This window comes from Pelmatolapia mariae, linkage group LG22 (assembly GCF_036321145.2).
Source record: "Pelmatolapia mariae isolate MD_Pm_ZW linkage group LG22, Pm_UMD_F_2, whole genome shotgun sequence".
Taxonomy (NCBI): domain Eukaryota; kingdom Metazoa; phylum Chordata; class Actinopteri; order Cichliformes; family Cichlidae; genus Pelmatolapia; species Pelmatolapia mariae.
The window spans coordinates 14,608,568-14,680,656 of record NC_086245.2 but is presented as its reverse complement, the minus strand read 5'-3'; the positions used below and the strand labels follow the sequence as shown (position 1 = coordinate 14,680,656).

The following is a 72,089-nucleotide window of genomic DNA, read 5'->3' as shown; positions in this document are numbered from 1 at the left end:
TAAATGAAGATAGATAATTTTGGTTTTTTATGTCATTATCTAGAAGTTTTGAAATTTTAAGATGCATAAATAAAAACTGTAAATTTACATTTAATTTACACTTTTGAGACCAGTCTCAGTCATACTGTTGAGTCTTATTAGGTACCTCCCTGATATCAAATCATCTCAGAAAACACCATTTAAAATGTTGTGGGATTGAAAGATTAGTGTTTGCATGAGTTTATATAAGTTATAGACACTGTTAATATTGATCATTATTGCTTTATGATTGCCATTCACATTCCAGCACACATTAATTGCAACGTAGCTAAAGAAAACCCACATATAGTCCACGTTTTTGTCTCACTGTAAACATGAATACTTTTATTGATTATATTTAGAAACAGTTGCATAGTACAAAGTAGATCAAGTGCAAAAGAAGCTTCCAAAACTCCTGAGACAGTAGTTTATAGTGCATAATGTTACAGTCGTCCACATTACTCCTTTTAATACAGTTTTTTGCTGCATACACACAACATATTGCACAAATTCTCTCAAATTCTCCACATTAAAACAAAACAGAATCCAGTGCAGTCGAGCAGTCGTATCAGATTGTCATAAAAGCTGATTTGACTCAAATGAAATGTGGAACAAACGCAGATTTCAGTGTCTTGAGACTGACAGTGCAATTACTGAACGCCACACATCTCCCACTAATTGTTTCTACACCGACTGACAAAAAGAACAAAAAAATGCTTTTCAGCAACATCCGGCCACACACATTGCACCTGTGCTCATATAGCGCTCATCTCACTCAAACTAAACAAGTACATTATGTGCTATTGTGCAAATATAGCATCAGTACTTGTGTGCACAACTCGTCCACAAATAATGCAAATCTAACGCCACCTACTCGCTTTCTTTTGCATAGATAAAAAGTAAACATTAAGTCGTTTTGATTGGACAAAATACCTCCTGCTGCGATAATAACTACCTTGATTTTTAAAGTGTGCATCATAATCAGAGTGCAATTTAAAGATTAATAATAGATTACTGAGGTAGCGCCAACCCCACAGTACCTTTTTGTACATTAAAAAAAACATTCTTTTTTTTTAATGCTAACATATAAGAAGTGTACAGTGAGCCAGAGCTTTAATCCAAATGATTTAGTGTGTTTTAAACATTTTTGAGAAACCCTGTCATAAACAGAAGCATAAAAAACACTCACATACACTCACCAAATGATACTGTTAATAATGCGTTGCACACTGTTGTTGTGACTGTTGTTTATTTTACTCTAATTTGTGTTCAACGCTTTGTACCCACATATCTGCGCTTTTCAAATAAACATTACGTACTTACTTATTAGACGTAATGTTGATGGACATAAATGTCAAAGAACTTACTTGATGCTTGCAGCCCAGGTAAAATAAAAAACATTTGTCATTGCACTAAAATATCAAATGTAGCTTGTTTCAAGTAATCCAGCCAAACTGATTGTCGACAGTTTGATTGAAACAAAGTTTTACATGAGACAAATTTATTTTAAGGTTAAAAAAATAAGAAAATAATGAGAAGAAAGAAATGTAAATTCTATTCTAATGTTAAAATCCTCATCTAAAGAGGGATAAATTGCTAGCATAACTACTAATAATTATACTATTTCATATTTACTAGTTTCTGTTTGTATTTTTCCTTTTTCTCTAATTTCCAGAAATGTACATAAATTTCAGTGATGAGGCGAAGGATTTATTTTGGTGTGTTTGTGTGTGTGTGAGGGAATAATCTAAGCTGTGACCTACATTAAAATCTAGCGCAGATGTTTCCTGAACAGATGTGCAGAGCCCCTCTAAACACACACACACACACACACACACACACACACACACACACACACACACACACACACACACACACACACACACACACACACAGAGTCCACTGTAGCATCCTTCAATCTGAGTTTCCGCCTCACAGTATTCAAGAGTCTGTTTGTTTACTTCATTCAGAGTCATCTGTCTTCTTGTTTCTCTCTGTCGTCAGACTGATAACGATGCTCTCGGGCGCACAGGGACCTCTGCGTCCTTTAACAAGCCCAGGCAGTTTTAACCGTCCACTGTCAGGTTGTCCGCTGACAGAAGTTGTTACTGTGTTTGCTTTCTAACAACGGTTAACAACGGTGGTTGATGATGTTGTAGTCCTGTGTGTAACGGGCTTCATCACTGACTCAGAGTCTTTTAGTCGGTGTCTCCCAACGCGAGGCAGATTTGAAGCCTTAAAAGAAGAGATGGAGAGGACGTTAGAAATAGCCCAGTAATGATGTACACATCACTATACGTAAAGACAAAAAAATATATATATATAGGCGTTCATAAGTTTCTGTTGTTATAACAGGAGAAACTGAATATTTTTACCACTAATTGCTCAGATTTAACTGTGTTTTAGTTTACTGCATATACAGTGTGGTTTCCTGCACAAGGCCCCTTATTACTTCAGAAACTAAATTGTTTTAAAGAAAATTGGTAAAAAAAAAAAAACCAAAAAAACCAACAACATCTGTTTATTAAGAAATGTGTCCATTTTTCTACACATTTTTGTGATGCTGGAGATGTTGTTGATCTGGAGGAGCTAAAGGCAGATTTTCAGGATCAGATCATGTGCAGAGACTCAAGCATTTGTAGGGCTCTGAGCTAAGCCTGACATTAATTATCACAGAGCTTAGCGTTACTGTATCGCCTTCTACGCTATACTGTAAGCTCCCAATCACTGCTCATAGATGGTACAATGATAGCAGAAGGAACACACACACACACACACACACAATCAACCCCTGACAGACAAGAAAAATTCCCTGCAACCCCCAAAACACCCAAACTCCAAAACAATCAAGCTAAACACAAGCTGCTGTTCCAATCATGAACACAACATCTCCCTTCCTTTCCTTTCCTTTCCTTTCCTTTTCTCCATCATCCCACCATCTTTGTTTCACCCCACAAAGTGTTTTTTTTTCCCACGCTTTATTTTTCTCTGTCTGTTTGTAGCCAGAGAGGAGGAGGAGTGGTGGTGGCTTGAGAAGGTGGAGAATGATGGGGGTAGTGGTGGAGTGTGTGTGTGTGTGTGTGTGTGTGTGTGTGTGTGTGTGTGTGTATGGGGGGTGGGGGGGACTGATGAGGTCGTCATGGCAACCCCACATTGGCATGCCCCTGATTGGAGTATGTGGTGGCTAATTATTCAGTGCATATGCTTAAAAAAAAAACAATAAAGTAGGACGTATTGAAATGCAGAGCCGAGCATCGCGTTGTGTGTGATTAACATATGAGCCCAGCACCGCTTTTGAAGAGAGGAGCCTCGTTTCCAGCACTTAGTGTATAGCCAACATGCGATTTTAGTGACGCAGTGGTGATGTTTTTAGTAACATTTGATCCGTATGTTTAAAAATGTTTTCGGTTTATGTTAAAAAAAAAATCACATCTGCAGTCATTTAATCGTTAACTTTGGTGACCCTTCTTCATCTTATTGGATAGCGGCATCTAAACAAATGCACGGGAAGGTTAATACTTGGGTATGATGTGATGATCAAGCCAAACTTTACATTGAGGCTGAAACAAACAAACAAACAAGAACAGCATGCTAATGGCCCTTTGAGCGCTGGCATGACAGGCGCAGTACATATGTGTGTGTGTGTGTGTGTGTGTGTGTGTGTGTGTGTGTGTGTGTGTGTGTGTGTGTGTGTGTCAGAGGCAATGGGGATGGAGGGTTTGCTGTGTGAAAGAAACCAAAAGGGTATGGGTTTGTAGGAGGGGGGTTACGGTAACAATGGCCGGCATTGTTTACCAATCTCCCTCGTCCATTAATCAGGACGATCCGGCTCTAATTGGCGTTTTGGTTAAGCTGGTCTCCAGACCCCCGGTCCCTCCACTGGCCTAAATAATGGCGTTACGCCACAAGTGCCGCCACACATTGGGGAGGACAATGTGCCGCTTGTCTGAGGGCCCAGGATAGGATCCCCACCCTCTTCTCTTCCCCTCCTTTCTTCGTGCCCCCTGCGCCCCCCAAAATAAACCTTACACAGAAACACAAAGAAGGCCTCTCACTATTGAGATCTCACTGTCGCAGGCTCCCCTCTCCTTGTCTGTCTGCCCCCCCACACCCAATCCGACTTCACTCCCCCCTCCTCTGATTTTTTTTCTCACCCACTACAGTTTTCAACATATAGGAGCTTTATTCTTTCCTGCCAGCTTTAGCTTTATAGTTGTGGGCTCAGTGATCAGGTAGAAAAACCACATAGGAGGCAGTGATTTAAATTCCTGTTAAACTATTTGAATGAATTGACACTGTCCTGTGAACCCCTCTTGACTCCAAATTAAGGGATTTTTCACTTGTTCACACTTCAGTATGTGACCTCTTTAGACGCAAATACTGGTGATCAAAGCATACTTGCAACCCCCCCCCCCCCCCAAAAAAAAGTAAATCATGAGACTAACATTGCATAATCTTACTGAAAAGCACCACATTTTGATGCAAATTCAAGGTAATTAAGTGTGTTTTTTACTAAAATCTCAAATGCTAGAGCTCCCTTCTTTTTAGAAATCAGTGTAAGTTAATTAAATTGTCAAATAATTCATGTGGCTACACACCAGCTCATGGATTGTATGCTCGTAATGCTAAAAATAAATAACAAGCCAGAGGAGCTAATATGAACGTAATCTGAGAGCTTTATTTGCGAGCAACAAATAAACAAAACAGAGGTGATATTTTGGGTTATTTATGTCTGTTATTTAGGTTAATTTGCATGTTTCTTCATTTAATGTGTCAAATACTCTGTGCAGCAACATAATTTCTTTGTCAGGCTTTCACACCACAGGGGTTAAATGCTTGTCTGAAGGTTGAGATATTTCTCAGATCCTGTCAAAACCCAATGGTTGGCATCATAATGCATCTTCGTGAAGCCAGAAAAGACAGCATGACCTTTCATCAAATCCGGACAAATTGCGACGTGACGTGTCGTTTAAGGTTTTGAGGTCTTAATTTCCACAAGGAGTGTGTTTTCGTCTGTGAGCCAAATAGGAAATGTGCTGCACATGTGTGAAAACTGTTAAGTGTGAGATTTATGAAGAATGCTGTGTTGCTAATTATGGCTCCTCGAGGGTGTGAGGGAGCATGTAGGTGTTTTTTGTTTTTTTTTCTTCTTCTTCACATCATCAAATGAAGCTGTCTGCACGTGCACGCGGCACAAAAACCACGTGGATGTTCCACATGCAGAAATACCACCACTGGTGCAAATGATAACTCTTTGTAATCAAAAAAAAAAGTGCTGGTATAATTTAATGTTGCCGAAGCAAAGCAGTCCTAAGAGTTTTCCGCAAAATGGTCGGTCTGCAGCGTGACGACGGGCACAGCGAAAAAGCGACGCGGGAACCGCAGCTGCCCCTAAAAATGCCAGCTTGTCGACACTCAAAAGCCACGGGCAGCGCGCTTTCCTCCTATCTCATCCCTTCCTGCATGTCTCTTGGGGCGATCTCTACAATTAACACACTGGCAGTAATTAACACTGTCTTGAGGCGACCAATGGCGCGGAAACGATCGGGACCAACATGAAGTGGGGGGAAGGTGCAGCGCTGGCTGTTCACCGCTCAGCTGCCATTTTGTGCCAGTCTTAACACCTAAGATGGTGGCAGGACTGTGACTTGCCGTGTGGAAGAGGAGGACAAACTGGCACGGGAGGGGTCGGAGAAGAGGAGGATTATGGGATTGAAGAGGGAGTCTCTTATTTTCACTCTTGTAGTCGGTGCATTGCTGAATGGTTACCAAGAGAGGTAGGGAGGGAGAAAGAGGCATGATCGGCAGATAGCTGCCCTACACGCACCGCACATAGAGGAGCAATTCTCCCACACATGGATGCACAAAGACGCGCACTCACATCACAGAGGAAGAATAAAGTGTTTGTACAGTGTGAACGCCAAACACAACACCCTGTGTTGGTCTGCTCGTTAAAGAAAAAAAAAAAAACGTGTCATTTACATGTGCTTAATATACACAGCACACATGTGCCCATGCATGAACACACACACACGCACAAACAACACAGCCGTTCTCATGGTATGGTCTGCCCCTGAGCATGCAAATGACATTCATTATGCAAATGCATACAAATCAGAACCAACCATCTGAGAATCGAAGCTGGGAAAAACCACAAAGAATAAAATTAAATGAAGGGGGGGGGGGGGAGTGGAGGGGTGCTGTTTTGGGTGGGTGGGGGTGGTGGGGGGGGGGGTTACAAAAGTAAGACGGAGCATGGTAGTGAAAGTAGAGAAAGTACAGTGCGGTCAACCAAAAATAGAGAATATAAGCTGCTTCATTAGGCCACAGATACCCAAAGCTGGATAAAAGTCGGTTTTCCGTGTGCAGATGCCAACGAACTCGTACATTTCAGGATCGGCTCAGTAAAGAGGATCTTCCCCAGCAGCCTCATGACTGCTGACGAGGCCCAGATAAACATGCTTTGTGCTTTGTTACATTAATGAAGTCGCGATGGAGCGTAAGAGGTTTGAGAGGAGATGCTGTACACGTGGCTTTAAAGATTTCTATTAAGTATTTCGACAGAGTTACACCAAAGGTGGGACGAGGCATGCGCACACATACACACACATCATCTTTCCTCACTGCCCCTCACTGCTGCCTTGTTTGTGACCATTTCTTTCCTTTAGCAGAAGATCAGCTGCAGAGTGGCATCAACTGGAGTGGAAATGATCCAAATGATGGCAAAGTGCCGCTAATTGCCTCTCAAGGTGGTCTTTGTTTTGTTTCACCTCTCTCGCCACAGCCGCTGCCTCTATAGGACGAGCTCTCTAAAACCCCAGAAGGGCTGCAATTACATTATCAGCCTTTATGAAATGAATCATCCAAACTATTAAAAAAGAGAAATGAAGCCAAACACTGATGAGTCTGAATCTCGCGGCTGGAGATTAGTTTCTGTATTCATGTTCAAAAAATACACGCTGAATAAATGAAAAAGGCCATTATGGGAGGGTGATTGGGAGATACCAACATGTTCTCCTCCCAGGGTGTCACATGCAGCTGGTGCTGCAGGGATCTAACCCAGCCTGGCAGGTGTGTGAATCAAACACCTCTACTATGACCACTGCGACAGAAACACCACATTTGTGCAGATTATCTGATACAGCTGAGCAAACTCAGCTACCCGAACTGAACAATTGTTTGTGTTTTAGGGTTTTTAAAAAGACTTATGGTCTAAAATGTGCTTATTTTTTTAAATAACTAGATTATTGAGCTAAATTGCTGATTTTATTCTCACAGCCAAAAACCCTTACAGCACCTGGCAAAGAAACTGGATTTCGCAAGAAACTCGACTGGATCTGACTTCTGATCGAGTGGAGAAAAGAAGGCAAAAATGCTGCTATATTACTGCGGACCCGTAATTAGCAGATTGGGATTTGCCACAAAAAGATTTGAGATAATGAAGCTATCTGAAAAGGTGAAACTAACCCTGAAAAGTGGCTTGTCCTGAAGCGTGAGCATCAGCTGTTTGGAAAGAGTTTACAAAATAATTTCTTGCAGAAACTCTGAATACATTTAAATTGATCTCAATCGCTTTGGACTTCCTAAAATTGAGGAACACCAACTAAGATCTTTTACTTTCCTAGAGGAAAAGTTCATTACGGATGTAAATCTGTAAGATTGTTTTGCCATTTTGGGGGCTAATGAGTCATTTTACAGTTCACTGTGACTTCAAGTTCACATTTGGCAAGGACAAGAGAAACCTAAATGTTGCACTCATTCCTGAATGTCAATCGGAGCTACAGAACAAGAATATCCACGCACTCACTCACAATCCTCTCACCAACCAGCACGAGAACAACCGCAGCAGCACAGGCTACACCCACCACTGTACTATTGCAATGGTTTGTATTGACAACAACCAGATCTGAGGCATTTTGTGCAAATCAAACACTTATTGTCTTTTTTGCCTCCAGATCCTCCATGAGACACAACACCCCCCTCACACCCCCCCTTTTCGTTAGCCCTTATGTAACACAGCATCATACCTTCACGTCATCGCTTAGCAGGATCTTTTGTCCACCTCCCGTCCTCCCATGCTGCTTCTTTATGTCTCATTTCTGTTGTTTCCTTTTTCCCGTGCAGGCGTGTAATGGGATTCTTGTTACTTTCGGTTATCTAGCTTTATGAAGAATGTACGTCACTCATACAGCTAGATAACCAAAGATAACAGACAACCCCTCAGGCCTGCAGACACCGCTCTCCTCCAGCAACGCGCAGACAGACAGACAGACACACACACAACCTCTGATACACCTGTGAGGACAAACAGCGACAGGGGAAAATGCATTAAAGAGCTAATTCAGCAAGACAAAGCTAATTTCCTCCGCCTGCTGCTCCGCACACATTCCAGAGGTGGAAATAATGATAATAATAGTCATATATCTGGAGTGTTAATTGATCACATGGTGTTAAAAACACCTCAGTAAAACGATATGAAAAACAAAGCATGACTAAAGATTCACAGGGGATTCTGCTGGGAAAGCACATTTTCCAAGCTATTAAGTGTTTTTTATATGACTGAAATGTGAGCGTATTCTTTGAAGAATTCAACACAAAGCGTTACAGCCGGCCATCCAGTGAGCTAAAGACAACAACAGTAAAAGTCTTTACGAGGGAGACGGAAGCAGGATGTAAAAATAGCACTGAGGGGAGTCATACACACAAATATCTTTCATAGGGTCCTAAAGGGAAATCCGGAGAAAAATAAGCATATTTGTTTGTCTTACAGCAGGTAAACACAAAGGTGTGTAAAGTCTTACATGGAATTATTGTAATCGTTAAATTGGTATTCATTATTGTGAAAAAAAGCATTTTCAAGCTGGTGTTAAAATCCAAAACTGTGGCTGAACATTACTAAAATATTACTAATGCAAACTTCCACAGCCTTAAAATATTTCCTGGTGACTTTTGCTTAAAAGAAGTGAGAAATCACTTCAGTCTTATGTAAATATCTACAATCTACCAGCTATAGAACAAACAAACAAAAAGCTTTACAAGAAGGTTAAAGGCTTAAAAAATATAAGGGAAAAAAAATCTAAAGGCACTGGTGAATGTGTGGTATTTATTTAATTATTATTTAGAACCATTAACATCAGACTCCACGTTTTTTATTATTTAAAATAATAGAAGATACAGCCTGTGTGTGACATCCTCCACTGATTTATTTATTTATGGAGTTTTGCTGTCATCATTTTAATAATTACTCATTCCTATATTTCTAGATCATTTTGTGAAATAATAGAATAGTCACATAATTATCCAAATTCATAACATCGCATCTCTTTTTAACATTACACTGTAAATTAAAAAAAGAAAAAAAGGTTTTCAATATTTTTTCATGAACTCTTTGTTGTGTGTGGGTTTTTTTTAATTGGCTTTTAGCGAGAAAGCGAGGATGACGTCACAGGCATCGCTGGCTTTCAATTAATGCGTTAGCAGCGAGGTGTGATGCCTAATTAACACACACACGCACGCACACACGCGTACACAGACACGCCATTATGGGGAAGATGTTCTTTGATACAACATCGTGAAAATAGGCCACAGCTCCCGTCCCCACATCAGAGTCCGCAAAACACACAAAGAGCAGAGCAAACAGGGTGTTTGTTTGCCGAGGTTTTTTATTAAAATAAAAATAAACATGCTTTACATTTTATTTTGCCCCTGCTCCAAGAGATTTCCAGTAAATTAAGAGAAGTTTTGGATTTTTTTTAATTTTTTTTTATTTTTATATTTTATTTTGCCAGAGGCATCCACTGGTGGAGATCATAGTGTGGAGGCCGTGACGTGTTAACACCACTTCGAGGTTCTCACACCTAAACAATGTGGTTTTGTGATTGTGATTAATTTTCTCCCCCATCTGCTGTGTGTGTGTGTGTGTGTGTGTGTCTGAATAATCGTAATATTCCACTTCCTTGTTAGCTGCACTGTGTGTATGTCGGATTTCTGTCTGTAGTAACACCTGTGACAAAATAATTTACCTGTCAGAGAGGAAAAATTATTTTTATTATTTATTTTTTGATAAATAACTCTATTTTAAAATGTTAATATTTTCATTTCAAGTGTATTGTTTAGATTTCTATGTTAGGTGTTAATTAATGATATCCACGCAGGGTTTATGATTTTAAGCAGCTGGACAATAACTAACTTTTTTATTATTATTTTTATTAAATATTTTAATAGGCTATATGTATTCACTTACTGTTTATGTAGGCAGCGCATGGGCTGATGCATCGTTTAAAGAGGCAAAAAGAGATAGTTACATTCAAATAGGTTTTCTGTCCCTGAAGGGAAATTACACTGAAGTTTCTGTTAGAGGTAACTTGGCGGCGATGCTGTATAAAATGTTCTGCTTTAACAGATTTCTGGGACCATAAAAGGCTGTAAATGATGAAAATTTGAGCTTCCCTAAAGATTGGGGTTTTTTGTTTTGTTTTGTTTTTTAATTTCCAAGAGTCACCGCGTTGCTGCTGCTGCTGCGGATTTTTCGTTTAGGTGTTGGTGAAGAAGATAAACAGACGGGTTTTTTTTTTTTTTAACGTTTTCTTAAACTGTAATCCAGTTTAAATCACCTGCAGAGTCATCGGGAAGTGAAGATGGTGGAATCATTTATATTCACCTGGAGGTTGGAGAAGAGTCTGGACTTCCTTTCTGTTGCTTTTAAATGTGAGTCCCTGCAGAAAAAAATGTTAAAGAAAATCAGTTATTTGAATAAAACTACGACAAATGTAATAATAACGGGCTGACTTTGAACTCAGTTCCACCACGTGAATGGGATCCCTCTCCTCACTGTGTCGTTGGAAAATCCCTGGAAAGCACCCTAGGTGGGAAATCTGCCTACTCGGCTCCTGACAGCTACAAACTGGGCCAGTGTGTGTGTGTGCGCAGTCGTTCAGCCGCACCTGCAGCTTAACTGACTCTGCACCGGCGACGCTCCTGAGGTGTTGCAGCGGTCCCACTTCAAATTAGCAACTTATCCACTTGTGCATCAGCTGACTTCTCACTTGTGATGCACTTCCGTTTCCGGGACACGACGTGAATGTAACGTGTGGGAGGAGGTCAGTGAACGCTTGATCGTGCACCTGGATTCACCTGTTCAGTTTAACTGCTGAGTCATATTGACACCTATATGCCGGTTCCTGTTTCTTATGTTGCAGGACCACCATCACTACCACCTGGTCCTTTGCTGTACATGTGCACATGTGAATTGTGCTGTTCTGGGGTTCAGTAATGAAGAAGACAGCAAATGGATCCTTTGCGCGTGTTTCTTTTGCAATCAAAACAGTTTTTATTGAAGAGAGGATCTAGAATGAGCTCCAGATGACGGAGCATCTTTTTGGAGGAGCTGCGCGTAACATTTCAATGTCAGTCAGATGTTAAAAAGTCCAAACACACACATGAAGTCTGATTCCCTCTCACACAGATTAAGCGGGCCTTATGTAAGAGCTCTCCAGGCAGAGCGCTATGCTGGCACCGGGGTGTATAATCCCGGGCTACATGAAGCCCTGCAGGAGCGCTGCTGGGTTCACGTACAGTAATCACCTTGGCCTTTTTTCATGCTTGCTTCCCTGCTTAGCCTTTCCAGTGCGTAATCGGCTGACAGCAAACAGGCCAAACAACACAAGGCTGCAAAAGGCTATGGCGCCCGAGGCCACTCCAACACCATCACCAACACAGGCCGGTGTTAGACTCTCACTACCACATTATGATTACATATTAGATCAGTTAGAGGAGAACTTATGTCCCTCCAGTCTGTGAACTCTTGAAAATGACGCAACGTGAACTTATGCACAATAACAACACAGCATATGGTTGATCCAAGGTCAGCATCAACGGAAAAACGGAATAGTCCAAAAAGTAAATTCAATGTTGCTTCGTTTGCGTCAGTAAACACCAACCCACTGCTACCAAAGAGTCACCTTTTAGACAAAGGTGGGCTAAACAGAGGGAGGGGAGAGGAAAAAGGGGATCTCAGTGACCATTAATCCCGAGCGTGCAACATTAAATTTTATACCAGCAAACGAGAGAGAAAACTTATCGAAAACAGATCACCTGTGACCGACCGTAAGTCAAGAAAAACCCGCTAAACTCAGCGCTGAAGCTGTGGGTCTGTTTCTCACTCCTGCGGTCAGATTTGTGCACACATGTGCTTTCTGGTGCCAAACAAAAGTGTTTGCAGCCACAAGTGAAACTACACGTCTGCGCTGCTGCCATCGTACCATCGTTGGAGCCTTTATCTCAGATGCTGATGCTGCGCATCGTCCGCGCATCTTTTATCTTTTATCTATCAAAAACAAGCCTCACTTGAGGAAAATCTCAAAGCTTTGCTGCGCCTTACAAGTCCTCACTTCATGCACAATGGGGACAAACACATCAGCATGTTGTACCCTTAAAGCCCTCAGTGCTGCTCGGCTCCTGTAGCTTTCTGTTTTTTTAACCCCGAGTCGTGCCGCTACACACACGCACACACACAAATCACTTATTATACAAAACACGGTTCTTACTTTCTCCTACAGGGGTGCAGCAGGGTGTGCTGCACTGGGTTCAGCTGAGCTCCTGGAAAGCACTGGTCTCTCCGGACGTGCGGCATGCTGGGAGCCAAATGAGCGCGTTCATGAGCGGTGTACAGAGCTTTGTGGCGACGGCGCATCGTGACGTCCCACCGGCCCCGTCCATTTTAAAAAATTTTACGGGTCCTCTTCATTTTTTTCTCTCCACTCACATGTCGTCAGACGGCTTCCCTCTACATCCACAGCCCCGGTCCTCCCCGCGGCACACGGGGGAGTTGGGGCTGTCCGCCAGGATGGCTACATCTCCACCACCGTTGTCTCCAAGTGGTTTAACATCTCATTTGTCCAAAATCATATACGCTGTCCAAGGCCCACCCCCTTGTGAATCAGTGAGGTAACACTGTTCCCACCCTCTGAGATTTTTGATATTATGCAAGACGGACGATGTAATTATCATGCGAACCTATAGGAGCGACTCTCACGCCCCCCAACAGACGCATGCAGAAGTGCATGGTGGCACATCACTCATCCATCAACCAAACATCCCTCTAATTCCTATAGTGTGTGTGTGTGTGTGTGTGTGTGTGTGTGTGTGTGTGTGTGTGTGTGTGTGTGTGTGTTATATGTGCTGATTCTTATTCTTGTAGCATCTCTCTGTATCTTTTCAATAGCCTTATAAATAACTGCTATAAATTATAGCAGCACCACAGCTGACAGTCAAAGGAATGCAGTCCCCGTGTGTCCCTGTATTTTTATGTTCAGCATCCTGAGGATATTCCCACTATATTTAATATATTATTTGAGTCAATGGGCCTAAACAGGAGCTTGTATCTACTTCTCAATAGTGCAGCCTGTAGCAGAAGCAAAAACATGTACTCTCCTGCACGGCTGAATATGGACATCATTTGAGCCTGCCTTGTTGCTTAGTGTTGAAATGTTTCAAAGGTGATGCTGTCTGCAGCTGAAACTTGTAGACAGACTTGAGAGGCGCTCCGGCTTGGCTAATTACCATGATAATCACGCCAGAAATCTTTTGAATCCGTGAAAGACGAGAATCCTCTCGAACGTAATTGTATAGGATCTCAATATGTCTGTATGCACAGCCTAGACGTGCTCAACATTTGCATAAATGAAGCTAACTCAGCCATGTTGGTCTGTCTAGAACACACCAGTGTGTAAACTCCAACTACCAAGCCCTTAATGAATCGCTGATAACAACTCTAGCTCTATTCTACACAACAAAGTGCTTCCATTCATGTTTTAATTAAAGAATACAATAAAATTTATTTTTTGTGCTTTGTGGGACATTTTGATGAGAAGCCCACTTGAAGCTCCTCTCCTTGCATGCTGCAGATACTCTGAACACACTGTTAAATTTGTAGTTTCATCACTGGAGGGTCAGAAGGGCTTCAGGTTACCCGGTTACCCAGTGAAGAGTTGAGGGATCCAGAGCAAATCCAGACACGTTTACTGAACTGAGAATAAAACAGAATTCAGGTTTATCCTCCAGCAACCAACAAGTTCTCTGCGGCGAGGAGAGGCGCGCTCACAGCCGCACCTGCGCGCGCCTCGTTGCCAGGAAACCAGTGTAAGCGCCGACGCGCTCTGAACCCTGAAAAGGCAGAAACGCGGATATTTTACTGTCCCGAAAGTCAACACCGTCAACACCAGTGAGCTCACCAGTTGCTTACTAATGTGAATCCTGGGAATTGGGATGTGACTTAGTCCAAGTCAAGTCAGATTCAAGTCTCCTTAGAGAACATTAAAAGAGGACACGTGTGTCTACTGTTCAACAGCTGATTGAAAGAAGGCGAAGGAACAAGCTGCAAAAAAGACACACAAAAAATCAAAGGGAGGAGAGTGAAGTCATCTCTCCTCCAGCATGCACTGCGTGGCGCAGGTGTTGCCTGTTATAATTAGCTGCGAATTACAGACCAGACATGAGCCGCAGAATATAGCTCCACAGATAGAGGTCATTTCCATCACACGGCACAGTGCGACGCATCCGACAACTAGAAGATAGCGCTGAATAGCACAGCTGGAAGAGTTGCAAAATATCTGAGTGGACAGTGTAGTCTGAACAAAATGTAGTAGTTAGCCTACAGCTACAGACCTGTGTAGAAGTTAAAGCCTCTATTTACCCCTTAATTCTACAGAGCTAAAAGACGCTTTCAGAAGAAAACCTTATTACTAATCACTCCCAAGAAAAAATGCAAAACAAGTTAGGCTAAATGTACAAAGTCTGAGTGTCATCTAAATTGTAATTTCAAATTGAGGTCGTTGCAGAAGGCTGTGCAGTATTTTAGTCCAGTGATTGACTGAGAAGAAGGTAATTTCACCACTCATTTGTTGCAGTACGTTGTGTAGTTGCCCCAATAAGCCCCGTATGCCCAAACAATGGCGCACTTCCAAGCTGAGGGCGCTGGATTGCATATTTTCCTGTCAGGTGATAAGGAGGTGGAGTGTTTACAGGATTATTATTAGATATTATTCTGTTATCGCCTCTGGATCCAGTTCATGTGGCCTTTGCGGGCTGCCTTCCCAAACTTTATTTGGTTAGTTAGAAACTGGTGAAAAATAATCGCCTTCAGTCTTCGTTCTCCAGGCCGCGAGAAGCAAACAGTCTTTTGGCTGCTGGGTCAAAGTCTGTCTCAAACCTTCCGATAACAGTAAACCACCATGACCCCATTGTTTTTACTGCTGCCAGTCCAGACGCCGGATAGCTTCGCAGCAGCGCTTCACTGAACAGAGAGGAGGCGGTTTTTACGCACATTGTCGAGCGCGCGTAAAGGACGTTTCACCTGTCGGTAAACATGTAAATATGAACTGTAATACATTTTCGCCACCACAAGGATTCAGTGTGTGCGTTTGTGCCCGTGCATGCGCTGACTCGGAGCTGGCACCCTCTCACCCCACGTCGCGCCAATATTCAAATTGGGATCCTGCGATTTGAATAGGAGCTTAATGAGATGTGGTGGTGTATATTAAATGAAGGGGGGTGAGGTACCTCATGAAACTGAAATCCTGCTGCAGATTTAGTGGAGTTATTTAAGAAATGTGTTTTCCATTTGAACATAGATGTGTAGGTGAATGTCTGTGCTGGTGTCTGCAGGTCACTGTGAAGATCCAATATATTATCTGACAGGAGACACTCTTCTTTCTTCACAGTGGAAGGCAGTTTGGATGCTTGCATGAATTTAACCGGTGCTCTGTAAGAGGGAGCACCAGCTCTCCATCACCTTCTGGGGTCAGAGCACTTGTCACATATACTGCAGAGACTTTTACAGAAGGCTCTTTTGTGTTGCACAATAATTCAGACAACTGAGTAAAGACTGCACTTTCTCTCAGGGTGCGACCACTGGAACCAGAATACAAAGATGTAGAAGTCTGGCTCTGCATGCTTCAATTAACGAAAAACTACAGTTGCTGAGGGTTTTTTTTCTAAATTAAAATAACATCTCTAGAAAATTAGCTCTGCACCATGTTACATCTTACAGACCCAAATGACCCAAACATTTTATTTTTTTTCCAGTTGTTGAATTCCCACAGCCGTGAGTTGTAGCTCAAGGGTGGTCACAGTTCACTGTTGTGTGCAGCTTCTAGTGTATTTTCCCATGTTGCTGCAGTTCCTTAAGAGAAAGTAAAACTAGATCTTTTTCTTCCTGTAGACATCAGTGTCTCAAGTACTGAACATGTTCAGCTTCTCCTTATTGCTGCCAACCAAAAGCCAGTTTTACACTGTGTAAAACAAACCCCATACAGAGTCCTTTCATCCTCTTGGAACCAACAGGAGCACATGGGGCAATAATCAGCCGACAATAAAAAGTGAAATATTACATTTTCCAAGCTCTACCAAAAACTAACAGATCAATTATCTGTAATTATAAGGTTTTACTGACATTCTATGGTCTGGAAGTAGATTTTCATCCCTTCATTATGTGGCACTCCCTGCATGAATGACCCGTCCTATTTGTTAGAAATAACTTTGCTATGGAGTTTTAGTTGCCTGAGAAGCCGTGCTGGCCTGTACTCGTGAATAGTGGTAATGAAAGAAGGTGACACACCAAATAAACCCTCTCTGACTCCAACACTTGGTGTGTTTATTGCTGTAGCTGATTTAAACATTGAGGTGGGTGCTCCAGAAAAAACAGGATATTTGAATTTAATTTAAAATGTAAGATATATTTGAATGTAAGATATTCTGAGGATTGGTGTTATAAATAAAATTAGATTAATAAAAGACACATGTTGGATATTTTTGAGTTGTTGATGAAGGTTAAAGTTGGCTACACACTATAACAAATTCAATAAAAAAAAATATTTTTGATATATCTGTATTTTTATAACAGGATCTTTTCCACTGATAAGCTATATTTAGGGTTTTTAAAAACTAAATTTTTAAATAAAATACGCAATAGAATGTTATGGGGGCATTATGAATGAATTGTAAATAGTTAATTACACTAATGTTGGCAGTTTTTAGTGTTAATGAACAATATAACGATGGCTCTAATTTACAAACTGTTATTAACATCATAAACTGTTAATAACAGTTTGTAAATTATATATAAACATTATCTGGACGTTGATCTGGATGTAATTCTTCTCATAATGAACCTATAAGAAGGCAGGTTGGTTGGTGGAAATAGCAGGATTGTTAAAGAGTCTGAGCTTTGTGTCCTGCTTTATTCACTCATTTATTTATTTATTCATGAACTTGTCTTGTTTATGTTCCCTTTCCTGGCTGCTTGATGAAGTTTAGGAACCTAAAATAATTGCTTAGGTTTACGCAAAGGTCGAAGTTTGGAGTCTGGAGTGAGACCAGCCTAACTGTTGCCTCCGCACATGCTTCACTCATGGATTTGCACTAAAGCAGCCAGGCTTGTGCGTCACTCTGAGCCGCCTGCAGCAACTCATTGCTGGCTAAACAGCCATATTTGACGCCCTGTGCATAAAAACTAACGAGAAATGAAATCTTTACTTCAAGACGTCTCTTATCGACTATGAGACCACAATTCTATACAATCCATAATAATCTATAATCAAATAATGATTTTATAATACTCAAACCAAATATGAAATCGACCACGACACTACTAATATTATAATTCTATCGTTTGTTAAAACTACAATAACTATTTAATATTTATTATCAGTGCTGATAAAACTCATCACCGGTGTTGTGCCAAAAGTGATTTTCGGTATTTGTGCAAAAAACAAAAAAAGATTGCCCGTATTTAAACTCCTGTAAATGACTTGTTGGCCGATAATATGTCAAACATGTTTTTCATGAATGATATCGAGTCATTGTGAGCCACAAGCGACATTTCTGTCACAAAGTAGAAGCTGCAATCAAATTTTATGGAAAAGTGACTTTTATATATCTTTTATTTGTCCAGCTAAAAAGTCTCATTGAAAAAGGGAATTGCAATAAATAAAAAAAATCACAGTCTTCTAAAGATAGTGTAAGTGGCACCAGGATTGGATTGGATTCATTATAATGTAGACACAGAGCCAAAAAGATCACGTCTTTGTAAAACCAAAAGAAGAACGAAAAAAAGCGAACAAGCAATTAATTATTTCAGACTTTCAGCTTCGCTGAAATTCAACAGGCTTTTTACCTCAAAGGAAATATAGAGTACATGAGTCATGAGAAAATAATGTAGAACATGAGAGCAATTTATACAGCCTCCATCTTAACTCGGGTTTGTCTTGTTTTTGTAGCATTTTTTCGTATTTATTTTAATCTGTTTTGTGTGCAGCTCTTTGTGAGCACTTGTCTGTGTTTGATAAATAAACGTTTCTTTTTTAAACATTTATTTTTACACGCATTAAGTGGAAAACTTAGATAAATATAATAATCGAAGTTGCCTGGATTCCGTGCTGTACCCAGTGAAAGTCATGCTCAAAGATGATCCGGTATCATAGCAGATTATTTCTGTGTCCACTCCGCGTTCAGACTGTGTAGCAGAACCACGCCTGTCACGCTTAATGTGGATGCTGTTCAGTTTAGTGAGACCTAACGAAGTAATGCACGTATAAACAAATCAAAGCAATTTTATTCCAGAGTTAGAAACAAAATTTTAATTCTTCCTCTGAAGATTTTTGAAGAAAAAAAAATGCTCGCTCTTAAAACAATTTTCAAACCTGCTTTTGATCTTTTATCTTTATTTCTGAAGTGTTTAAAACAGCTTCTAGTTTGGGACAGATTCCCTGGATATTATTTTTTAATTTGATTTTGAATCGCTCTAATTGATCTTTGAGCTTTAAACCTTCACGAGCTCACCACAGAAAACAAGCCACAAATCAGGTGAACTGCACCTCCAAAGCGGTCACTTACCTGTCCTCTTGTCTCACTGAAACTGTGGTTCACAGTTCACATCTGACTTTTTTAATCTTTCCATTGTTTCCTTTACTCTCCAGTCATATTTAATCACTTATTGATCACACCCATCTTTGGAAAATGCTCAGAAAACATATAGAGAGCCTTCTGCCCTCTCTTATTTTCCATGTCAGGATTTAGCCTCAGTACATATTTGAACGTTGATAGAAACTTCCTCACCTCATTATTATTATTATTATTAGCAGTAGTAGTAGTAGTAGTATTAGTATTATTAGTATTATGTCTTTTTAAAAAGCGCTGCTGGTCACATGAGCATGTGGTCACAGTCTGTGAGGCCACAATCTCTGGTTCTACGAGGCTGTAAACACATCTAATATAAATGCAGTTTCCTGCTGAGTGAACACTAAGAAACAAACTATGCGCACTTAAAAACTGAAGTGTTTATTTACCTGGCGTTCTTGTCTTGAAACCAGGTGGTTTTGTTTTCTTTTCCGCTTCTGCCATCATGCGGACGTTTTGTGTATTACAGCTAAACGCCGTCTGGATATTTGACTTCTGATCCTCTGCTGCCCCAACAGGATAAAGAATGTACATACGGGGCTTTTCACTGGATGAGGACTGGGGGGGTAAAAGTAATAATTACACGAATACGTATTTCTTTTATTTTATTTCCACTGCATTTGTTATGATGTTATGAAATCGTTTGCACAGCTGGTATGAGGTGTTTGTGATGATATCCTAGGCATTTTGTGAGCACATCTGCACTTTGGTCTCAGGCTTCCAAAGGAGATTGTTACAGAAGTCTTGTGGTTTGTTCAAACTTAATCTGTGCTTCCAAGTTCTTTCAGAGAAAAGAGGCTTTTTACTGCGACCCTTCCAAACGAAGCCATACTTGCTCAGTCTCGTTTTAATCGTGCTGTCATGAACTTGAGCATTTAACATGGTAACTGAGTAGGGTGACCATATTTTGATTTCCAAAAAAGAGGACACTTGGCCCAGTCATGAAGAACTTTATTAATACTGTTTGTTTAAAGAAAACTTTAACATATTTAAACGATACCTTCTCTGTGCGGTTAATGAATGGTGAAATAAAAAATGTCATATAGGTTTTTACAAGTCAACAAGTTAAAAAAAAAAAGAGGGTGGTTGGTCACCCTATAACTGAGGCCCGTGGAGTCTTAAGATGTAGCTCTTGGGGTTGCACGGTCTGGGTAAACTCTGATGTTGGGAGATCCATAGTGTGTTACCACACACCTGCATGCCTCAGACCAGCAAACTGCCAAAACCTCTGTTTTATAGAGGTGCTCATGCTTGCAAATGATCAGTTAATTGAGGGCATTTGATTATCATCACCTGCCTGCTACGTACCCTCTTAATTCTTATGGAAGCAGTAAGGGAAGTCCAGAGGAGGCTTTGAAACAGCCCCTTTTCACCATCAATAACATGGAAGAAGAAAAAACCCTGTTTTTTGATAGCTGTTGAGATTTTTTAAGCAAAGCTGGAGGAATTTGGAAGTCAGCTTTTCTTCCAGATGTTGTAACAGTAGCTACAGGACATCAGTACCTCAGCTCTTTTTGTAGCCCCCCCGCATCATCACTGCAGATTTATAGATGTCTTTTGTGATTGCTGAGAACAAACAAAAGCAGCCTGTCTTCATTTTCGAACTATGTGACGGCATTGATGAGACGGTGTCTGTAAACCTCAGGAGCAGAATGCTTCCTGCAGATTATAATCAAAATCACAGCCGCCGTCTAAAACTTCTCCACTCCTCTCGTTAGCAGAACATCATGTGGTATGTTTGTTGTGACGTTTGAAAACACAATCAGAAGATTTGAGTGTAAAACAAAGCACACATTTTCACAGAATGAAATGTCATTAATTTAGTGAGTATACAGTATTGTACTGTAAATATTGCTTTCTCCCTATTTATATCTTATTACTCCCTTCATTATTATCCCACTCACAATATTAAGCTCATTTCCATCTTCATATTTCTGTTCTTGGACTTTACTGTTGTCTTTTTTCATGATTCACAGTCCAAAATCATCTAATCCATCTTGTTGTGGGTCTTGGTACTGCTTATAGCTTTATCCTCTGTTTGAAACAAGCAAACTTTAACTTCTTCTGATTGGCTGCCCCTCACAAATAGGAGGTTTGAGCAGCATGTGGGAGGAGCTTCTGCGCTCACAACAAAACTGTGTGTCTGAAATACAATACAATACAATTTTATCTATATAGCATGTTTATATCCCTGGCCATAGTGGGGATATCCACTCTCACTGACATCACATAGAGCCAAGAGTAGATTTAGTAGATTTTTTAGAAGAAAAAACTGCCTGAAACTGTTTAAAGCAATCTTCAATTCCCTCAACATCTGAAGCACTGCAGTTTTTAATGCTAACACTTACAACTATTTTGTACTTCTGTCATACACTCACATGCCTGGATTAACCACCTGAGGGGGCTCCTAGGCAAACATTTGTTGTTGCACCCATGTATCACGCTAGCACATAGACTGTTGCAGGCTCACATTTATTGTTTAAGTCATTTTCTTTTCAGTGTGCTTTTTACTGCTGTCCATAGTTTTTTGTGACAGCAAACCCAGTACTTTTGTACTCTGACAGGTAATCAGGCAACACTAAAATGAGCAGAAACTAACTTGTGCTCAAAATAGAACTTACTACACACATTTAACCTCCTAAGACCCAAACTCTTCCATGACATGCATTTTTAATTTCTCTTTGATATTTGGGCATATTGGGGCCCAATGAATGTAATAACAAAGATTTACCAGATTTTTTTTTTACCTTATTTTTGTTTTTAAGAAAAATAAGAGCCACATATGAGGATATTCGTTTAAAATTTTGATAGAACAGTAGCAGTATAATGTCCTCGTAAGTGGATATCAGGCCGATGCAGAGCAAAATTGAGTATTTTGGTTTAAATAACCCAAAATGTGATGTCCACATATGTGGACGGCAGGTCCTAGGAAGTTAAAGCACCATGGTTTTATTTTTTGAACTGGTCCTGGGTAGCTTTGTATGATTCACAGTTCAAAATAATCCTTGTTTTTCCTATACCGGGCCTCAGTGCACCTCTTCAGTTATTTATTTCACTGTTTGAAAGTATTAGCTCTTTCAGCTAACTTTCCTCTGATTGCCTGTCTCTCACAAACAGCATGTGGAGGAGCTTCTATGCTCACAGCTACAGCTGTGTGCTTAATATGAGCATATAGGGAAGTCCCATACATCTGACAGATACAAGAGTAGAAAAAACCAAACCTTTAGAGCAGTCAGGGGTCACTTGTACATGCATTAAACTTGTTGTTTGAAGCTGTTCAATGCTGAGCATCACCACTGCAACAGTCTACATGTCAGAAAATAGCGAAAAGCAAATAAAGAAGAATGTTCAGACTTACTGCTGTGAATAACAAGCATTACCTTGAGCTGATTGTTACCAGACAAACAAAAAGAACTGAGCTCAATTACTTCTTTAAGATCAGGGTCACAGCAAGGAGGTCTATGACCTGCTGCTATGGATTAATAATTCACTGATGTGATTTTCTGTTGGAGGAAGTGAGTAAATGATGGTCTGGAGGCTTTAGGGGCTCCTGAGCTGTTGAACACTTTATCGAATTTGTAATGGAGACACTCTTAAACACAGTATCTTCCTTAAGTGGACTTCTTATTCACTTTGGGGAGATAAAAGCTGGTTATCACAGAGGCTAATCTGGATACTAATGCTCCTTATCAGTCAACAGGCTTCCTGTTGGGATTCCTAGTTTGGGCTACTTGTGCTGCTCTACAATCTTTGTTATAGCACATTACCACAACGCATGCACTAAGGTCAGTTTATTTATATAGTCCACAGTCTTTACAGTCTATAGAACCTCTATCTTTGGACCTTCAGTTTGCATAAGAAAAATAAAAATCCTCCAGATTTCTAGTCCACTACACACGTAAACAGAGAAAATAAACAGGCTGACAGTATAGACAACATCTCTTGTTCTCAGGAGACTGCTGCATGTGTCTTAGTCAAATATATAGAAAGGAGGCTAGAAAAGAAGGCAGGCAGTTCTCTACACTCTTAGTTTTCTCCATCTTTGTGAGATTTGTCCTGTCATCTACACTGTAAAATGTAATATTGTGTTTAATTAAAAATATTAAATAGGCTGAACTCAATTTTTATCAATTTGTTATTAGAACTCAATTTAAATAAGTTACCAGTACTTTTTATGCAAAAACGCTGATAAACTCGATTAATTTGAGTTGTCTTAACTTAGAAAAACTAAGTAAGCTGGAAGTTTTGCTTCTCTGTGCGGAAGGATGAAAGATGTGTTTTGAAAATGCCACGTGACTACCGTCCTCCTCCCTCGCGGATCAGTCCGCATGTTCACGGTGCATTTGTTATGGAATATGTTGAGCAAACCTGGAGATATTATTGTTGTCATTACTGTGGATCTTTACCTGATACACTGACTTGGTGAGTAAATGTTTACTCTTATTCAAACTGATTTGTGGCTTCTCTTAGTTTAGCACCAGGTTTAAAATCTTGCTAGCTAGTTAGTGTTAGCCTAGCGTTGCTGCTGCCGCTGGGCTCATGTTACTTAAAAATTAACACCACAGCCTTAAAAACCTTACATAAAACTATGTCGGTGAAATTTTCTGTTGATCGTTTGAAATAAATAAGTGAGATAAGAGCCCAGACAAAATTCTTCGGGAGGTGCAGCCGTTAGGGGTGGGATAGGTGTGGGGGGTGGATAACAGAGCTCTCCGAAAACGTGGAAGCACTTTTGCAAATATGTGATATTTTGATAAATTAAGTAGATATTTGAGCATTACACAGCTACATTCTCGCCTGAAAATATCTTAAAAGGTTATTTTGTGATCCAGAAAGGGTAGTCTGGGGAAAAGGAGGATCGCATTTGTCGGCCACGGTTGTCGGAGCCTGTGCATACTTAAGCGCGGCAGTGGCGGAGGAGCGCCGCTGAAAAACTTATTACTTTTTCTGGGTCACACAATAAACTTTTAAGATATTTTCAGGCGAGAATGTAGCTGTGTAAAGTTCAAATATCTGCTCGATTTATCAAGACATCACATATTTGCAAAAATGCTCAGACGTTTTCGGAGACGTCCATTTTTTTTAAGCTTTGTGGCAGCTTTTGAACATCTGTGGCATCTATTAATGTCAAATCTAGCCTTTATTTAACAAAATAAGCAAACTCTATGTTACAATGATTGCACAGCCATTAAGGATCAAATCAGTTTCTGAAATATGTTCTGTTTTTTTCTCCCTCTGCTTGCTTCTTACTGTCTTTGAGGCTCGGGACCAGCACTCCTGTTGTTGGACAGAAAGACATCAACTCAGTGGTAAGTATTTTGGTTTTCCAATATATTAGCAACTGTCAGTGACATTTATATTAATCAGGCTGAACTTTAATCATACTTTAGATCAGCCTGTTTTACTTATTGTTTTGTTTGTGCTTTGGTTTGGGGAAGTTGTTTCTTTACTGATCTTTTCCTGTCTTCTGTTATTAGACTTGAGATATGACTGCACTATGCTGTTGCTGTGACTCCAGTTAATTCTACAAGACATGCTGTGTAAGTAAACAAACAACAACAGTTTGGTCTGCATTTCTTCAAACTTAGTTTAGAGGGTCTACACTGTATATAGTGAAGTCTGCAAGTTTTCGAACAGCAAAATTTGTTTTGTGCCCAAATCATTTTGCACATCATTAGAATGAAAGTTATTGGCCATGTTTGCATAGCCTTTTTTAAAATGATGCTTTCATGACATTATTGTATGTTGGGTGGTGGTCAGGGCTATCCAGACTGACAATTGAGACATTGAATGTCACCTCTCCGGTGGGGAGGGAGCCTGAGATTGTCTAAATTGGAGTCTGTTTTATACCAAATGCAGAAAAAAATGTTTTAAGAAAGCAATTAAGTTCATGTTCCAAAAATATGATTGTTTGCTTGCAGGACACCAGGAGAGATGAGTCCGCCGTCACAGATGGTGTGGTCAGTGAAGATGGTCGCCTGCAGGTTCAAGCTCATTGCATCTCCAACCCACATCCACTGCCACTGTACTGAAGGGAAGTTAAAGACTTTCTTCTGCACCTACATTTGGATCACCTCGATCCATGATAGTCATTCAGGCAGTAATGCCTGGACTGGAAACAAGCCATCCTTAAAATATTACAACATTCCAGCTCATGTGTTGGAATGCAAAACAAATGTGTTGTTTAAATTAGAGACTGCACTTGTGACAGAACAACAAATATTTTATTTTGATTATATAAGTAATGTAAGTACAAAACAAACTTGTGGTAGGCCTAAACTTATTTTCAGAATAATTACATCTGAGACTTTGTTTCATTGTAAGATTATAACAGTGATGGCAATATAATTGTTTGTTGTTCAGCAGAACAGTGTCCAGTATGTTGGCTGTTGTACTTTGTTGTGTTTGAAAATAAAAGTTGGGCTCATTTTAACATCATTACAAAAATTGTTGTTAATTATTTTTAATCATATTCAGGTTACCACAAATTGTTTTTTCATTTAGTTGAACTTGAAATGTTTGTCAGCAGGTAAACAACTAATATTGTCAGAAAGTCAGAAATATCAAGTTATTCTTAATACTGCAGACTTGCAATGTATAAGTTGTCCTAACAGTCATCTTAAGTAAGCTTTACTTAGTTTTTTTGAGGCAACGAGTTTCCATAATTTTTTTGAGTTCTGGGAACTAACACGGCTGTACAGTGTACTCAAAATGAGTAAGTTGCCCTAACTTGGTCATCTTACGTAAACTTGATCCAATTTTTTTGAGTTCTGGGAACAAATGAGCTTGTACAGAGTACTCAAAATAAATAAGTTGTCCTAACTTAGTCATTTTTAGCTAAGCTTTACTCAATTTTTTTGAGGCAACGAGTTTCCATAATTTTTTTGAGTTCTGGGAACTAATTAGATTTTACAGTGTAAGGATGGAGGCCCTCAGCTGGGTTTTTTTTCCCCTTTTTCTTGGCTTTGTTTGTTATTCACTATTTGAGTCACTGTTTGACACTCCCTGGTGCCGTGTTATGCCGACATAGTTTAGGTTCACTTGCCCCCTCACTGGGGAGGGTCACTGCAAATGACTGCAAAGTTGTTATGAGTGATCACTTTTGATCCTGTGATGAAAAATTTCTTTACTAACGGGAGTTTTCTCCATCAGGGTGAAAGTGATCCAACCTGCATAGCTCGAGGTGTCACTGAGTGGTTCAACGAGTATGAAAATGATGCAAATCCAGTGCCCTCGCAATGCCCTGTGTTACAAGATGTCAACCCATCTGAAAGCTCTTAGAGTGTTACAGACAACAGTCCTCAGCAACACCATCATAAAAACACCAAATGAAGATTTTTTTAATTTTGGGTTTCAACATAGGCTATTCTTACATTTTTCATTTTTCTGAAAAATGTAAGAAAACTTGGGAAATTTGTGTGTAGCAGTAATTTTGTGTCTTGTGCCAGCTGTCAGACAGATGCAGCCACTATGAAAATGAGCAAAAATGAGAAAAGAAAATCAAAGCTTGAAACACAATTTCATACAAGCAACTCTTGTTATAATTGCTTGGATATTTTTCTACAGAGTTATACTTTAAAGTATAACAAATCTGTAGAAGAAGCTTGCAAAGCTGGCATCTTGTACCTCCATCCTGATGGTAGTATGTATTCACTACAAAGAGGATGTGTTGCATCACTAAGGATTTGTCGTCCATTTCCCCAGCAGGACTCACAAAGTTGTGTCATACTGTTTTGCTGGTGACCTGCAATCTTACCGCCCATATTTACAATTTTATTTAGTTTGTTCTTATTAACTACAGACAGTGAAACAGTACTGTGCAAAAATCTTGAGCAACCCTCTATTTCCTTACATTTTGCTTCCAAGGAGCCAGACTTTCTTGTAATTTTTAAAGCCAACATCCAAGGAAGAGCTGCGAATGTCCTTCAAGGAGCCTGGAGAACGATTCCTGAAAACAGCCTAAAGAAATTACAAGAAAGCTTGCCTAACAGAGTTCAGACTGTGCTGAAGAAGAAAGGTGGTCACACCAAATACTGGATTATAAACTATTAACTCAGGTTTTTTTTTTTTTGCCTTATATACTTTAGTTCCATGTATGTTTGCACCTATTTTCCATTTAATAAAAAAATGAGGGATGGCTCAAAACCTTTGCACAGCACTATACATTCATTAGTATATAGACTACATAAAACACGAGATGTAACACTGCCCAAGTGTTAGCAGTAAAAGTAGATAATACTGCAACACTTAACACTCTAACACACTGTGGTCTGTCTGTCAAAAATGACTTGACCCATCTGATGGTTGTGGTGGTCACCCTTAACTGTGACCTTTGCATTAAGATATTATGTTGTAAGTATAACCATAGAAGATTGCTGAGACAATTTGTTATCATCCAATCTCTGATCAAGACATAGTTGGTATATGTTGGTCTGGGGTTTTTTTCCCCACCAATCTAATCAAAGAGTAAACGTAATTATTCTACCAGATGTCAGAGGACCTCACTACTTTTCTGTGTTTCATCACTTATAATATTCAGCAGGTTTTCCTGGATTTCACTATGCTCCTGCCTGATCCTCTGAAGAGCCACTGGAGTCATGCAGCACTTCCTTTCTTCTCTTTTTTATAAATCAGATTTTTTTTTAACCAGTTTATCTATGATGGCTTAAAAGGAATATCTGGAACATTGCAGCTGAAAACTAAAGTCTCAGGTCTTCTTTTGGAGAAAAGATTAATAGTAAAAAAAAATGCATACAGCAGAGCACTGTATTGGTACATGCAGACTGTCAGACTAACATTTTGGTGCAAACATAATGTTTTTGGCCTTCTAAAAGCATGTGAAATAATCAAGGTATAAAAGTTATGAATCATTAAAAGATAATGAAGATTTATTCTGGCTGTCCTGTCAGATGCTTCTGCTTTATTTTGGTTTATTGTCATTTGTTTTTGTTTATTTGCTGACAGCTGAGTCCTAATGCTTTGGTTTTTATCTTGTGAAATCACTTCTGAGCTATGAGATTTTTCTTTTTGTAGAGTGGCACATTTATGGGTGCATTTATCAGTGAAAATACATTTATGAAAAACACAAACTCCCTGCAGTAATATAGTGAGGGCAGGCTGGAGGAGCATATTATGTTCAGAGTTACCTAATGGTGTCATTTGTTTGGGCCTCATTACTCAGAGCAGGGAACAGTCCACCGTGAGGAGAAAGAGCATGCAGGCAGAAAAAGAAAATCTGAAATGTGCAGGGCTGTCTCTTTCTTTGTCTGAGACCATTTTCAAGTAAAGCTGGTTTTCAGGATTTTGTCTTAATACTTTTGTCTCCTGACATTTTGTGTAAATTACTTTTTATTGTTTTTCAATCCAGTTTTTTAGATGTGACCCTCAAAGTAGACAATATTTCATGGCACTGACCTTACAGATAAAGCAATTAAAAACTATTGAATTAAAATATACACTTACCTGCCTCTTTGTTCAAAACACCTGACTAACTGCGTTATTAATGCAAATATCTAATTAGCCACATGGCAGCAGTATAATGAATTTAGTCATGTTTGTGTTTGATGAAGATGATCTGTTGAAGTTCAAACTGAACATCCCAATGGGGAAGAAAGGTGATTTAAGTAACTTTGAATGTGGCATGGTTGCTGGGGCCAGATGAGTTTGTCTGAGTATTTTAGAAACTGCTGATCCACTCAGACTTTTCCACACAAATATATCTAGAGTTTACAGAGAATAGTCTGAAAACGTGACTCCAGAAGTCATAGAAGAACGGCCAGCCTCAAATAACCACTGCTTACAACTAGAGTGTGGAGAAGAGTATCTTTGAATACACAATCTTGAACCAGATGGGCTGCAGCAGCAGAAGACCACACCAGGTAGACACTGCTGTCAGCAAAGAAAAGGAACATGAGGCTACAGTTCACAGTGTTATGAAAGGTGGACAACAGAAGACTGATGAGTGTTGATTTCTGCTCTAACTTTTGGATGGCAGGTTCGGGCTTGAGTCCCTTTATCATGTCCCTTTATATTGTCCTTTATAACCACAGTGCTCCCATCTTCTGATGGCTGCTTCCAGCAGGATAACACACCATGTCACAAAATCTCAGACTAGGTTCTTGTACATAACAACAAGTTCACTGTACTCAAATGGCTTTCATAGTCATCAGATCCAATCCAATAGAGCACTGTTGAGATGTGGTGGAGAGATTTACATTATGGATGTGCAGTCAACAAATGTGAAACAACTGTGTGATGCTGACACTTCAATATGGACCCAAATCTCAGAGGAATGTTTCCAGCACCTGGTTGAATCTTTATTATGAAGAATTCAGACAGTTCTGAAGGCAAAAGGGGCTCCAACCCAGTTTAAGGTGTGCCTATTAAATTGTCAGGTGAGTATATTTAACAAGATAGTGGTACTTGGAAATGAAAGGATCGCTGAAGTTATTTTGGTTCATCCTGAAGGGGAAATGAATATCATGGAGTAGCACACCGGGACTCGTACCAGATGTTTATTAACAATATATTTACGTAATAATGAAAAAAAAAATCTTACTGTTTTAATAAGTAGACATGATCATTTTTCACATGTCGACGTGTGATAGTACTGTTTAACTTCAGTCCTAGCTGATTTAGCTCAATACTAATCACAGCAGATACCTTAAGTACAGTTAAAAAGTAATTGCCTCGTTCCTGATTTCTTAGTTTTTTGCATATTTGTGGCACTTAAATGTTTCACATCACCAAACAATTTTTAATATTAGATAAAGATAACCCAAGTAAAAAGAAAATTTTGTTTTTATTTATTAAGGGAAAAAACCTATCCAAGCCTATCTGGCCCTGTGTCAAAAGTAATTGCCCCTGAAACCTAATGACTGGCAACAAGAACTGCAATCAAGTGTTTGTAATGACTGACAATGAGTCTTTCACATCTCTGTGGAGGAATTTTGGCCCACTCTTCCTGTTTTAATTCAGCCACATTGGAGAGTTTTCAAGCATGAAGGTCATGTTTAAGGTCATGCCAAAGCCTCTCAATCAGATTTAAGTCCAGACTTTGACTAGGCCACTCCAAAACCTTTGTTTTTCTTTTTTGAGCCGTTCACAGGTGGACTTGCTTGTGTGTTTAGATCATTGTCCTGCTGGAAAACCAAAGTGAGCTTGATCTTTAGGGCATGAACTGATGGCTGCACTATCTCCTTCAGATTTTTCTGGTAGAGAGCAGAATTCATAGTTCCAGCAATTACAGCAAGTCATCCAGGTCCTGAAGCAGCAAAGCAGCCCAAGACCGTCACACTACCACCACCATGTTTCACTCTTGATATTAGCGTTAGCGTCATGCCAGGTGTAAGGGGATTCAAACCTTGCAAAAAGTTCAACTTTTGTCTCCTAAGTCCAAAGAATATTTTCACCAAAGTCTTAGGGATCTTTTTGGTCAGCAGTGGTTTTCGTCTTTTCTTCTTGGTGCTCTTGGAGTAATTTGGTAAGCCGGCCACTCCTGTGTGGGTTGTTCCAAGTTTTCTCCATTTGTGGGTAATGGCTCTCACTGTGGTTCACTGGAGTCCCAAAGCCTTAGAAATGTGACCCTTTCCAGGCTGATAGATGTCAATGATTTTGTTTCTCAGCTGTTTCTTAAGACCATGGTATGTGTTTCTTTCTGAGATCCTTCCTCAATTGTCAGACCGGTTCTATTTTAGTGACTTATTGATTCAGTAGGTCTGGCAGTAATCAGGTCTGGGTGTGGCTAAGAAATTGAGCCTTGCTTTCCACAAATGTGGTTAGTCACATTTAATTCATAATTTAACAAGGGGACCAGCTACTTTTTCAAACTGGGCCAGGTAGGCTTGGATATTTTTTTCTCCTTGATAAATGAAATAATCATTTAAAAACTGCATTTTGTATTTACTCGTGTTATCTTTATCTAATATTGAAAATTGTTTGGTGATGTAAAACATTTAAGTCTGACAAATATGCAAAACACTAAGAAATCAGGAAAGCAAATACTTTTTCACATCAGTACATTCAGTACATCCATGTATGTTTGCACATTTTCCATTTTCCTAGGAAAATATAAAGGAATAAAAGGTGGCTCAAGACTTTAATCTTTATTTTTCTTTGTACTGACAAAATTGATCAAACTGATGGAAAATAAATCTAAAGACACCTACACCATAGTTTTATTTTATTTTATTTCACAACACTATTTTTAAAACGACGTCTTTTTTTGTTTCAGGTGACTAAAATGTTTTCACCCCTAGGTTAAGTTTTGTCACCTATAACAACCTTGGTGTGGTTGCGTGTTGATATTTACATCGGTCTTGTTTTCCATAAAAACAGGCACCTCATATTTCTATGCAACAGAACCAAGAATTGCACCTACTTCTCATCACAGCAATTCAATCTAAATTATAGCGAGTACTAGAGAATACCCTTGTGAATAGCCTCCATGCTGAAATGAGATCATGAAAGAGTAACATGATGGCAGAGTGGAGTGTGTGTGGGAGGGAGTGAGGTGTGTGTATGTGTGCGTGTGGGCGGCGGAGTGGGGCAGACCTGCATGGAGAGCACTTTGGCTTGTTTTTGTCATTACCGCGGTGAGAGTAAAGCACATTTCCAGGCATGCTGATGGGATAAGATGACCCCCTCCGGTAAACTCAGATATATGTATGGAGACGCGCTTGTCAAACAATAGGCTGGCTTGTTATGGTGGCCTTTGCTCAGGTTGCACATGTGAACACTATGGCTTGTTTACAGCGTGTACTGCACTGTGCGCACGCTCAAATATTTGCTGAAAACTCGTGGATTTATAACCACAGATTCGATTTAGGCTCAAGGACACTGGAGCTGGAGGATCAAACAAGCATCCAAACAATTAACCTGCTCTACCAGTGAATGTGCAGCCACTGTAACAAAAAGTTCAAACAGTTAATCTAAGCTTTCCTTAGCTACTATTGGATATTTAATGGATGCCTACATGTTTGGGTTTTTTTTTTTAACTTCTTTTGGAGTCCAAAGCCTTTCTACTTCTGAATCTTTCCTTCTCATGCAGCCAGATCTCTCTGCCCTGTGCACTGCATTTCATTTCTTACATCTGTCTCTGGACACTGTTATGCTGCAGACCTTGAGCTTCTACATTATCCAGGTAGCTTCTATGTGCTCCTCAAAAGCTGCAAGTCATCACAGGATTCCTGCAACCCCCTTTCTGCTTTTCTTGGTGGATTTAAGTCCATTAACATGCTGTCTTTTCTCCATCCGACTTGGGCTCTCTCATCCTCCTGCGGCACAGCTCTTCTGCTTTTCTCCTTGTCCATAGTGATGGTCAGGTCTGTGCTGGTTCTTGTGAGATCTGAGCGTGATGCTTGTTTGAAGTTTATGGCTTTGAGTTGAACAATTCATCTCAGCCTTTGATTCTGTGTTTCTAATCCAAAATGTCGCTTATGAGGCATTTTTCCAAGATGTCAGTTGCTTTATCTCTGTCATCCTCTATTCCCTGTAGTCCCTCAGCACTGGGTCTGATACAGCATATGTTCTTAAACTAGGACATGAGTTTGCCTAGAAAGGCAGAGGAAAGAAGAAGAAGAAGAAGAAAGATGTGGGCAGCACATTAGTAGAAATGCAGATTTTTTTTTAACTCTCTAGAGATCCACATGCACATCAGTGTGATCTGACTTACAGGATGAACCTCACCCACTGGTTTGCCACTGGCAGCATATATATTTGCCAACTGCCATGACTGGGTTAACACATTTGTAGGCCCCAGGGCGAAAATTTGCAAATGAGCTTCTGCTGACCTCCTCCTACCTCTGTTCGGTGTTTATGTGCTGTTTATGTCACCTCTGAATCGCTCCGCCAGTAAAAACGTTACAGATTCTCTTACAGTGCTCACTTTTGTGTTTTCAGTTCTTTCTTGAAAGCAAAGGTAGAGACCAAGACAGCTTCATCATCATCCAACCAGACACCAGTGCTTGTGTAGAGTTATAATGCATGGGCACTTCTGTTATATATTTTCCAATGTAGTCCTCTTTTAAAAGGCTCAACAGCAGTAACATGTCAAGAATAGTAGGTTTCTCCTCACCTGTTCTGAAAGACTTACTTAAAGAGCCTGTCAGGATTTTTCATTGACAAGAACAGGATGGCTGCCAGCAAGCTAACAAGCTGCTGTTGCTTGCTGCCTGCAGAACTCATTTAAATGAAGCTGGGCATGGTAGTAAGCTGTTTTACACCTGTCAAAGACAGCACAGAGGATTTTTACTTTTATGTAACAAAGTGCTTAGTCATTATGATTCAAACCCCATGTGTAATAGAGGCTTTCTCTTTGAAGGTGCCACAGTAAAACAACTAAAATTCAAAAATATAAGCTAAATTCAAGCAACGTGCATACATGCAAAGATGTGTAGATCATATAGTAACTGTGCAGGGCATGCGAGAGTCCTTTGCAGTGCAAAGAATGCTCTAATAAGTATTCAGGGCTTTAAATGGAAAGTGGACAGCTGCTGCGCAGGGAGCCCAGGAGGCTTGCATTGCTTAGCAATGACTTTGTGGTAATTTGATTAACTGACATTTAATTCAGAAATATGCATCTCTAAAGAACTGAAATAGCAAGAGCGCTGAGTATTATTGAGGGACCCTGTGACAGTATAAAAGATGTATGACTCCTGGCTCTGAAAATAAAGCCAACGCTGAAGTGCCTTAGACCTGCATTCTTTTAAGTTGCTCCCAGGGGGCGACACTTGTGGTTGCAAAAATACTCATGCAGAGGTCCTCTTAGTTCCCTTCCTCTGTGATCTCAGTAACACAGAACGCAGTCAGTTTTGAATCATTTTGAATAAAACATGAAGTCCATTTTGTAAATTATAGGGGATTATCCAGGATATGCCCACTGGCTAATGCCTTGTCAATCACAAGTCATTAGCCAATGAGTTTGCAGATCCACTGTGGAGGCTTAATAACTGGACTTCACAAACCAACAGGTGAATCACAGTGGCTATGTCCACATCTTATACTGTCTTTTGTTAGAACTCAGTATGAAAACACTCAATGCCATGCTTATGTTGTGAAGAAGGTGGAGATTGGCTGGGGGACTGACATAGGTACCCAAAGGTCATGAGGCCCCTCGGCCCTCTAACGTGTCAGCTTTGCCCTGTAATACTGTACACCAGAAATTACTCTGCACACAGAAGTCCTTTTCTTTCCAATGGATAATTTATTATGTGTACACTTCTTACACATTATAAATATATGCACTAGTGCATGTGTGCTGGGCTATAATATGTAGTCTATACACTCACTGGACACTTTATTAGGCATACCTTGCTTATATTGGGTTGGACCCCCTTTTTACATTCAGAACTTTTATAATTCTTTGTGGCATAGATTCAACAAGGTGCTGGAAACACTCCTCAGAGATTCTGGTCCACATTGATGTGATAGCCTCACACAGCTGCTGCAGAATTGTTGGCTGCATATCCATGATGTGCATCTCCCGTTCCACCAAATCCCAACAGGATTGAGATAAAGTGACTGTGGAGACCATTTGAGTACTGTGAACTCATTTTCATGTTCAAGATGCCAGTTTGAGATGATTTGAGTTTTGGGACATAGTGTGTTATCCTACTAGAAGCAGCTATCTGAAGATGGGTACATTGTGGCAATGGGCATGGATTGACAGTCAGCCACATTACTCACGCTGTGGTGTATAAATGATGCTTAATGTGGCAAGAAAATATCCCCCCACACCTTTACACCACAATCAGCAGCCTGAACAGGTAGGATGGATCCATACTTTCATAGCAAATTCTGAACCTACTGTCTGAATGTTGCAGCAGAAAATTGTATAACTGTGAATTGCAGCACAGATTGTAGCCTGTTTTATGTTTTCAGGCCATTCTCTGTAAAATCTAGAGATGGCAGGATGTAGTATTCCAGCATTTCATCAGCTTTTGAAATAGTCAGAACAGCCCATCTAGCACCAGCAGCCATCCCACATTGAAAAAAGTCACTTAAATCACATTTCTTCACCATTCTGATGCTCAATTTCAGCTTCACCAGGTCATCTTGACCATGTGTACATGTTTAAATGCACTCATTTGCTGCCACGTAACTGCCCAGTTAGATATCTGTGTTAAGAATCAGTTGAACAGGTGTACCTTATAAAGTGGTCTGTTTATATATATATATATATATATCACTGATTTAACCACGTGTCCCTTTATTTACTCTTAAACAATACGTGGACATTTCACCAGTCTGATATCATAGCGTCTGGTATACCGTTAGAAAAGAAGCACTTGAGGTGAAAACAATTTAAGCGGTAAATGCCTCACAACATTCAACATTTCCCACTTTGACAACCTTCACATGCCGCAGCAGGCGGTTATTCGCCGCTAACAGGGCCGTGTTGATTGCAGACGTGAAAAACAAATGGGCTAGCGGGTTCTCTTATGGAAAGCAGGCAGGGCACAGTGGGGCTACAGTGACATTTTCCCCACATGCAAAATCATGCAAAAGGTAAATACTGAGGCGGAGGGATACCAACACTATTGCAGAACATGGCCGTCACCTCCGTCATGTCCTCTCCCGCAGACCGACCCACTCGTCTGCGATTGGACGAGAAGTTTGCACGTCAGCTTTCAATTGGACGAGCGTCGCGTCGATCACGGGCTAATGTCAATGACGTCGATCGTACACTGGGTACGCTGTGTCGCCTGGGTGGATAGTATAGTTACATCAACATTAAAGGGAATAAAATGCCGCGGATTCATGTAAATAGAGACTTCGCTTCAGCGCTGATAATTAATGTTTCTTAATTAACACGGGTCACCTCTGGAGCCGGTAGTGGCAGGCCTATTTTCGGTGTTTATCAGCAATATTTCAGGGTAAGTGGAGTGATACATTTCCTTCCTGCGTCTTTTTTCCTTCACACGGGTGCAGTCCTGCTTGCTTTATTATTTAAATACAAAAAAGTAATAAGCGAGACTACTGTGTTATATCACACAGATACCCAGTCTTCACGTGAACATGAAATATCCGTGATATTATTAAAAGTAGTGCGTACTCCAGCTCGCCCTGCCGAGTTATATGGAGAGAGTGAGGAAGGTAATGGCTGTCGGTCGGACTCGTAACTAGAAAATTGTGAAATGGCCTGTGTAGAGTAACGTTAGCTCGTCCTTTGCTTTCCATGTCGGCTCCGGTAGTTATGGTGTCCTAAACGGCTGTGTTAGGCTTTTAAAAATCACGAACCGAGGACCTGACACCAGGTTTTGCCTCCAACATGTCAGATTAGATCCTGTAGGGTACCTGTCTGCCGTCAGTGGGCCTCCTCAGTATCCAGACTCCCATCTGTCATCATGGTTAGACAGTTTGGACTCCTGCTCCCACTTTGTTAACAAAAAAGAAGAAAAATCCACTTTAACCTAATGTGGTCTTCACATACCAGATCTCACACGGTTATTAGTCTAACGCCATTAAGGAGAAAACAGTCCAAGTGCACATAAAGGAGAGCTATTGTTCAAAGCTGTTCACCCTGCTGCTGCATTTTTTTTTTTTAGCGAGCCTGAGGGAAAAAATATATTTCACTTTCCTGCACTGGTTTACGTGTGTGCGGAACAATGCACATAATATTTAAAAGAGCTAACAATCAGTGGTCACACTACAATGTCCATATTTGTGTGGTCTTTTTTGTTGCGTTGTTTATTAATACTTAAAAGTAATTCCAGTGAAATTGGGGCTCTGATGTGGTTTAGCAGAGAGGCTGGCCCGTGCAGCCATGATTTTTCTGTGCCCTCCTATGGTAGATACCAGTGCTGCTGGGCTATAAGTAGGCCACTTTGACAGGGTGATCCACCGCTGTGAGGCGTCCCTGCAGATGGATTCATATCAACATCCCTCGGTAGTGCAGCCCGACTGACCATCAGCACAGATTTTACACATAATTTCTCGTTTATCGTGATGTGTACTGTATGCTGTGGATTGAGCATAAAATCCTCATGTTTAAATGTTTCAAAATGTCACCTTATTATTTGGATTGCAAATGCTTGCCAGTCCTGGTCCTCTGCTGGCCTGGCAGCAGGATCAACATGCTGGCAGGCCAAAAACTTTGCTATCTTCAAGTGAAATATCTGATTAAAATGAGGAAAACAACATTGATATAGAAGCGTGTTGCCACCTCGGTGTTAGGATTTAAGCTGACAAAGCTGGTAATGTTTGCCAAGTTGAACGGAATGAAATAGTTTCTTTACAACAACAAATCATTAAGATAGCATCGTGCTCTTAGGTTATGAGCAGCCTTTGGGCTGTCAGAATGTAAGCTTTTGTCTCCTAGATGTGGTAAAGATGTGACCAAACAAACAGGTAACGGTGGCACATAAAATTAGGCAATATCCATCCGAATCTAGGAATTTTCCAGTTTTAATAATAATACACAGTGATTGCATGCCAAGTTCTGTCCTTCTGACCTGGCTGAAATAGTCCATCCATGTAAGGATAGTTTTAATTTGTTTCCCTTTGTGTTAAGTGTTCCTTGAACTGAAAGCTCATTAAAATTGCAATAATTTTCCACTCAAATAACACCTCATCACATTGAATTTATTAAGGCTTGAGGCAGGTCTAAGAAGTTTGTATGTTTTTGCTTTAGAAGCATAATTTGCTAGAGTAATGAGATTTCTTTATATCTTCTTACAACTTTATTACTTACATGTCTAATGCTTTTTGTTCTTAAACAGTAATATTAATTGGAAGGTTTTGGAAGGTCAGACATTGACTTGTTTGGTAAAGTTCATTTAATAGGAAGACACAGTGTAACACTGTCCTAATGCACAAGGGTTTAAACTGGCAACATATGTGAGTCCTTAGTAATATTTTTTTGCTTTTAAAATGACAGTGTCTAGTTTAATCTCGTTCAAAAAAATCAGCTTTATTTAAATTGGAAAGCTTGGTTAATTGAGGAGTTGATTTACGAAAAAATGGAGACAGATATGCGAAACACTCCCTGAATTCAACTCCCTAAATGGTGCTTTTTTTTCTTGGTCCTATATGAAACCTAAAGATGCTACTTTAGAAATTACAAAGAGATTTTTCTCCATTGCCTGAGATTTTCTATGCAGCACCTTAATAATCAATGTGTTGTTGCCTTATGTTGTCAGGTGGATGCAAAGTCACAAACTGTGAGTGTAAATCAATTCTATCCACCTTTTGGCTGTGGGAGATTGAGCCATTAAGGCCATCAAGTCCTGAATCCTTGTCTGGGAGCCGGGCAAACCCCATTGCTAGTCACGTTTGAGGCTCCGACCATTTATCTCAGGGGTTTGGCACATTTCATTGGGCAGTGCGTAATCCGCTAAAGGTCACTGCCACTAATTACACTACTCCAAAACAGGCAGATGCCTACCCTGAGCTTGATTGCGCCACCCTTCATTAGGAGACTATTCAAGGGTTGCATAAGCATCACTTGCATGATTCGAATAACATATGTGTGGCTCTTTTTCTTTTTCCTAACCAGAGTGACCAAATGCCTTTCCTCCTAAGATGATGAGGCACACCTGGTCCAGCTGAAAGTCATTCATTTGCCACTGTCACAGACTTTTTAAATAGTGTCTTTTAGATCGACTTGCGCCTTTTCTGGCTGATTGGCTTCCTGCGTCTGAGCGAGATTGGTTCGACTGGCTGCAGGGCTCAGTTTTAGCCCAGCGGTGATCTCGTTATCTCAGTGTCCAATCAGTCCTCCGGCCACCTCCTAATTGAGCCATCAGCGCCTTAAGGGGGAAGAGGAGGGATGAACGTGTCAATTACAATAATGAGGGGGCAGCCATGCAGAGGGCAGTCGGGGAGAGGAAGGCTAGACAGAAGCCTTGCAGTGTCGCCCCGTTATGGTCAATTCACGACTAATCAAAGATAATATTGTAGCCTGACAGTGCCGAAGTTAGCAGAGTCAGTAGGGAAGAGCATTTTTTAAAATCATTTTCCCCTCTAGCTGTGGGATATTTCTGCCTGTCGTGTTGTGGTAATTGTTAGAGCCGCTGAGTGATCCATTAACACTGCTGTGGATATAGATTTAATATACGGAAAGCTCGGTCTAAGCACAACTCAAAGCACCTAATGCTCATGCATCTGTATGTGTCAAGTAGCTTTTTGGGCTCGAGGGTTATTGGATTAATTGTTAGCCTGTATTTAAAAAGGTCCTTCATAAAATGTTGTTTAATAAAGGACACCAATATAGGAGGTTATCATTATTATTACTACGGGCTTTGTGAGCAGAGGACTTGTGCAAAAACATAACATTTTGAGCACTTTTTATGACTTGACAATGATGATAATGCTGATGCTACTCAAAAGACTAGTAGGTACACTCATGAACAGATTCACAGCTAGTAAGATGAACCTGTGTGTCGATATGGCAGCCACTACTGCTGTTTATACACATAAGGTACTTGGAAAGATTTAGCTCATTAGCAGCTTAATCAATCAGCCCATTAATTGATGGGTAATTACTCTGTGTTTTCCCAGCTTCACAAAGCTGCTGATTTTTGGTGTTGCTGTAAAAGACTTTAAAAGCTCCGATGGTCACGCAAAGCATGATGATATGAAGATGTCACATTGGAGGCTGATGTGTCACATTGGTTTGATTGACATTATGCTTGTTATAGAAGTGTTAATTTCCTGCTTTTATATGTGGATTTTCCATATATTGCTGTAAGTGGCTGTTATCATTTCCATTGCATCAAATAATTATTATTTTTTTGTCACTACGGGTCTTTTTTAGTATTAGTGCATAACGAACCATAGAATCTATTGAGTGATACACTTAAACAAACCATCATTATTCAGTTGGTAATGCTAGTGTTGTGAAGGGGGTTGTATTTTAACTCAAACCACAATCTGTAACACAACCGGACAACATAGTTTTTGCTGTCTAAACCTAACCAGTGAGTGAAAGCGAAAGTAAAAAGCGAGTGCAAACAAGATGATAATCAAGTGAAAACAAAGCACAAAAGTCAAACATCTGAAATTTTGTAGCTGAGAGTGTGTTAAAACCAAGGATGCTGTTTCTGATATCTTTATCTATGAGGAATCTGCATTATATCAAGTAACAATTAAACACTTACACTTCCGTATAAGCCAGAATTTAAAAGTGATTGGAATCATTTTTATGCGAGCTGACACGGGTGCGGGGGCCCGTCACGGCCCGCTGTGACTAAATGAATGTAAGTGATAGTGAAAATACACTGTATGGCCACACCTGACCCGCTCAGTGAGATTATTATTTTCATCTCCAGAGAAAATTGGTTGGCTGGCGAGCAGAAAAGTCATAATGGATAAATGGAGGGAAAAAAATGATAGCAGCTGCTGTGGGTTCAGGTGGCGGTAGAAGAAATTCAAAGTTGACCGAACAAAGTAAAAAAAAAAAAAAAGACCAGTTTAAACATTTACACGATCAGGACGTCTTGTATGAATTCATAGGTGCAGCTCTGGTTTGAGTTTTCACCAGTTAATTCTCAGTCTGGGCATTTGTTAAAATGTGGGTTATATTTTTTTGGGAAGCCCCATGTGCACTCCAGTGGCGTTTTCATTTTTTCCGTGTGGCCTAACAACAGTCCCACAGGAAAGCTCGGATGCAGAGGGTCAAGACTGGAGGGAAAACTTAACACAATTGCCACAGAGCCGAGCCCACATGTAGGAAAGAGAATGGGGTTTAGGTAATGTGTTTAGTAAAATGTGAGCTGAAGATAAAATTGGTTGAGGAAAAAAAAAGTAGTTTTGTTGTGAATTTTCAGGCCAGTAAGGAAATTAGAACAGGTTAGTTTTGGGGTCCATTTGAAGTCTTTTCACAGGTGTGATGAAATCTGTTTAACATATTTTTTATTACATAAAAACAGATTTTAAAATAGCAGAGATTGCTGGAACTCGGTCCATTGACAGTCTGTTGTTGTCAGTAAGATCACAAAGAAAAGCAGCACTTTCTGAAATACCAGGATTTTCTGTCCTTCCACTAATTAATAGACAAAACAAATTTTCCTTTCAGCTCAAGGGAGCGCTTGATTTAATGTACCACACCAGGCAGCTCCCATAAATGCAAAGCATCAGCATTGCACCTGACTGAGTTTAATGAAATGTTCTTGCTAAAACTGTGATTAATGTATGATTAATTGTGCATCCCGAATGTAATATAGATTAATTAAAAGCTCTCGCTGCAGATAGGATAAGTGCACCTGTGCAGTATGTGACTGTTAATGACTTTTAACTCATTATCATGCAAAGTAAAAGTGGCAAACTGCTTATGTATTTTACTTTCTAAATATTTGTAAGTACTGCAGCTGTTATAAGATTATGAAGTTTAACCTTTAACAAAGCTGAATACCTCGGGTATCCTGGGTACAATCACAAAGTGCCAAGTCACTTCATTCTCAAATCTATGTTTTTCCGAAGTAGCAGATTAGAGCTACAGTGGAGTTGTTAAGGATTTCTGCCAAAAATGTGTTTTTAAATGTGTGTGTGAAAGAAAAACTAAAATAAAGTTTTCAGAGGTTTGTAAACCATCCAGTAAATGTCTTCATTAGCCGATAATAAGCCCAAAGGCCTGCTCTTCAAACTAAAATGACTTTGATTATTTCCATAGTGTAACTGAGTAACCCTGAAGGGCTGAATCCTGGGGAAATTCATACTGACAATTATCTTGACTGACTTCACGTTTACGTTTTTAGTCCTTTGGAGGACTGCATTAAATTTGTTTTAAGAATGAATGAATTTATTCTATTAACCACAGTTTAATAGATTTTAAAATATTAACCACAGGTTCCTTAGTGTTCTGTTTTGTTATGCACTTATAAACCACGAGTCACAACGGGTGACTTTTGATAAATGTAACAGTAATAACTTCATGCATTTTGGGGCTTTCAGTGGTTTCAGTGGAAATTAAAAGCCCATTTGCATGCTGCTGGTAGTCATAATGTTGAATTGGTTGCAAAGAGGTATACAGTGCTGCACCAAAAACCTCCTTGCAAATGCTTTGATCACCTGTAGTTTGCGTGGGAAATGCTTGCTCGTCAGCTTTTACTTTGAAGGCTAATGCTTATCATTTTGGGCTTGCACCGCAGTTTTTCAAGTTTCACTACCGCTACATGAGTAGTTAACAAATGTTTTTGGACAAGTTTGCAAACTAAGAGTGACCATGGCAACCTGCTATTGGCCAAAGCAACCACAAGGAAGTTTTTGGTGCAACACTATATACCTCTTTGCAACCAATTTCACAATGAGGCTGCCAGCAACACTCTCTTACTGGTTGAGGAATAATCATTTTTTGGCCCTAATAACTAGAGGTCACCAAGGGGTCACTGATCAGTCTATAGGCCTGTGTGACTTGGGTTAACTCTTTGGAAGTTTTTGGTCGGATCAGTCAAAATTTTATTTATTTATTTATTTTTTGGGGGAAATCATGGGCTCTGCCTCCAGGTCCAAGGGAAGAAGCACCATCCAGCTTATTATTAATCAGCGCACAGTTCAAAAGCCGGCATCCATTGTGGCTGGAGGTTTTAGTGCATATTGCATGGGTAACTTGAACACCTGAACTGCTGCAGAGAACATCCATTTTTCAGGGAGGACCTTGCCTATATTAGCAAAACAATGTGATTGCCAAACTGGCTCGCTTTAATTCAGACCATTGAAAACATTAGTTGAATTATAAAGAACCAAAAATAGAACAAAGCCTATATGTAGCACAATTTTGCCTTCAAAATAACAGCATGAAATGTGTAACCTTTAAGTTAGTACTAACACGTTTAATATGTCGTTGATTAAATATGAAGTTTAAATTATTTACAAATGAGCTCTTTCTGCTTGTATTTACATTTAGCACAGCATCTCAGCCCTTGGAACTGGGGGATGGACATATTTTTTGCTTTAGTGCTTGCCTATATCCACAAATTTTGATTGCAATGATTAAAATAAATCCCTTCCTCATTTTGACCTGCTGAAGTGATTGTGAACAAAACACAAAACATCCGGCCTATCTTAGACCTGATCTGTTAGCTGTTACTTAACACTAAGGGTGACAAAAAATCCAAATCTCGTCATCAAATTCAATCTCTGGGAACATTTTCTGAGCTTGAACGCCTTTTCATATTTTTTAATGCTTTGCCTGAAGAGATTGAGACAATGGCAGCCGATGAATTTAACCTATCGCGGTGGTGTCGTGTGTCGCGTAGTGCCCCCTGACCTCATAATCAGACAGCATTGTTGCCTCGGTTGTTTCCAGGTTAACTACAGTTGAATAAGTGGGGTTAGTCATTATTTTTTTCACACAAGTGAATGATAACTTACTGATTTATGAATGCATGATTCCCACCATCAGATATCCATTGTTTTCCTTTCCTCTGTTTGTGTCATACATAAAGAACGTTCCAGTAACGTCTTTGTCTCTTTACTTTTCACAGGAGAGGAGTGTCGTCATCCTCACCACAGCAGCTGGGGGGGGAAGTTTGTCACTTTAGTCCCCGTTGAACAAATGACGAACTGAGAACCTTCTCAACCTCAAGCGTCTCCGCAACACCCGCTCGTTGAAGGAGTCGACCACGTTGCCTCACCACACTGGACAGAGAAATGTGTCTGTGCGTGTCCTCGAGTGCATGACCGCGTCTCAGTGTTTTCTGGCTGCACTTCCTCTCTCACCTTCCGAGAGGCACTTCTGCACTTGACTGACTGCAACATTTGTCTTCACCACAACAAAGCATCATGGGTAGGAAAAAGATTCAGATCCAAAGGATCACCGATGAAAGGAACAAGCAGGTGAGGCTTAATTATTTATTTGGTTGCTCGTTTAATCTGCTGAAATGAGTCATTGAAGAGACTGGAGATTGAACCTCAGTGCATTTGTCTGTATGTAACACTGTGATAAATATCTGATTTTTAAAGCACGCAGCTCCAGCTTGAGCATTAACCTCCAGAGTTAAGGCGTTATTTCAAAATAAGGTTCTCGTTTTTGTTACTTTTGGCTCTGACGCTGCATGTGCTGAGATTTGCGCCCGATCTACAAATTCAAATGTCATATTAAAAGCTTACTTTTCTGCTAAATCCACTAAGAAGGAGGACACTTTTTTCCATATAAATGGAGCAGAGCTGTCAGCCAGTTAATTAAGAGCTTTAATCACCCGTCTGGTCAGGAGTTATGTGCAATTTTCTTAGTTCTCATGGTTCTAATTGTGACTGCTTTTCTTACTTGCGTCCTTTGTTTTTTCTCAGCAACACATCGTGTTTGCTTCGTACGCTCCAGTGCACTTTATCAGTGACATTTGGCGCTTGTTGCCTGTCCCTGCTTTGGTTAGTATGATGATATGTAAAACATGTAAAAAAAAAAAAAAAAAAAAAGATCCGTATGAAAAGAGGAAGGAAAAAATGAGCAAATTCTGAAAAATGTGTTTATTAAAAGTCTCTTCACAAGCTGTTCTGGAGCTTTTGATCACATGACGTGACTTTTATCAGTTGAGGCAGTTTTTCTTGTAATCATAAAGTGACATCTCAGCCAAATTTGCTTAAAAGTTCAGATAAAAGCAAACAAATAGTTTAATCAATGAGTTAATAAAACATAGCGTAACCAGTGATAAGCTCACTTACAAGTAAAGTCTGCACATGGTTGCAGATCAGTTTACTACATTTTTTTTATTATAGGTAAAGCAAACGCACCGGGTCACCCCATTTTTGTTTCCTTTGAAAAATCACTTGTGAAGTGTTCTAAAATACAGCCAATATTAATTTTAATGGTTGACTCAAAAGACGAGAGCCCAGTGAGGCTTTATTTAGAAATCCAGCTGTTTTAGGTATTATACAATACTGTTTTATAATAGTGTTTTCTTCCGTGAGCTGTTTAATCCAAAAATGGTGTTCTCCGGGCAGTACTTTGTGAGGACTGATCTGATCTTAAACAAAAAAACTCCATGTTTTATTGCCAGAAGTGGCGAACGTTGTGGTTTGTGTGGTCATAGAAAGGTTCAGCATGAGAAACAAAAAGAAACCAAAAACATGCATACTATAACATGATAAGGGCTGTTTACTGCTAGTAGGCACTGGGACAGTTTTACAGGGTCAACATAGCTGTCTAGATGTCACAGATTTCAAATGGCAGTAAGGTCATGATTTTGGGCTGGCCCCGCACAGCTTTGTGATGTTGTTTGGCATCCAAATTCAAGTCCTGCAATGAAAGGTCTCAAGTACTAAATCAGGCTGTACCCCAAAATCTGCCTTTTCAGCTCCATTTGCTTCCTTTCTCTTCTCACTGCATGAGGCTGCCACTCCACTTCACAGTAATGATGGTGCTGGATGAGTGATGAGGTGATTTCTGCCAAACAGAATGCTTTGTATGACAACTGAAAACTTCAGTTTTGTTTTCATCACACCACAGAATATTTTGCCTCATGCTCTCAGGCCTCCACGTGCTTTTTTTTTTCCTTTGGCAATCTTGAAGCACGCTCATTTTTTCCACAACTGATGCCTCCGAGACATTTTGCTCGAAGACCAAATTTGAAAATCGCTGCATTGATTTGTCTTTTCAGAAGATCGTTTCTGCCAGGTCGGACGGTAGCTGTAATTTGAATTCTGTACTTTTAATTTCTTCTCTCTTTAATCTACAAAAATGTTTTAAGTTTTCATGCCCCCAGCCCAGACTTTGTGGACATAACAGACCCTGAAACCTTTTCAGATAATGTGTGAAAATGGAGAGGCCAATTTCAGAGGCTGGAATTGGCCAAGGCCAGGGCTAGCCATAGAGTGTAAAAAAGATGGACTGATCTGAAATGTGAAGGCAAAACCCAAGTGCCTTAAACCTGGATTCTTTTTAATGGCCAGCAGGGGGGTGACTCCTGGTTGGAAAAAGATGGGAAAATAGGTTTCGTTTCCCGTTGCTCTGAGATGACTTTATGGCCTAAGTCACTGTTTTCGGGTCATGTTAAAAAGAACATAGAGCTGTTTTTGTTAATTATGGTTAATATCGGAGTTATCCAGAATGTCAGTCTGATCCACCCCTTGCTTGTCACTTCCTACTGTCTGTTGGTGTTGCAGCTGCCGGCTACTGTTGCCTGTGTTGGCAAACCTGTCAGTCAAGATGGCCATGCCTTTAACTTTTTACGTCATAACAAAATCTAAAAGGATGTTTGGTTGTTTTGTTTTTTTTAAAAAAAGAAAGAAAATCTGTTAATATAATGTAATAAATTACAAACAAAACTCCCCTATAAATATTGTAACAGGCCATAACAAGCTTTACAGTTTTAAAACAGGAGTCTGTAGGGATTGTACTGCTTTTGGAGCCTTTCTAAAGTGGCCACTAGAGGAACTGTAGTTATTAGTACTTAACTTCAGCTCTGTAGGTTACCTCCTGGTTAGGTAAAGCTACTTTCATCTGCTCCCTTGTCACATTTAAACATCACATCTCTTATTTAGCAGAGTTTGGTCCAGATGCCCTTCCTGATGCAAAAGGGTATTTTTGTCTCTGGCTGGAGTTGAATTAGTGCCCTTTCTAAATACAGATATTAAATATAAAACAGGTCACCATGAAGCACAAAAATGACCGAGCATTCAGTTGCACAATCTATGCACTTCAACACTGACCAACTGATTCACAGTCAGTTGGGAAACAAATTTAAAAAAATAACGCAATATAGGAAAAAGTTTATGACCTGCAGTATTTATGCCAAAGTGTGCATCTCTAGTTCAACTTAGACCACATCTAATGATAGCAGCAGCAGTGAATAAATGTTAGGCTAAAAATATCAACAAATATCAAAACTGTTTGTAAACATATTCATATCTATATATATCAGGGAAAAATGATTATTGACTGTTTATTGTTAGCAACCAGAGTGTCTGAAGGCTATTTATTGTGATGATAATAATTATGAATAATAAAGGGCCACAAAAACAAGGATGCTTCGGTATCGATGCTGAAAACTGACTCACTGTGCTTCATTGATGGCTCTTTATTAATGTTGTTATTGCTATTGTTGTCAATGGTACACTGTTATTTGTGTGTGCTTTTACCTAATGTGTCTGTCTGCTGTGTGAAATATGTGTTTGTGTTACAGGCAGTTGAAATAGTCACAGGCTTACTTTTTCTTTGTAAAGATTTCATTTTATTTTGCAGGCCTAGACCTGTTTGCGTGTGGTGCACAGAAGACCTGTGTAAAGGTCTTTTATAGGAGTTACAGCATTAGTAGTGCTTTAACCCTGAGAAACCTCTGGGATTTTTTTACCCTCCCCTCTGCTGTTTTTACCAATCCTTTCTTCTGTTTTCTTTCAGGTGACATTCACAAAGCGAAAGTTTGGTTTGATGAAGAAAGCCTACGAGCTGAGTGTATTGTGTGACTGCGAGATTGCCCTGATCATCTTCAACCATGCGAACAAGCTGTTCCAGTATGCCAGTACTGACATGGACAAGGTCCTGCTCAAATACACAGAGTACAATGAGCCGCATGAGAGCCGGACCAATGCCGATATCATTGAGGTTAGTCAATGCATCCTCAGCATTTGTGCAGAAGTGAGTAAGCTAAGGCCTTGATTAGATTTTAAATAATATGGAAACTGTCAGGGCTGAACTGTTGCACCAACTCTTAAAACATAAAGAGCTGTATAATACTGGTAATATCCCATTTAATCTGTTAAATATGTAGCCATATGCTGCACAAGTGATTTGTTTTTTGTTTGTTTTTTTGGTCTTTTAGCTGTATTGTCATCATTTCACCAGATTTTGATTTATTTGCTGTTTACTTTTGTGTTTTTGATGTGACAAAACCAACAAGATTAAAAGCTTAGGCTTCTTGAAAAAGGCTTTGTGACTGTTGTTTTAATGCAGTCTCTGAAGAAAGAATTTGAAGTGTTATCTTATCTTTGTGTGATCAGAGGCAATGTAACCGGCGCACCTCATTGTCATTGTCTCACGTCACTGCATTCATTCAGGGGTGTTATAAAGACAGTAGTTATAATTAATGGGAATTGTGTTTCTGACTTCACAACCTTGATCAAATAATTTTCAGTAGCAGCTGATATCTGATTCTCTTCCACCTACATTTTCTGAAACACTTTAAATGATAAACTCATGATTCATACTATGATTGCAGTATCATGTCTTCTCACTTCTAAAGCCCAGTTTCTACATTTACAGACTTTGAGAAAGAAAGGCTTCAACGGCTGTGACAGCCCAGAGCCAGATGGCGAAGACTCGATCGACCAAAGTCCTCTTAATGATGACAAATACCGGAAAACCACAGAGGACCTGGATGTTCTCTTCAAACGCTACGGAGTAAGTTTTGTAAACTTCACGCTTAAGTCTTCTCTTAATTCATGCAGCTTTTTTTTTATATTGCAGTTTGTTCTGCTTATTGGTCAAACACTTGTCTGTTGTTGTTGTTCTGCTTTGTCTTAAATACTGACAGGAAACTGCTACTGGTAGGAAGTTCCTCTAACGAGTTGTGTTACACTTTACTGTGACCTTTATAAAAAAATGCAGATATACTTGATTGGTGTTAGAGATGGTGGTATTATTAAGAGTTTTTGTTTGGGGTTTTTTTTTGGGTCATTGTTTTGAAGCAGTTTTGAAGGCAGTAAATGAGTTAGTCTAACTCATTTACTGCCTTCATATTATTCACAAGCGAGGACTAAAACTCTACACATCTGTAAAACCACTGCTTTTTGGTTTTTCTGGCCATGCATGCCTTCAGTTCTCTTTATTTTTCTATTGTATGCCGATGATACTCACCTATATTTTGTGCTTAACCTCCTCACATTTTGGGTTGTTTAGAGCAAAGTACAAAATGTTGCTCTACAAGGGCCTGATTTCCACTTACGAGGACATTATACTGCCACTGTTCTATCAAAATATAAAATGAATATCCTCATATGTGGATCTCAGAAACAAAAATCAGCTAAAAAGAAAATCAGGCAATTCTTTGTTTTTATATTCATCAGGTCCCAAACAGCCCAAGTAGCAAAGAGAAATTGAAAATGCATGCCATGAAAGAGTTCGGTTCTTAGGAGGTTAAAGACTCCAATTAAATAATTGTGCTTTTTACAATAATACCATGTTCATTTATACTCAATAGATCGGAGTTAAGATCATAACATTTGTACACTGTATCAGCTGCACGCCAGGAAATTTGCACACAAAGGGCATTTTGAAGACAAAAGAAAGCAGATAGCACTTGATGTCTTTTATTTAAATGACAAAAGATTACTTACTTAGCTGTAAATGAAACACTGAAGTACATCAACATGGCTGCTATTGTTGTATGATTTTTAATTTACCACAGATGCATCAGTGGAAGCAAAACAGGTAATGAAAAGTTGCAGTAATAACTGTAAATCATTCAGGAACTTTGTGTCATTGCATATTTTCAGGTCCACCAGCTTCATATGAGGGAGTTGATGGTGGTCATTGAATAATCTGCTAAAAACTGAGGGAGTGGCATAACACTGCTATCTATAAGCTGAGATGTCTGTTTATTACCATCAGTAGTAAACTTTGTCCCAGCTGCTGTTGGTGCTACTGTGAGAGTTCTTTTAAATATTTTGTTGGCAAGATAGAAAACTTTAAGGCTTCACTGGGTGCCACTTGTTCTTTTCTTTCTCTACCTTGGCACCCACCATTCACCTTACTGCATTTACCTCCATTACTCTACTGGATTTGAACAAATTTGTGTCGGACATAAATACAACACCGTGTAAGGTGGAAGTTTACGTGTTGTTTCATAAGCTGTTCAGGTAGGGTTTTGATGTTATAGCCTCATGGATCGTTAACGCTTTCTCCCCATAAAGATGACATTTGATGAGCTCCCCTGTACCCATAATAATGTGTTTGACAGCTCAGTATTTATCAATGAACATGTGGTTTGATAACATTACAATAGTTTCCAGTGGTAGCTGTATAGGCAGAGCTCACTCTCACTAACTTCTGATGCAAACACAGTCATTTCGTTCTATAAGAAGCCCTCAGATATGAAACCACTCAGTTCAGAAAAGAGCTTCAAAGGTTACTCCTAGTCAGCTTTCAAGGGGTAAAGAGTTAAAGAAAACTGATTAATACCCACCATAACTGCATAAATACCTTCCTATTTCCAAATGACCTCTGCTTTCAAAAATTCTTGAAAAAGTGGTTAGTAGGCAGCTCTTAGGGGTAATAAAAGGCAATAATTTCAGTCTGGTCTTAGAAAAAAAGTACAGAAACGACTTTACGTAAAGTTTTTAAGGACATTTTAATGAGTACAGATTCAGGCAACATTAGTTTGTATTTTACATTTGGTACAGCTAGAGTCACTGTGGACAGTTTTACCTCATTTACTGCGCCCTCATGCCATATGGGGTCCCACAGGGCTCAATCCTTGGACCTATTTTCTTTAGTTTGTGTCTGTCTTACCTCTGTAATGCTAATTATTGACATTCGCTTGTCTTATTTAGTACAGAAAAACACAAACATGTAGCTTGCCTGCATTCCTGCCTTGGTGCCATTAAGTACTGGATGACTTCTAATTCCTTAAAACCAAACTGTTATTGGTACTGAACATCTTACAAATAGTGTCATGACCCAAAGCAAACTGCTAGAATCTTTTTTTTTTTTTTTTTTTTTTTTTTTTTTAGCTTCTCAGTTTCAACTGTTATTTCAAATCTCTCAGCCCAGTCTTTATATGGGTTAGTATATTACAAAGGTCAGATCAGGACTTCTGAATAATACAGCTGAACACCTTATCCACTCTCTGATTTTCTGCTGATTAGATTATTGCAAGTCATTGTATATATTCCTAAATGATGCAGCACTTTTGCATCTACACCTGGTACAAGACTACTCACAAACACTTGGCGCTGCAAATGCATGACTCCAGTCCTCGCAAAATTACTTTGGCCTCCCATTCAGTGCAAAATTCAAATTAAGATTTTACTGATTACTGTTAATAGAAAGGGGGACTGCATTCAGTTTTAGCCCAACAAACTTCCTCTTAAAGTTAGCTCAGCACGATCAGTTCCTCATTTTAAAAAAACTTTTAAAAGCCCACACTTGTATATTGGCTTTTATATCGTGGTTTTAATGTCATTTTATCTATTTTTAATTTTCTAATGCTACTTTTTTGTGAAAGTGAAAGAAATAAAGGTTGTTATTCTGATGTTCATCAAACAGAGAGCAATGACAGGTTTATATTTGCATTTTTTTTTACTCTTTGATAATTATATTTTGACTTGTTTTTCTTTACTTTTTAACTTACAATAAGAACTTAAACAATAACTTAAAATAATATTTTATAACAGTGAACGACCCACACTGGCTTGTGTGGGTCCTTCAATATTAAAACTTCTCCACTTCACAATACGTCTTACGGCAACGGTTTTCAGTCGTCTTTCTTCCACAATGGTGAAATAAGAAAATGCCTGTAGACCGATATTCTAGTCCTTTTCTGCTCTACATACTGCATAAAATCTTGAAAAATTAATTTCGGTTGGGCTTTATATTATGTGAACCTATTTGGAGCATGACAATACCTCTTAATTTCACCGTATTATAATAAACATTAAGTATTACAGTGCTTAATTTTTCTTTGAAATTAGATTTGATCTTTTACAAATGAGATGACTAAAACTCTGGAGACAATTTTTTCCATTACATGCTTTTATATTTGTAAACGATCGTGTAGTTTGTTAGTTGAAGCTGTGACGTACACAGCCTGCCAGTTTTACCACTTTTTTTATTCCAAAAAAGTAGTGTGAGGCTAAATATAGGTAGTGTTCTGATTGTTATAAAGTAGTGCGGTAATGTCGCGCAGTGGGACTAAAAGTGAAGTTTTCTTAATTTCGCAGCAGTCAACAGCTCCGCCTCAGACGTTCTCCATGCCGGTCACCGTCCAGGCGTCCAATCAAAGCACACTGCAGTTCAGCAACCCTGGCAGCGCACTGGTAACTACCTCCTATGTAACATCATCGTCGCTCACGGATACCCACCTCCTGTCGCCACAGCAACCGGCTCTTCAGAGAAATACGGTGTCTCCTGGGTTGCCACAGCGACCAGCCAGTGCAGGTGAGCGAGATGAGGAATGGCCTGTAGACCAGCAAAAGACAGTAAACAGTCTTCAGCGCAGGGATTTTTCTGCTTTTACACGAACATGACTTTTTTAAGTTGCTCATGTTTTTTCACAGTGTGTTTGATCTAAAACAAAAAAAAGAAAGATGACAAAGAATTATCCATGTTTGTACCCCCATAGGATTCATTTTGAATTCTTTGTAAACACAAGTAAACGTTGGCCTTTATTAGTTAATAGCAGAGATAATTACAAAATCAAGCAAGGCGACACTGTCAGATAATCAGAGACTATAGCAGACACTGGAAGCATGCAGCTCCATATCATTATGCATAATAAGCTGCTTCATTCCTCGGGGAGAAATGCATGCCGCTCTCCTCTGGACTAATTTGCTCTGTGTGACATTCACTACACTTCACTTACACTTTTTTTTTCACGTTTATATTACATTTTAGTTGATTAGCTGATTCATGCAGGCGAGACCTGGAGTTAATATTTATTTAGATTATACTCAATTTAAAGTCCTTTTTTGGATATACTCATACAGTTTGTAATGAAATGCATGGTGACATAATGCATATGCACCACTGGTTGGAGCTGAAACCTGAGGAGGGAATGAACAACTGTGTATAAGTCAATATTTAAGATAAAACAAAGAAACAAATAGAGTGCATATAGTATACAGTGTATCCATGAGATGGGGTCTTTTTCAAAGTACAAAAAATTAAAATGTCCACTGTGGTAAAATGTTATGTGAGAACAAAAGGTAGTTCTCTCATATTTTGAGGCTTTTGTTGCATTATAAATCACTGAGAACTCCATGTATTACCCTTTCTTCCACTACCAAACCTTAAAGTGATGTTCTTGTTCTTAAGTCCCAACATTTCTATTAATTTAAGCTTTTATCAATAGGCGCTCTTCTTGGAGGCGACCTGAATAATTCAAATGGAGGATGTCCAAGTCCAGTCCGTGAGTATTAAAATATCTGAGCGCTATCCTCCACTTATTTGTTGTTTTTCACCACAGATCGTCCTTCTGTTATCCGGTCTGTATTGGGAGTATTCGTTCCTCCTCTCCTCCTCTGCACCGTCTGTGATTGTATCTCACAGGGATCAGGGGAAGCCACCAGTAACAACAGAAATGCATGGGATTCCCAGCACTTCCTGCGGGGAATGCAGTCAGCCTGGCACATGCCTTAGTTCTTTATTTCAAGCGTGCACCAGGAAAACGTTTTCATTTACTTACTTCTTATTGGATTTCTAGATTAAAAATGTCTAATCTTTTATTTATTAGTACTAGAGCACATTTGCCTCAACATATCCAATAATTTGTAACATTAGAGGGCTTTTACTCCTTCGTTCTGTTTGCACGTCTTTGAAAAACTGTTTAACAAAGAATCCTTTGGGAGGATTATGTAAGCCATCGCTGAGGGGGCACACCGTCTGTGCCCCGCCGTCTGCTTTCACCTGTTTGATTTTCCTATTGATTTCTGTCCATTCACACCTCCGTCTCCCCGCAGCTAATGGATACACCAGTGCCAGGGCCTCCCCAGGCCTCCTCACCGTTTCCAACGGCAACAGTCTGGGGAAAGTAGTTCCGGCCAAGTCTCCACCCCCACCTCCGAGCCCCCAGATGGTCAACAGCCGCAAGCCAGACCTCCGAGTCATCACCTCACAGGGCGGAAAGAGCCTCATGCAGATGGTGAGCTTAACTAAGCCGAACTTGTGTTGTCTGGGTCGGTTTCTTTAACGCTTCGATCCTTTAACGAGCAGCATAACGCCTCCTGTCTTCACTAAAGTTACCCGCGATGTTGAAGCAAAGACAAAAGATGAATCTGAAGGATTATTTCAGGACCACGGGAGGATTATTTTCATTTTATATCTCAGGAAAGTTTTGTGAGTGAGATGGAAAACCATACAAAACTCTGGGAATTCATATTGATGTGTTGAATGAAATTCAAGAATTACACTGAAGATAAACAGTCTGTTATAGAGGAATGCTTGCCATCAGTTTTGTGCTTTAGTAAAGACCTGGGGGAAGAGTTTTTGTGCTCAACTCTTCTCATTATTTAGTCTAGGAAAGTGAGTGAAGTCGTGTTGAATCAGCCTACTCCCACCGACACACCGATGAGATTTCTCTCCTCTCTTTTCCTGAACCAAGCGTGCACCCACGTTTCTTGGAGGCATGTTCGACAGTGTCTGTGCTAACAAAAACAGTCTTGGTTTCATCGAGGACTTAAAGTTCATTTCAACAGCGAGGTCCATTTATTAGCTGTCCTGGAGCTTTCCCTCCGATCACACAATATTTCTCTGCACAGTGGACCCGCCACATAATTAAGATGTACACGTTTTCATTTTTTTTAACACTTGAACCACCAGGTCAAATCTGAGGAAAAAGGGCGACTTTGGCTCAGAATAAGATGTATTAAAATATATTGGCTATCAGAGAATTACAGTAATGTAATGAATGTGATGGGCAGTATATCATGGTGGTTCTGTATTGGTTACTTTTCCCATGAGTACCCTCGTGGCTCAACTAGGCATTGTATAATCCTGACAAATCTTAGAGTAAAGTAACATAAACGTGGTCTTAAGAACTTAAAAATAAGGGGACTGTACTTCTATAAGTTTTTAAAAACATTTCACCTTCTTCAGATCTAAAACCAAAAAAAGTGGAGAGTCTCAGACATTTTAAACCCTTGCAGTGCTTGTCCCTCAGGTGGTCATTGACCCACTATTGATCATGAGCGTCACCACATGACCCAGGGTATGAAAAAGGCGTGGGTCATTACCACCGGAGGTTTCAGGTGAATCCACCATGAGACCGAAAGGTTCTCCGTCCAAAGTGTTGAACTGAACTGAAGAAGCCTCTTGGATGAGAGGTACAACATCTTCAAAAAAAACCTTAAATAAGTACAATTGCCTTATTTTCAAGCTTTAAGACTACCCTGCCCTGGATGACTGAAAACCTACACAGCCACAAGATAAATATGCACGAACTGCTGGTGTTTTAAGAGCAGAAAGCAGCCTCTGCTACCCAGTAGTATTAAAGATGTTTTGCTGCTGTACTACTTCACATTTCCTGCAGCTTTTCCTGTTTTTTCTTAGCTCGGTACAAAATGATAAATATGTTGACACGGTGACGGCTGAGGACGATTGTGTGAACGAAAGCTCCAGATTAGTGAGACCAGTCATTACATTTCTAATGACTGTAGGCAGGCAGAGTGATGGCACCGCCGCACATTTCATAATCAGACTGCACAGAAGTATGTCATTGTTAAGCAAGCCACCAGTGAAGTAGCTGCCAGACTACAGTAAGTAGTTTATTGTTGTTCCATATTTTTTTTTTAATTACCCCAGAGTTGTAACCCTCTCTGTTACCACCTTTTGCAGACAGAGGATGAGCTGGAATTGGTAAACGAGGTGATTTCCCCCACGTCAGTCACTCGCATGAGTCGATGGCACATTAATAGCATGGATGCAGTTCTCTTACAGGAGTTTCACATTGTTCTGGTCTTGCTCCACTCACATTTCTTGGGATGGTCTTTCAGTTTGTGGTTCCCACCTGACTGCATGTGGTTCAGGGCTCATGGATGTGTTGTTCCAGCATTTCTTTAGTCGTGGGCTCATAAACCTGTCAGTGATCTAGAAATACTCAAGTGATTCAGACCTTCACATGAATCAGTTTTGTTTCAGCAGAAGTGTCATACTGTAATGTGCTCCTGTAAGTTTTTGAACCAGGTCCATTTACTTCATCATACGATGCCACTTTAAAAGCATGGATGTCTTCTCGAGGCACCACGGAGCATGCTCCCTGCTCACTGACACTCACACCGACTCATTCCACCATCCTCCAAAAACTGTGTGAAGTACAGATGTTTAAGAACTAACTGGCATTACATTAAAGGCATTTCCTCTGTCACGTATGCATATTTAGCTCTAAAACACTAGGATTTAAACATTTTAGGATTGTGCACCTCTGTATTTATGGTGTTACTATAACAAATTAATTAATGATTAAGATGAAATAAAGCTAATTAGCTATGTTTTTGTGAGGCGATGGCTTCGGCTTTTTAAATAGGGCAATTTTGTGTTGAGATTTGTTGAAAACAAGCTATTATTCCACTGTTTTCTGACTATTCATGGGCAGGATTATTATTTGAGACTAAAAAAAAAATAAAATGTTATAGCAACATTTTACTTTCCTCTGTCACGTATGCATATTTAGCTCTAATATTTGAATATTTGTGAGACAGAAAAAATACTTATCCCACTTTTAATAATACTGGGGAAAGAAAACATTGAATTTTCTTGTTATTCTAAAAAAATCTGCCTTTGATTTAAGCTGAGTTTACACAGAGAGAGATGATGGTTGCTGCTGATGGTGGTGGTGGCTGCTGCCGTTCCCCCTCTTTCACAATTCCTCCCAAAGTTGACAGGCAAGATTCTCATTTTCCAGAGAAGAGTGATTAATTTTCATCGCTCTCACCTCGCCGCTCCTCCTCACTTCTTCACAAAGGCAGATAATTGAATCCGGCTCCTCTCTCCGGTCTGTCTCTTCTCTCTCTCTGTGTAAATTCAGCGTTACAGTCATAACTCTGTCCGAATGTTTCCTCTCCGGATGATGAGCCTCAGCGTGGAGAAGAGTAATTCCAGACCTGAATTACTGCGTCTTTGGCCTTTTATTCGCAAACCTTTTATTATTTCCTTCTGTTAAAAACCTCCATCTGCTTTTATCTGTGATATAATTCAGCTCAAGCTGACTCTGGAGGGTTGTGTTTCTTCACAGATTTGTGTCTTTCAGCGAGTGTACATAATAATAAAACCTCAGGGCAGCAGTTCCACAGATTTAGCAGTGTGACTGTGGCACCTGTGTTGGAGAAACACTGAATATCTTGTCATGTAAATGGGTGACTTGATGTGCGAACACTCATCTCTGTGGCTCCTATAAAACTGAGTGATAGAAACATAAACAGGATGCTTTACCACAGTAAACCTTTACTGACATCCACTGGAGAATCATGAGATGAGCTCTGCATTGAGGCAAACAGGATCAGCTTCACGATAGCTGCAGATAACGTCACCTGTTTGTAGTTTATTATAGTGAGACTGGAGAGTTTATTCTGAAATTTACCATTTAAAATTACAACACACTGTATGCACAGTAGATGATATTAAAATTGAAATGGGAGATTTTATTTCCTATTAAATGTTTATGCCAAAAACACAGTGAGCAACTGTATGTATGAATATGATGGTAAACTGAATGAAGAAATCAAAGAGCCATTTTGGCTGCAAGACCCTGTGATGTACTTTTATCACTTTTGACCTTTTTAAATCAAACAAAATCTTGATTTATCAAGAAAATATGGCAAGTAAGTGCAGATGATATAGACTGGGAGGAGTTTCTGCCATGTGAAAAACTAAGTACACCCTTAATGCTTCCTTAGGAAGGTAAGTAGCAGCCAGGTGCTGCTAATCAGCTGCACTTGACTAACTGATCGTCAGCAAGTGTGAGCATAAGAGATCTATAAGATCTATAAGAGCAGAAGTTTTGACAGTTTTCCTGGTTTGAAGAGTTCAAGGTGCGCTTTAACACAAAGTCACAATCGTCCCAAGATTTGACATCCCAGCAAATTCAACCCAATTTCAAATCGTGCAGTCTTTGAATTAACTGCAAAAACCAAAGAGCTATGTCTCCATGGGCCTCAGTTAGCATGTTACATGTTAAAGTTCATGACATTAGAATAAGAAAAAGACAGAATGAGCATGGCTTGTTTGGGAGGGTTAACATAAGAAATGTTCTTCTCTCCAGGAAGAACGTGGCAGCACAGCTTAGGTTTGCAAAGCTGCATCTGAACAAACTGCAAGACTGCAAAACAGAATATCAGCACAAACACCCCATACCAGCTGTCAAGCATGGCGGTGGAGGGGTGATGATTTGGGCTCTTTATGCAGCCACAGGACCTGGGCACCTTGCAGTCATTGAGCCCTGTGAAATCCTCTGTATACCAAAATGTTCTGGATGCCTGCAAACTTCAGTGAACTGAAGCAGTCTTGTAATGGAGAGTGGGCCAAAATTCCTCCACAATGATTTGACAGACTGATAAAGTCATACAGAAAACTATTAGTTCAAGCTATTCCTGCTAGAAGCGACTGAATCATGGGGTGTACTTATTTTATCACCGAGCTGTATTGACTCCTATTTAATCTTTTTCACATCACTGTGGATGTTTATATCCAGATAAGCCATAGTAAACTTAAACACTGATTAAACAGTGATTGTATAATTTTAATTGAACATATTCGTATAGGTTTTTACATTAAAAACAAAGAGCACCAAATAGAACAGTAAAAAAGAAAAAAATTAAACGAGATTGATCCAAATTTTGCTAAAATATTTTAAATTAATATGTTGATGTTTTTTAAAAATGCATTGATAAAATATTGAATTTCTACAGAGTCTGTGTCTCGTCAGAGTCGATCTGCTTGGGAGGATTTACTTTCACATAATCTTTTATCTAGTTAATTGAACTGATTTACATTTTGGTAATTATCATTAATATTCCTGCGAGCTTAATTTGAATAAAATGTGGCAACTGAGGGTTGAACAATGTGCCTTTAATGTAATTCTATAAATCACCGAGAACAATGAAAGTGTTTTTGATGCATGTCATCAAGAACGTCCCGACAGTAAATCCACATTTAACTCTGAGATTTACTCCATGTGGAACGCCATTATGAATCCAGCCATGTGCACATCGTCATTCCCAGCATGTCAGAGTGTACATTAAACAAAAAATAAGTCTTGACTCCTTTGGGTCACATGTGGAAGTTTTGATCCTTTCTGTCCTGCTCTCACTAACATGCTGTGGTCCTCTTTGGCAGAACGCCCAGCGGCTGGCGGCTGGAGCTCAAACTCTCACCACGCCAGTGGTCTCTGTAGCCACACCGAGCCTCCTGGCACAGGGGCTGCCCTTCTCCGCCATGCCCACAGCGTACAACACAGGTGAACTCAACACGAGAGCTTTGGCAGCAGCAATATCCTTTTTAGATGAAACAGAGTTTAATAATTAAATAACAAGTTTATTTAATTATTCACCCTCATAGCTTAAAGAAGAAATCTATTTTGAATTCCTGCTGTGACCTTTGCCCCCTCTCAGAGTACCAGCTGACCAGCGCGGACATCACTGCTCTACACGCTCTGGCGTCACCAGGAGGCTTGCTGCCCACTGGCGTGTCCACATGGCAGCAGCAGCAGACGGTTTCCCAGCCAAGTCAGCAGCAGCAGCAGCAACAGCAAACACAGCAGCAGCTTAACTTAGCATCACTCAGCAACTTGGTGTAAGTCTGCTCTTCATCTTCATCTTCAGCAGTTGAACCTGCACTCAGGTCCAGAGACGGTGGCAGCTGAGACGTTCCTGTAATGCCTCTCTAACCCTTTTAATGCTGATGATGTACTGAATCTACAGACTCTCCCATTTAGCTTGCATGATATCCATACCATGACCTTTATATGCAAGCAATCCACATCCTTTTTTTAGCGATCTGGTCTCTCACCAGCATCTCTCCATCTCAGCCTTCTCATAACATCAGTCTGAACACTGTTCGGCTTTTTCTGGGTTGATTAAAAAAAAAACATTACGTGGAATGAAGAAGTGGTTTTATTACCTCACAGTGGAAACAAAATGACACAATTATCAGATAATTATTATTATCGAAACCCTTTATCACCCACATGGTTCTCAGTCAGCTAAAGCTCCCCTGAATAACCTTGTTAGGCATCGTGTTTATGTACGCTCAACTGACTAGTAAACATCAGGTGGCTCGCTTGGCTGAAAAGGCACTACTTTTCCTGTTAAAGTGTGTCTTTTACTGGAAGTCATGCTCCTGTCATTGGCTATTATTGGCTGTAAACCAATGAATAAGTCTCTTTGTTTGCCCCTGTTGCGTACAACTTTCCCTGAGCCATGCTGAGACACAAATAAAGAAAAAATACCAGAGCATCAAAAACAAATATGATGAAGCCGCTTCCAGCCACACTGAAAGCTACACAAATTCCTTATATTGGAAGAAGAATACAGGTCACTGCATCCTTAAACTGTGTGCACAGTGAAATGTAGTACAATGTCTTACTTAGGTGGTAAATAAATAGAAATGGGATTGTGTGTTTTACTTCCTACAGAGACAGAGTGCAACCTTTCATTCTCTGAAAACTTCGCTCAAAGGAGGGATGCAAAATATCATTATAAAGGCCAAAAATATACAATTTCATTATGTCAAAGGAATCTTTTAGGCTATTGTCTAGTTAGCTGTGGCGAGTTATTGTTAGCAAACTTCTGTGACATTTTATGCTGTCCAAGATGAAAGATGATCAGTGTGAAAGAATCAGGATAATATCCTCAATCGTGGCTACAAAACTGTGATTGTGCGTTGTACAGGGGTAAAAGTTCAACAGTTTTGTAACCAAAGATAGCGTGGGACAAACTTAGGATGACCCTGCTGCCACAGCCTTTATCTACTCACATGCTTATCAACCAGACAGCACCAAACAAACTTAAATAGAATATATGGAAGTTAAACTTAATTGCCTCAGAAGCAAAATGACACAACGTCAGATGATTTGCACCAAACTTGGAACAGAAAAAAAAGGTTAAAAATGAAATCTATTTGAAGTTTGGCATCAGAAAGTTGTTTGTATGATCTATCATCCAGCTGTTATCAGAGCCAGGCCTGGGTATACAACAGCCATTTGTCTTCATCCCAGTTCAGTCAGCATTAACCTCGTAGAGTCTACATTCATCAGACTTGTTCTACCCAAATTGATTAAATCCAGGATTCATAGCGAGGCTTACATTCACCTTATAAAGATGCTAAAACTGTCGAGTGTGTGTAGGCATTCATTGCAGACATAACGTTACAGCCTTCTGAGTTGCCCTCAGTTTACAAACTGTCACAATCCTTTAGCTTCATGTAAAAATCATAGCGATGACAAAGTGATGTTTAGATATTTAACCAATCAGCGACAAAGTGGTGTCGGTGTACTGACAGTGGGTTAGATCTGCGTTAAATCTGAGCTGTGGCAACATCGTAACTCCAAACCTTTCTGATACCCTCTGTAGTAGCCTCCCTAAAAAATATAACTACACGTCACTCTGATGTCACATTCGTAGGCTAAATGAAGGTTGACTGTTGATGTTATACAGTTTTTACAGTCTTAGTCTGGGTTACTGAACTCTTCTTGGTGGAGGCACCTTCACTAAATACAAAGTCACAGGTTAGCTGTGTGAGGGTAGGACCTAAATGCACTCTGTCTCTATAGGTTTAATTCAGCTTCCCTCAGCTCAGGAGGGAAACACAAAAAGGATTTCGATCCTTGGTAAACTGTATTTTGTCAGTCAACCTGAAAATTTATAGGAAGTGAGAAACGGTTTTAAAAAATCGCCACAGTTCCTCGGTCCTGATGTGAATGGTTCCTCATTTTAGGAAACAAACCTGCCCGCATTTGTTTGTCAGCACAATTTTGGCTCGTCCTTCATGAAAACATTCAGTCAGACTTTGCCTCATGTGAAGATGTTAGATCTTCTGCTAGCAACGTAGGAAGAATAATTAAATGTTATTTCGATGTAATTCGGGATTTGCATGCACAGTATGATGCTATTTTCAATATGGAGGAAATGCAGTGTGATTTAGAGAAACTGTTATCAAGTTAAGCAGATGGTTTCACTGTTTTTCTCCCTTAATAAGCAGCATCTGGACTGGATTATATCAGTGCAGTGTGGGTGTGACTGAAGAGCTGTGTGAGCTGGGTTGGGGTTTGGTAGCGTGAACACCAGAGCCTTGAAGTGTGTTCTCTCCTCTCGTCCACAGCATGTGGGGCGTGGACAAACAGAGCAGCGAGCTGTCTAGCCAGGTGTCCAGTCTGGCTGCCAATCTGAGGTGAAAAGCCACTAATAGTGTGTGCGTGTGTGAAATGTCATGACCTTGTCTGTAGGGGGGGCTGTAGTCCACTTTGCACTTGAATGGGATTCTGTCTAAAACACAAACAACACTCAGTGCGTGCTGCCGTAGACAAAGTTTCTTTTATTCTGTTTTACTAACAACCGGCCTTAAAAATAAACTTTTTGAGCTTATTATTAATTTTGCAAAGACAGAGCAGGAAGAACTCTTCAATAAGAGCTTTCAAGAATATTTAGACTGTAAAAGAAAGGATTGCTCCATCTATAATAAAGGCCTTGAAGCTACTCCTCATTTCTTTATGTTTTCTAGGAAAATTGGAACTACATGCAGCAGTTTATTGACACCCGAATGGGAAAAGAGTACATAAGGCAAAAACCTGCGTGTTTTGTGTGTTCATCATCAATTTTGACATGATCCTCAACATCAAAGAAGGCCCAAACCATGACAGAGCCTCCTCTGTGTTTCACTTAAGAAATTGGAACAAACTCAGTTTTTGTGACAGGCAGCTGGTAACGACGTTTCTAAAAAATACACTTCTAATTGGTTCTTTGCTAAGTTGTCTGTTATGCATAGAAAACATTTAGGGGCTTTCTTATGCTTGAATGATTCACAGTTCAGTGTTAAGTGGTTTAACAAACAAAACAAAACAAAAAATGCTCAGGTACAAGGATTGGACCGATAATGAGTGAAAAAACAACCAATTTCCAAAGAAACACTTTGAAGGAACTTCAGAAATCCTGGAAAACTACTGTTCAAGATCAAAATACATTAATGTCTTTCTCCTTGGAAGCAAAATATAAAGAAATGAGGGGTGACATAGGACTTTTGAGGTATTTTACCTAATTGTTTTCACAGTGTATTTTCAAATTAGGCCAACAGATATTTACTTAATTTATATATAAATGATCAATTTATCTTCTTTTTTCTTTTTTATTTAAACATACGTGGATACGGTGGCCCTTAAGGATCAAACAAAAATCGCAAAAAGCTGCAAAAGCTGAAACAGCAATTGGACAAAAGGCACAAACATTAAAAGTAATAATTTGGACCACGTGATTTACATGCCGTCATGTTTGCCACTCTCAAGCTTTGAAGAAAAGAACTTTGTCCAAGATCTTCATGTTTTTGCATTCGATCTTGTACTCTGTTACTTCTTTAGGGCCACCGTCCACACTCAGGTGTTCCGATTAACACGTGAATTCCTGCATAAACGCTCCACACGTTGTGTATTGTGTATTTGTAGATCAGAAAACAAGATTTTCTTATGGGTTTTGTTGTGCTCTTGCTTCCAAAACATTCTGAACATTATTGCTGTTGTTGAAAACGTTGCCCGCAATAATGTTTCACACCTCTCTCCACACATGCCTTCTCGTCCACCTGTTCCCTTCGGTTTGGGCTCCAACATTTTGTTTTCTTCCCACAGTGTTGGCTCTCCGTCCAACCTGCTCTTGGGTAGAGATGAGTGGTTGGGCCGGTACTGTATCACACTTCCTTTTTCCTGTGTGTCTGTGCGCTTTTGGCTGCCTCGCTCTCTTAGCATGTCTGGTGCCGTCTGCAGTCAAACAGGAAAAGAGACTTAGTTCCGGTTTCCGCCATGTTCTCTAACCCGAGATTACTTTGTGTTTTCTCATTCTGGAGTTTCTACACCGTCACAGCTGACTCACTGCAAACCACCCTGTCACTCGAATCATTTCACGCTTCTTCGGCTGTTCTGTTGATCTTTTGGGAGCAGTTGGAATCTTAACTCCTGCTTTTAAAAGGCTCAGATTTGATTGTTTTTATGGAATAATGGAGTGTTGCTTTTCCCTGTTGGTGCTGTGCTTCGTAATGTGGGTTATGTCTTCACATGAGTGGTCTTCCAGTTTTTCCATATTCCCTTTTGTCAAGTGGCTAATTATTTGTAAATTGTCTCTTGCTTTTCCTCTTTGTTCTGCCCTTTATCTTCCTTCCATTTTTCTTCCTCTGCCTCTGTGACCCCATTCTCAGGCCGGTGACCAACATCCCTCAAGGCGCCATGCTGACCGTCAACACAAACTCCGGCGTGAGCATCAAATCGGAGCCCATCTCGCCCGGCCGGGATCGCAGCACCCCTTGCCCTCCTCCGTCTACCACGCCATCCTCGACCTCGGGAGGTACCATCCTGACTGCTCCGCCTCAATACCCCGGCTCCCTGCTGTGCCTGGAGCCCCCGACCGGCCGCTCGCCCGCAGACAGCGTAAGCAGCAACGCCAGCTCCTTCGAAGGCAGCGACCGCGACGACGCTGGAGCAGCCGGAGGTGGCACTGCAGGTGCGGGAGGAGGCGGTGGGGCCGGAGGTGGAGGTGGCAGCTCGGCAGGTCCCACCAGCCGGTCCGTGCCGCCTGACTTCAGCCCGTCGGCCGAGCTCCTCAGGGCGTCGAACGAACAAGACCAGGAGGGAGGAAACATCAAGCGCATGAGATTGGATGCCTGGGTCACATAAAGGCACCAACACCTCCTCTCTGCACCCACAGTGAAGTTTTGGTGACTCCCACAACACGCACCCACACTCATTCTTAGTCCCACCCCCCACCACCACCACTGCCCCGACCCCACTGCCATGTGACACTATCATCACACACAGTTATATTACTCAACTGCGTCACCCAGACTTCAGAGGCTTTGCCAAAAAACCCATAAAAACAAGCATAAAAATCCTGATGGACGGCTCCGAGCTCAGCTGGATATTTTAGCCCCTCGGAGGGAGGGACAGTAGATTTTTAAAGCCTCCTTGCTTGAATGGACTCCCACATATTGATATTTTTCTTTTTCTTCTTTGGTAGAAATAAGTTGTTTAAAGTGAAACCACGAAACAAACATTTCTCTTTCACACGGTTTCCGTATCGCCTCCATGTATTTACATCGACCTCCTTTCATTTTAATACAACCTGACTCGTGGCCTGTCGACATTACAGGACTAATGCCGCACGACTCGCCACTTCCTGCTCTCCAGAATCCAGCGTTTATTTAGGCTGCGTGCTGTCGACTCTCCTGTAAGGCACTTCCAAACTGCACTAAAGGAAATAACTTTATCTGGACAAAGACTGAGCGATTCTTGGCACCGACCAAAACAGACTCAAGCAAAGGTCTTTCTAGGTAAGAATATTTCTGCATCAAAGGATTTTTTTTATTTTTTTTTGCCTCTGCTGCCACGACCTCATGCAACCAGGCAGGCCCCGAGCCCCTCAGGTGGCACTCTGCGGCTGTGTGAGTCGAGCACCTCGCCAGAGTGCCAATATCAACTTCTCTTTGAGATTTAAATAAAAGAAGAGAAACAAACAAAATGCCAAATGCCCCTGTTCTCTATAGGGACATGCTATCGCTCGCACTGTCGTGAAACATTGAGAATTGTATTGGCGGTCACTTTGTTCACAGACTGGGGTGCTCCTCCCGTCCTCTCACCTCATCTCCTCTGGAACTCGGATGGAAATCCAGCCGGTCACTCAGCTTATTAGCAGGAGTAGATGCCATCCAAGTGAAATTCAATAGTAAGAGTTTTTTGAGCCTCTGTTGGCTCTTTTTTTTTTATTATTATTTGATTTGATTTGATTTGATTTTTTGGAGTAGGGAAGTATTTGGTTCTCTAAGTCCAAGTGTTCTCTCTCTGTTGGTATTTTAAAACTCTGTTAGTCGTCCAGAAGTAGGAATTCCGACTTTGTATAAAAATCACTCCTTATACAAAAAAAAAGCTTTGATGTCCTCTTTAGCTCTCTATAGCTCTCCTTAGCTCTTTGCCGTGTTTCGAAAAGTGAAAGGAAAAAGACATTTTTCTATATTTCTACCGCTTCAGTTGGCGACAAAGTAAAAATAGCTTTTCGGCTTCAACGACGTGTATGTACATATGAATATATTTGCATAGACTTTGCTAGGTATCCCTAAAAACAAGCAATGTGTTGATTCTCAGTGGATCTGTTTGCATATATGAGTGTGCATTTGATATGTTTTGAGATACAGGTGCAGGGGTTACACCGCGCTGGGTGGTGCCGGCGGATCGGACGTGTTTCAAGTAAACCTATTTTATTCTAGTGTCGATGGTGTGTGCACTTTCCGTCTCACTCACAGAGGCCTGCTTGGTTGTGGTGTCATCATATTCGCTTGCCACAGTTCTTCTTCTTTCTTTTTTTTGAAGAAAAGAACCCACGATCAAAGAAAGAATCCTACACCGTGACATAAACTTATTATCAGGACACTGCCGTTCACTTCTAGCGTAGAGAGGTAAAATACACTTTGACGGACTCGTGTAAAATCTTTTCCACGTCACGGTAAGCTGACAATTTCTTTTTTTTCCCATCGGGAAAACCAAGTTTGACGTTTAAATGTAGCTTTTCTTGAACAAATCTGTTTTTCGTTGAACCATTTCAAGTGTGTGTATTGGTGTGTGAACCCAGGCTGTTTATCGCTCTCGATTACTTTACCTTTTTTTTTTCCCCCTGGAGACGATGCTCAAAGTGCAGACCGGCTGTTGTTTAAACAATCCTACACCTTTCCGTCAGTGTAGGTGAGCAGCGTTTGACGCCGACTCTGGGTTCATGCTGCAAGTCGGAAAAAGACATTGGGGCCGCGTGGGATTTTCTCAAAAAGACTGACGCGTCTAGCGGCGGCGTTGCTGAGGTATTTCATCGTCATCATCATCATCTTTCCTAGTATATGTGGAGGATAGTTTTTCACTCCACTGATTTCAGGTTAGCGCCGCTTTCCCCTCTCAGTCAGCCACGGTTAGCAATTTAACAGCCAACACTTTCAAAGAGCGCTTATTGGAGAAGTTTTTTTAAAGGAATACTTACACAGTGAGTGGGAACGAGGAGATCTGTGCTTTTACTTATGTGGTCAGTATGTACACAAAACACCAGCCAACACGCCTGATGCTTACCTCTAATGCTGCATTTATGAAATTATTTACATTATTTATTTACATTATTTACAGCTGCAGATTGAAACATCAAAATACAAATTTCAAAAAAATCACTAAAGAAAGTGAATAATGTGTGATTCCCTCCAGAGTTTGTCAGAGCAATACAAATCCATTAGAATCAGTCGGGAAGTGATGCAAGCATGAAAGTTGTCAGTTATCTTTAGTGTCTCTTAACCTTATAATGCCCTTAATACAGGAGTTTCTGAGACCTCTATCTCGTTAACATGATCAATACTTGCCATAATTTTAAAATCTTATGGACAAAACTCTTTTTTTTGTCTAAAATTAACATTGTTGTTAACAAAAAATTGCCAAAAACACCCAGTGTATCAAATGCGATACAAAGAAATATATAACAAGTATATAATCAAAATATATCATACACAACATGATATAGCAAAAACATTTTTTGTGGATTTTGTTATAAGGGTTAATGAACATCTCAGTTTGAAAAAATCTGAATTTTCTGGCTGTTTTTTGATGGGTTGGGTCTTACAGGGTTAAAAAAGGGTGCCCATTTTTCTCCTTATACACAATATGAGTCTAGATTCGATTGTTTGGGCACCTGTGTGCATATTAGATATGTCACCAATCAAAGCATTTTATGTGTATTATTTACACATCGGCCTAACACGCAGTAAATCCCTGCATCAGAACCCGGAGGAGATCAGGAATTATACAGATCCATCCGCCGTGGCGACATCTTACAGTGAAAGGTTTGGTTTCCAGATGAACTTTGAGGCTCTCTAAAGGCATGATAGTTATTAATTTAGAATCCTAATATGTATGCAATATCACATTTCCATGCTGAAACGACTAAATGTGACCAGCTGTGGCAAATTTCGAATCAGAGAGAAAAATTCCAAGTGAGAATCTTGAACCGTCTGCAGGCCTGTGTCACCATTTGGATAATTTTTACACTTAAAAATTGGACTTCATATTTGTTCACGTGCTAAATCTAAATGAAGATTTCAATTAAATTTGTCGTTTTCATCCCCCGCTTGTATAAAATGCACATAAATACATTTGGATGTCTCCACCTGACACGTCTTGGTGTTAACGACCATAAAGTCAGCTCGAGCTCATTTAAAAGGAGCTATGCGTCGTCTGCATCCATTTTCACAATACTATAAAAGTATCGAGCTCAGGCATTTGCATTACATAACTACAAGCCGCGGCACATCTCAGAGTTGAGATGTGAGATCTCAAAGTTAATGCAGCACTTTTTTTTTTTTTTTAAGTTAAAATGACAGAGTGAGCTTTAGAGGTGCTGGCAGGCAGAGTGTGACCGCTGGACCGTCGTATAGAGCCTCTTCTCTGGCCTACATCCCATCAAGAAATTTCAAGATGTCAAACTATTCCTTTTGAACACTCGGGATGCGTGTCCGCCTTCCTTCAGACAGAGCTAACGATCTCCTCTCGTACCACCCGCTCATTTCCACTTTTAGAAAAACTCACCTTCAGTGGCATCTCTTCGTTTCTAAGGGCGCTGATGTTTGACTGAAATGTGACACCACACCGATTAGCTTTGTTCATGTACAAAAGGAAAAAAAAAAGGTTCTCTGTCCAATCTAGCAGTGTAGTCACAAGACAATCTATATGAGAAATGAAAACCTGCACCCCTGTTACTTGTTGTGTACAATGTTTTTTAGAATCTCACTATTTTTGGATTAATTTGTGCTGGTGACAGTTCCATTGTCTATTATTATTATTATTATTATAATGATATTATTATGGAGCTTTTATTTTATTGCTATTTTTTGTGTAGGATAGCCAACTGTTTTTAATTTCCTCTTTCTTATTTTTCTCTTCCGTATCATAAACATATAGTACTGGTTTCCTTTTTTGAGGCAACTTTGCTGACAATTGCACGATCAGTTATTGTGGTATTAGCAAATGCAATGAAGGAAATACCAGTTAAATGCTGCAGTTTTAATTAAGATACAGAATATATTTATAAAAACGGGAAACAACTGAAATTAGTAAAATCCTGAAATTTGAAACATGTAAATGCATGGGATACAGGTAACAACGACATATGTTACGTACAGTAATGATAAGGACATGCATCAGAGATGAGTTTTAAAGCAACTCAGAATAATGTAGCATATGAAATACTAAAGATGAAATTTATAGCTAATATATTGTGTTGAGCTGGTCTGCTTTGGGTTTTGTTGTAAAGAAAATATTTCTTTTTTTGTTGTTTTTTTTGAGAATGATATACAGTTTGTGTATATTTTCATATACAAAGTATGCACTGATATGTTATTGAAATTCTATACCGCTTTTACAAAAAAGTGTTTGTTGTACCAAAGTATCCAAGTCCCTTGAAACCTTATCCTTTTTGCGTATGTTTTACCGTATTTTATATATTAAATAGACAAACTGAGTGAAATGAATTTGGATCTGTGATTCATTTTTTTTTTATCCTGCGTCGAGGTGGGGGCAAAAGTGCTTCTATAATGACTCATCCGGAACATGTGGCGGCACAGCAAGAGGAGCGAAATACCCAGAAATCTTTGTGAATTCAGTCCATTAGTGCATTCGTGTCTCTTTTCTTTTTTCCTTCCCCTCTTCATCCTCTGCTCATTGTCACAGTTACAAACACGTGAGACGGAGGTTCGATTCGCACATTCGACAATAACCAGACGGCCAAATTTAGCTCATCTCTCACAACCTCTGAGGAGGTGAGCAGCAGCTGTGCATCAACAACATCTGAGATTTAAGAATGAATAACTGTAGTTTTTCTAAAAAGCCAATATTATCTTTTAAGGCGCTGTTATTGTATATGGACTTCACTCATTGTGATTTAAAGGGTTTGCATTGTTGTTTCACAGGGGGAAAACTGCTAAAAGCAGAGAAATAAAAGCTGTTTTTAATGCAAACAAGTGTGGCATTAGATAAAAATTGAATTACTGGTAATAATGTTTTTATATAAGCAATTCTTTTTTTAAATTACTGATTTAAGTCTTTTTGAAAGGTAAAAGTTACTCAGTTTAACACCAAAATTGGTTTTAAAAATTACAACGGAATTATTGGCAGATAAGATCTTTACATTTACAGCTAAATAGAATTGCTTAAACTGCTTGTTAACGTTAGTCTCTAATCAACCAATCACATGGCAGCAACAGTGCCCTCAAGGTGTGCAGACATTGTCAAGGTAACGAGCTGAAATTCAAACAGAGTCATGCAGAAGAGCGCATGTGAGCAAATGGCACACTGAATCTTGAAGGATGGGTGCCACTGTTGTCACATAAGAAAAGGAAACTGAGGCTACAACTCATGAAGTTTGTAAAATGTTGCCTGGGGTCAGATCTTTTGTGTAAAAAATAAGATCAAATTGGGTCTTTTATCCACTGCTCCGGCTGCTGATGCTGATGTAATGGTGGTGAGATATCTTTAAGCCCCTCGGTATTGTTTAAAGACCACAGCCTAGCTAAGTATTGTTGCTGGCCATGTCCATCCCTATATGATCACAGTGCTGCTAGTATTTTAATGCTCCTATACGTGTGGCTACCTGCCTTTTCTAGGATTTTCAGCTTAAATAACCTTGAAATAGGCATAAAAATCTTGATTTTCATCAGCTGCCATTTATATAGTGCTTTTCTACAGGCTGCTTCACATAGAGCTTTAATCTGTACACTTCATGCATTTTATCTTTAGCAAGTACAGTATTTAACTATGCTACGTTCTCACTCGCACATGAACATCCTAACAGACAAGTCTTGTTGGCAGTTTAACCTGTGACACACAAAGAAGTCCACATTAGAAACTGTTGCTGGACTTTAGATCCAGACTATAATTTACACTCGACTTCTTGGTCATCAGTTTAAACAAAACGTAGCCACACCTGCGACTTCGTATCAGGAGTTAACCTGATACGAAGTCTGTCAGTTTGGAACCGCCTCTGAGTAAAAGCTCAGTCAGTGTCAACAGAAATGTAAACAAACATGTTTTTCACTGCAGGCTGTTGCTGCTGGATCAATCCTCAAAGTAACCGCCTGACCAGGCTACAGCCGTAGTAACTTTTGTCGCTTCTAATAGTTTACAAAAGAAAATAAATAAAATGCAGAGAGAGAAAAAACAAGTCGGCAAATGAAGGTGGCTCTAAACTCCCTTCAAGGGTAGTTTCCGATCAGATTGTGAGTTTATTGGGATTCCTGGACAGATCACAACAAGCCCGACATGGAAAAGTTTCATATGGAATGATGGGTGTGTACATGCACACGCATGACATGACAAAGGCTGGGGAAACTAAAGCAAACATACCAACCAAGACATATGTCTAAAGAGACAAAGAAGGTGTGTGTGTGTGTGTGTGTGTGTGTGTGTGTGTGTGTGTGTGTGTGTGTGTGAGAGTGAGAGAGAGAGAGAGAGCATTCAAGCAGCTCATGTCCACCCTTCAATGCTGACAAGCCTTGTATTGTGATTAAGGAAAAGTACATTGTGCAATTTTATTGCAACTCACAAATTTTAGCTCGAAAATGTATCAATAAATGACTTCTTAAATAAAGTTACACAGATGTAAAGCAGCTTTGTGTTGGCACCACAGCTCTGGGATGTTTGAGGGACTCTGTTAGACAAGGACTGAATCTATTGATTTGAACACATCGTTACACTGATAATGTTAATGATTGATATTGGATGGGCAAGTGGAGGGTTCACGATCCCTCTGATAGCAGACGCAGTAATGGACTTCAACCCTGTGGCACTGACTCAGAGTTCATTCACGTCCGTCGTTTGCTGGTTTCGATGCAGTGTTACTCATGGCGCTCCTCGAGCTTCGTCGGGTCACCGCGATCGTGGCTCTGCAATCTGCTTTTCAGGACTGGGGGCATTTTTCAGCTTTACATTCTGATGTTACCAAAACTCAGAACATTGACTCACCCTTTCCCAGACAGAATTGATGAAATGAGGCATTTTAATCTGAATCATCAGCTGCACTGTTATCATGTTTCATAATGAAGATTTATTGAACTCATTCAGGGGCCCAAATATTGACATTTTCTTTACATATTTACCACTCACAGCATGAGAGGAGCGGGGTAAACACAAAACATCCTTTGGACACACAAAAAAAAAAGGACAATCCAAAAATAGCATTTCAGTTTGTGCTGCTATCAACAAAGAGCCTTTGATCAAAACAACAAAGGTGCATTTAACAGGCACAGTTATAAATATTAAGTTTAAAAAGCCACA

At 39.9% G+C, this 72,089-nt stretch overlaps 1 protein-coding gene across 5 annotated transcripts; it reads left to right on the top strand.

Annotated features, from left to right (window-relative positions):
* The first annotated feature begins 35,657 nt into the window (after positions 1–35,657).
* LOC135932948 (myocyte-specific enhancer factor 2D homolog) lies at positions 35,658–69,654 on the top strand. 5 transcript variants are annotated; one of them, XM_065470730.1, is made up of 12 exons: positions 35,658–35,846; positions 43,395–43,746; positions 47,246–47,449; positions 48,107–48,244; positions 51,784–52,000; positions 52,914–52,970; positions 53,521–53,702; positions 55,394–55,423; positions 58,889–59,009; positions 59,164–59,344; positions 61,871–61,939; positions 63,947–69,654. In XM_065470730.1, exons 2-12 carry the CDS (start codon positions 43,693–43,695, stop codon positions 64,419–64,421), a joined length of 1,728 nt encoding a protein of 575 aa, XP_065326802.1. In that variant the 5' UTR covers positions 35,658–35,846; positions 43,395–43,692; the 3' UTR covers positions 64,422–69,654. The 5 variants fall into 5 exon arrangements, with proteins under 5 accessions (XP_065326802.1, XP_065326806.1, XP_065326803.1 ...); XM_065470734.1 differs by lacking the exon at positions 63,947–69,654 and adding an exon at positions 63,384–63,936; XM_065470731.1 differs by lacking the exon at positions 55,394–55,423.
* The last annotated feature ends 2,435 nt before the right edge of the window (positions 69,655–72,089 follow it).

What these genes read in the sequence shown, in the direction of transcription:
- LOC135932948 (XM_065470730.1), top strand. Translation starts at nt 43,693, where the DNA reads ATGGGTAGGAAAAAGATTCAGATCCAAAGGATCACCGATGAAAGGAAC. An exon ending in AGGATGTCCAAGTCCAGTCC is followed by an intron (nt 52,971 to 53,520) that starts GTGAGTATTAAA and finishes GTCTCCCCGCAG; the next exon opens with CTAATGGATACACCAGTGCC. An exon ending in GAAAGAGCCTCATGCAGATG is followed by an intron (nt 53,703 to 55,393) that starts GTGAGCTTAACT and finishes CACCTTTTGCAG; the next exon opens with ACAGAGGATGAGCTGGAATT.